The following is a 69652-nucleotide window of genomic DNA, read 5'->3' on the forward strand; positions in this document are numbered from 1 at the left end:
GTCCTCCACCAGGACCGTGTTCACAGTGTCCAGACTGTTGTGCCGACTGCGCATGGAGTCGGTTAAATGCCAGTAATTCCCGCCATGTGCCTCCGAGCAGCACAGCGACGCACTGGAAGACCTGAAGGAGTCGGCGGCTCCACCATAACCCGAATCTAGCGTCAAATCCTCCAGGGTCCGCGCCGCTGACTTGCTACTCCTTGCCATTTTGGCACCTCATGCTGCAAAGGAGAACTCGGGGAGGGGAGGAGAAATGTGGAGGAGGCGCTTTTCACGGAGAAGTTTCTGGTTTTCTGGGGGGGGGGGGAAGTTCCTCCAACCTAGAGCAGAAAGTTGGACGGCGTCTCTGGAGAACCTCCGGTCTGCGCGCTGGAGCGGCGCAGTGGCTTCACCGAAAGGCGGAGCGCGCGCGGCCGCCCAGCCAATAGACTTCCAGAAAGAATCAGCAAACACTTGTAATTGGATCACCAAATGATCAATGAAAGCCACACGACGCAGCTTCCGATCCTCAATGATCATAAATCCAAAGTTAGATGGATCTGGTTTGATTGGAGACAAAAGTCGAAAACATCAGAGCGGCGAGGTCAAACGTGCGTGAAAAGTCAGCGGAGACGCAGAAGAGCCTTCAGCGGCAGACGCTGCTCTCCTCCACAAATGGCTCAGTCTGAAGGAAACATGACTCAAGGCCATTAATAATAAATGACGTACAGAATCCATCCTCTGATCCTCTGGAGGAGAACTCATCCAAAACATTGACGTTACTTTCAGGCTCGCTTGAATTCCTCACACGGACAAATTTGGATTTTACCAACAAATATGTGTCTCTCATGGTATTTCCTGACACTAAAATGAAGGAAGTCAATTAAAAAAAGGTCAAGTAAAAGTATTTAGTGAAACCAGCCAGAGAGAACATGACTGAAGCTTAAATGTTCTCCTAAGTGCAGATCATTGTCTCTGTGGGGAGTTATAGCAGGAATGTCTCCATGCCGCATCTTTACTGTTTGCGTCTCTTTAGTGCAAATTCTCCAAACCGTCTCCGGAGCAACAGTGAGCCCTAGCGGCCAACGAACGAACTGCAGCTTCACCGACACGTTTCATTCATTCAATTATAAAACAGGAAAATCACAACAAAATCATTATTTCATGTTCTGGTCAGCAAACACGTGTTCAAAAACAGAATTTAGAAGTAAAATAGAACAGAATTTAAAATCCTTAAATTACTGAAAGCATTTTTAGAATAAAAGACCAACATATTAGCCTAATAAAAAGGATGATTTCATATGGTGTGAGTCCAAACTCTGCTTTTTCAAGTTTTTATTCAAAAATAACATTTTATCATCCATTTAACATTTACCATCATGTTTTTTTCGGTTTTTCTTGTTCCGTTTTGTCACATTTCTACCAAATTCAAGCTCATTGTGTCTGAATCCGGAACAAAAGTCAGTGATTTCTAGAAACCATCACCGGGCTTTTCTTGTGCTTAAAGAATGGCCCCTGATTTCCACGCAGTCAGTGTAGGAGGAGGAATAAAGCTGCATTGTGACCTGCGGTTTTAAATCCCTCTTCAAAAAAAACGAGTGTGCAAAAGAGCAGGCAGGCATGAAACAAATGTAACTGCATCATGAGAGGTACAGGAGAGTAAAGTGGATACAAATAACTCAGTAATCAAATTAATCTGTCTCCAGGTAAAAACACTTACCTCCACCTGGTAATGTCACTGTGATTATGGGAAGGTTGACAAGTTTTGAGGTTGAAAGGACAATCGTCTTTATTCTCACAACTCAGACTTTGAATTTGAGGGAAAAAACAACAAAACAGTGAAAAGCTGGTCTCACCTCTGGTTACCTGGCTCATCTCTCTTTTTCAAAAGCTGAAGAAAAGACACTGCTGCGACACTGAGGAACCTGAGAGTCGCTGAAGAACACGGCAGCAACATGTGACCTTCAAAGCTTTGTGCACGTGTGCAGAAAGCAAACTCTCTTTGTAACTGATTCAGCATCAGCAGGCCTGGTTCTGAGAAGTTCTGTCTCAGAAAAACTAATGAACATGACATCACCTCCTACTTTATCGACAGCATGAACGATGCCTCATATCTGCAATGTTCAATTATTGAGATAATTCAACATTTGTCACAGAAGTTTACTTTTGTCTTTAGCCCACTTCAGCCCACATGTATGTGAGAATCCACAGACGTAGATATGTTTGCCTCCGTAGTTAGCAAGTTTGCTGGTTTTTTTTTTGACTTTGAACATTTTTTTGATTTTGTTCCTTTACGATTAAGTTTGACTGTAAAAGCAGCAAAATCCACATAATAGATTTGTAAAAACAACCAATTTTACCAAAACGTTACACAAAATAATGTATTAAAGTGTAAAAGTTGAACAACAAGTAAAACATGTAAACCGTCATTTCAACAGTATAATACAGGTCAAAGATGAATAATTCAATTCTTTTCCACACATAATGAATCACTTTTATGAAGACCAGACAGGTTGTTTTGATGAAAATGTTGTTGTTGTTTTTTAGCACAATCTTGCATTTTTCTGATGATGGAAGACAGAGAAAGAGAAACAAAATAAAGATCAAATTTGCAGTTCTGAGTATTTCTGTTTTCAAATCCGACAGATCAGGAGCAGATGAAAAGCTGTTGTTGGAAACAGATCGTAGAAAATACACTGGATGGAGGCACATTCTCCCTGCTCTGCTCCATTCTGATCGTCCACCTGCAGACCAACGGATCCATGAACGTCTCTGTTTTCCTGGTCTGAGCGGGAATCTGGATCAGAACTGGACGGCTGGATAGACCAGTGCAAAGAAGAAATGGAACAAAATATCATATAAAACATGTCCGTTTGTACAAACGAGATGTGCAAATATAAAATATGAGTGATATGTACTAATGTGAACAAGTCTGATGTGCAAAAAAGCATGGAGTTAGGAGAAATAAATTACTCAAAAAAAAGACAAAGTATGTGAATAAAATGTAAACGGCTGGATCAAGAACAAGCAATTTAGCTTTAAATTCAAAAACGTTTTTTGAATTGACCATGAAATGTCATTAAAAAAATCAGTTGTCTATTTATTATTTTTCTTTATTTAACCATGTAGATGCTATATAGATATATTTTTTTTACATATTTACTTCGTTTTCCATTTTGAATCTTGTTTGTGCTTTCAGTTGATCAATTTTCTGTTCTTTATATTGATTTATTATATTTATTTTGTTAAAAATGCACAACTTTGGGACTGTAGCCTCCAGCAAACATCGTATTTTAATGTTTTAAAGTCCTCTGTTATTGTCTGAAGCTGAAATGACAGCAGAAATCAGATGCAGTATTCTAGAGATTCATAAAAGAGAAAGTCTATGCTTTAAATTAAGATGAAATGACCAAATAGGAGCCCCTGTGTGCGGTGTCACGTGCCACGCATGCGTAAACTCTGTTACATGGCCGCTGCAGGTGTCACGGCTAACGGTTTTATGTAATTCAACGTGGATCACGTTAGATGTTTAGCGACCAAACGCTCTGCAGGGGCGAAACGGCGCGTCCCGTGTGGTAAATCCAACGCACCAAAACCCGCTCACCCTCGCCGCGATGCATGTGAGCATCCGGGTACTTCCGGACTCATCCATCTGAGCCAATGGTCGAACAGCTGCCCTCCAAAGTTACTTTTTATTTTTTTATTTTAGTGTTTTCCGCCTCCATATCGAGTTAAATCATTGACTGTTGTGTTTTGTGACCTATAATCGATTTTTTGGGGCTGTTAAAGAACAGCTGACGCCACCAAAACAGAGCCGAGAAAGCACATTACGGAAACGTGACAGAAGGATCGTTACATAAAAACAGATTCTGACCAATCAGAGCTCCCCGTTCCAGACTCACCGTTCCTGTGGGCGGAGACATCCACGCAGTAGAGACATCCTCTGAGTGCCGAATGTTCCTCTCTGCTGTGCAGGTAAGTCAAACCTTCACCTGGAGAAATAAACCGCAGTTCTAGAGACAGAATCGAAAGTTTAGTGACTATTTTTCCTTTTTTTGTTACGCGTGACGTTTTTACACGCAGATCGAGTCGGACTACGAAACTAAATTAATCCAGGTTCCGGTTCTGGTGGGTTGTTTATTTGACGTTTCCGGTTCGTGTTCAGTATTAAATTTAATCTAAAATAAATGTTATTTTAGGCTGTATCGATGCCTCTGTGGGTAAAACCGGGGCCGAGCAGCAGATGAGACTGAGAACATTTCTGTTTGGGGACCAAAAAGATCCTTCTGGAAAACGTCATAAGGTTGATTTGTTTTTTTATTTTTAATTTCCGGTTCTCCGTCAGTAAAATCAGAGGAGACGCTCAGCGATGACGGTCAACACCGTCCACTGGTTCCGAAAGGGGCTGCGGCTGCACGACAACCCGGCTCTGAGGGACTCCATCCGGGGCTCGGACACCCTGCGCTGCATCTACATCCTGGACCCCTGGTTCGCGGGCTCCTCCAACGTGGGCATCAACAGGTGGAGGTAAACAGGGCGGGGCATCTTCTGTTGTTTTCCGCCTTCTACAAACTTCCTGTTAGTTCTTCTCACGCGCCCCACATCCGGGGGGGGGGGGGGGAGATGCTGTTCAGCAGAGTCTGCATCTTCTGGATGGACTAAACCAGTGTTGTCACGGGGGTCGCATTTGTTGCATGATCTGAGCTCCTGTTATGCCCCTTTTTGTGTCGGGGGGGGGGCATAACATAGAAGTAATGCTCGGGGGGGGGGGGGGGGGGGGGGGGGCTTCTCCATAGATACAAATGAATCCTAAACAATGTTTCCCAACCAGTTCCAGTGTTTCCCCTGTAAAAAACGTTCTGTGGCCTGGGATCATTTCAACTGTGTTTCTCCTAATGAGGTAAAACACTATTAACGTTTTATAACGATGGCGAGGGAACGTCGTCACATTACAGAAAGTTCGTGGCGTTTACATCTAAAGGTCATGAATCGAGACCAGCATTTTACAGTTTGCCTCCCGTTAGTTTCTTCATGTGACGCGTGTTATGCAGCGTCAGGGAAGCACTTCTCACAGAAATGGTCACACGTGTCGTTTTACGTTTTTTCGTCATCATTCCCACATTGAAGTGTTGCAAAGGAGCTGAGTTGAAGCAGAGGATATACGTCCAGTCCGCCACCAGATGGCGCTGTTCTGCGTGGTTTCAAAGCCCCAAATGGTCGTTTCATTTTTCTGGCACAATTCCATGAACCTCTTTGAACGCTTCATGGGGCTTCTACTCCCACCCCTACACCAAACAAAAGACCACACACCTGAACACAAAAACCACAAAACTACAAAGTGCAACACAAACTACAGAAAAGGTGGAGAAGAGCGTCGAGCTGCAGTGGAGACGGGTTGCAGCAAAGCTCACTTCTCCACACGGTGCTTTTTAAAGGCGTGGTGCTGGAGAGGGCGCAAAGAAAGAAAATCTGAAAGAAATCAGACAAACACACAAAGATCCACAAACACAACAGAGTCCCACTCTGATTGAAATAAACAAACAAAACCAAGAACGACCACAGCCGTAACACTGAAGCTCAGAAAGCTTTAAGAGCTTTTTACTCGTTTCTGGAACCATCCAGGATCTACTCAGCATCACAGGTGAAGCAAAGTCGTCTGCAGAGAATGTGGTCATTCAATCGGCTTCGTTCAAATCCGCCAATGTTAACCTGCGTTTCTGCACCAGGAGCTGTTTTCTGGGTTTAAAGACCCGCTCTGATGAAGATGATGTTTTTCTTCTGGCATTTTTCTCATGATGGACAACAGTCTTAAAGAACATTCATCTGAGAATCTGCGTGTCATCATTCCTATTGTGTTGAATCAGACGTGAAGGAACAATGCAGCTTTTTTGTGGCGTAGAAAAGACGCCGGGTGGCTCACAAACTCCACGCTCTCAGAGCTCCTGAGCGCCGCCATGTGCTGCAGAACAACCAAAAACTGACTACTGGAGCTCCATCTAATTCCCGGACTTTACGTTGAATCCATTTGTTAATAAATGAATGAATTGACATCGTTTTCTGCGCCTGAAGAAAAGGATTTTGGTGACTGACTGGGCACAATGTGTGTGTTTTATGCACAAAAAGGTCTTCAGTTTGATATTAAAAAGGTTTAAGTTGAACATCTTTAAATGGGATGTGGGCTTTTCCGTGACCGGAATGACCACGCCCCTCCTTTACATCCAGAGAACGACCATAAAGGCATCTTCTGTTGGAGTTCTCTGGCTCTCTTTTTGAGGTTGCATGGTAGATGTGAATAGTTTCACGTGCGTTTCACGTGCACAGCTGTGGCTTTGAATCAGGCGAGTGTTGCTCTGGGTTGAAGTTGAGCTCCAAGCGTTGGTGTTTTAGCTCTCCGGGCTGTTGGTGTTCTGTCCCGACGGGACAAGAGCTCTTTGAAGGCTTTTCTGCGGCTGCAGGAGAAGTGGCCGTTGGGCTCGTCACCTCATGAACACTCAGAGCTTTGAGCCTCTCACGAGGCCCCGTCCGCCTCGTCGGCTGCATTCCCTCGTGTTCCGTGTTCGCACCGGCCGTGGTTCTGATGAATCCACAGGAATCCTGCAGCCCTGCTGCTGCTGAAGACCTACAGAGCAGCCACGGTCCCTCTTCCGGTGGAGGATCTCCACGCTGCTTTTTTCCTCCGGGTTTAAGGTTTTCTGACGTTTACCATGAAGGCCAATGGCTCTTATCCAGAGTGGACGTTTTGTAGATGAAGCCTCTGAAGACCGGCGGGTCTGATGATGTCACCACTCACAGCGCCGCTTCCTACAGCCTTATGCCACGTTCAAGAACGCGGGCATTCTGTAACGCACTTCAGCGTGAAACGGCGTTCACACTGAACTGTTTCTGCCCAATAGGAAGGCATCTACCTACAGCTGCAGGAGGTTTGCTGTGAAACGTCGCAGCGCTGTTTTCCTCCAGGGTTTTATTTTCCAGCTCCATTTCAATAAACCAAACACTTGGTGCCGTAGAATTAAGTTCCTCTTTGTGATCAATTTACAAACGGTTGGTACCTCTGTGACTTAAAGGGGACGCCATCCATACGCCATAACCAAATCCAAGTCCCTGATTGGTCAACCGCTTCACCTTACAGCACATGACCAATGGTCACATGTTTTGAACGTAGAGCCTGAAAAAAGATTTTAAAAATTGCGTAGAGATGCATGAACACCAAATTTTTGAAGGTGGAAACCCGAAACGTGCAAATACCCACGCTTGGGCAGCTGTGGAGCAGCGGTAGGACGGTCCACCCCTAATCGTAAGATTGCAGGTTCGATTCCCACCTTGCACGCCCATGTTTCAAAGTGTCCTTGGGCAAGACGCTGAACCCCACCTTGCCTCTGGTGGAAGGTTGGTGCCGGCGTTCGTCAGCGGAGTGTGTGAATGTGTGTGTGACTGTAAAGCGCTTTGGGCCTTCGATGAAGGTAGAGAGCGCTACACAAGTAAACGCCATTTACCATTACCATTGTGGCCGCATGACTGAGAAAAGTTCTTTTTTTCTGCAGACTTTTAGAAAACACTTATGCAACACATAAAGGGATGTAAGGGGGAAGTAGGTGAGACGCAAGCGAGTCATTGCTGTTCACGTGACACGTGCACGCTCCTTGCTGCACACACGACCATGGGTCGTCCCATTTTCATGACGGTGGCCGTACGAGCCTCAAGTGGACTGCAAGTCACACCTTTAGATGCAGCCACTCTTCTCTATGACCCTCCACGGACCCAGACGACCCAAAAACCCTCAGAACCCGTCCGGGTGCTGTGACTGGGGCTTTACTGCGGGCCCAAGTGGAGTCTGGGGAGTTTCAGAACAGCACACCCTCCAGTCGGTTCCCCGCGCTTCCTCTCCTGTTTCTGGGTGCCGCTTTGGTTTCGGGAGCAGAAATATTTCTGATGGCGTTTCCTGTCATTTCACTTCCTGTCATCCGTCCTTCTGGCTCTTCAGGTTTCTGCTGCATTGTTTGGAGGACTTGGATGCAAGTCTGCGCAAACTCAACTCCCGCTTGTTCGTCATCCGAGGTCAGCCGACAGACGTCTTCCCGCGACTCTTTAAGGTCAGACGAGTTCAAAGTGAACCTTCTGCTGTACTAGACCTCAGTGCTTCTCCTCAGAAGCAGCAGATATGGAGAGAACGCATTGAAAAAATGATTTTTGGTTCCTTTTGGAGGCGTTTGTAAGTCATTCGTAAACCTTTTCATCGTTTGAAAATCCAATAATGTGGTCAAATTCACTATAGGAGTGTTTGATGCGTCCTCAGGAGTGGCAGATCACCCGTTTGTCCTACGAATACGACTCCGAGCCCTTTGGGAAGGAGCGCGATGCTGCCATCCAGAAACTCGCCAGTGAGGCGGCGGTGGAGGTCGTGGTGCGGATCTCGCACACGCTCTATGACCTGGACAGGTGAGTCCCTCCGCAGACTTGGTCACCACATGCTGGGATTCAGGTGAACCGTTTGTGAAGGCTCGGTGTTCTCTTCTGTTCCAAAGGATCATAGAACTCAACGGAGGACCGCCTCCTCTCACCTACAAACGCTTCCAGGCTCTGATCAACCGGATGGACGCCGTGGAGCTGCCGGCGGAGCGGATCACCCTGGAAACCATGCAGAGCTGCGTCACCCCCGTCAGCGAGAACCACGACGATAAGTTTGGGGTTCTGTCCCTGGAAGAGCTCGGTGAGCAGCTCGTTTCCTGTGTTTGGAGGATGTCAGACTGATGAACGTCTGCGTAAAACCGCTGTTTGACGGGCAGGTTTTGAAACGGAGGGCCTCCCCACCGCGGTGTGGCCAGGAGGAGAAACCGAAGCCCTCCTGAGGCTGGAGCGCCACCTGGAGAGGAAGGTACGCCGGTTCAAAATGTGGGCGTGAATGGCAGTGGTGACTCCTCTGCTGCGGTCAGGGTCTCATTTTAAAGTGCATCGCATCGCATACAAACATGAGACGACTCCACAAAAATCATTTCTATTATCAAATGTTTTATCACAACATTTCCTTTTTTAGTAGCAGCTTCTGTTTATGTGATCGTAAACCCCGCCTCCTTTTCTTTCAGGCATGGGTCGCAAACTATGAGCGTCCTCGAATGAACGCCAACTCCCTGCTGGCCACTCCCACCGGCCTCAGCCCGTACCTGCGCTTCGGGTGTCTGTCCTGTCGGCTCTTCTACTTCAAACTCACTGATCTGTACAAAAAGGTAGGACCGGCTCTGGCGTCATTTCATTTAAGCCGCTCGCTGACCGTTGAGTCAAACCGGCTGTGACCCGCTGCGTCGGCAGGTCAAGAAGAACAGCAGCCCCCCTCTGTCGCTGTACGGACAGCTGCTGTGGCGGGAGTTCTTCTACACCACTGCCACCAACAACCCCTGCTTCGACAAGATGGAGGGAAACCCCGTGTGCGTGCAGATCCCCTGGGACCGCAACCCGGAGGCGCTGGCCAAGTGGGCGGAGGGCCGAACGGGTTTCGCCTGGATCGATGCCATCATGACCCAGCTGAGACAAGAGGGGTGGATCCACCATCTGGCGAGGCACGCGGTGGCGTGTTTCCTCACCAGAGGCGACCTCTGGATCAGCTGGGAAGAAGGCGTGAAGGTGAGCAGGAACGCAGCTCAGCCGATTCATGGAAGGAGCTCTGTTCCCTCATCATAGTCCTCCCACCGCAGCGCCTGCAGCGTCTGAGCTCCCGTTTGTGTCCACAGGTCTTTGAGGAGCTGTTGTTGGATGCAGACTGGAGTGTCAATGCAGGCAGCTGGATGTGGCTCTCCTGCAGCTCCTTCTTCCAGCAGTTCTTCCACTGTTACTGCCCGGTCGGGTTCGGACGCCGAACAGACCCCAACGGAGACTACATACGGTCAGTCACAACCGCCGGGGCTCCACAGTCCTCCATGAACCGATCGAGATTGGTTAAAAACCTCCGTCCTTCTCTCCACTCAGGCGCTATCTGCCGGTGCTGAGGGGTTTCCCGGCCAAATACATCTACGACCCCTGGAACGCTCCTGAGGAGGTGCAGAAGGCAGCCAGGTGCATCATCGGGGTGCACTACCCCAAACCCATGGTGCACCACGCCGAGGCCAGCCGCATCAACATAGAGAGGATGAAGCAGATCTACCAGCAGCTGTCCTGCTACCGGGGGCTGGGTAAGGACGGGCGCTCGAGTCAGTCAGCTGAGCCCCTCCATCAGCTCCAGGCAGAAACGGCTTCCTAAATCAACATTTGTGGGTTTTTTAATGTAGTTTGTCGTTCCATCAGCAGAGCCTTTCATCTGCTGGACTGATAGTCGACGTGTCCTTTGGGCAGATTTACACAACATTTAAAGATGAAAAGAAAATGGAGTTTTCAACATTTCTCAAAACGTTTTCACCCAAAAGTCAAGATTTTCTCTAAGCTTCACTTTGATGCAGCACGAGCGCGGCCATGTTTGTGCACAATTATCGTTCTGGTCAGTTTACACTGATGGGAATTGTTCTGTTCCCTTTTCTGCAACCTTCAGAGGTTAGAAAGACCAACGTTTTGGTCACACATTTGGGATGTTCTAAAGGCCGTGTCACACTGCTGCTACGCACGGAGGAAAACTGGTCACGTGTGGAAAAAGTCAGAACAGTTTTTACAGATGTGATGTATCCAGAATGAACCGCATTAAAACCAGTGCCAGTAAACCAGCTCCGTGGTCAGCTCCATGGTCAGCTCCGTGCGACGCTTTGTTTTCATTAAACAGTCAGATTTCCCTGATCCGTGCTGGTTCTGGTTCTGAGGCGAGGGGCTGGACACCTCCAGGCTGGATCGACCGCTGGAGGGGTGAAGGGTCAGCTGATTTATTGACCCGTCACGCAAATACGCCAATCGTGCATGAAGCGTGCGTGACACGATGCAAAAAGTCCTTCAGACATGCGTGGAACGGTCGTGGAAAGCCACAAATTTGTGGCTGCATCTCACAAAAACGTCACGTAAGACTCACGTCATCATCGCGGATAGACTCCGTAATTCTCAACTGACCGAAAATTCTGAACCAAATCCACGTTAAGACCCGTCAGAAACCCTCGACGGACATCTCTGCAACATTTGTGAATGACGTGTATCACACATGGATCACCAAAGACCGACATTTCCTACGTGGAAACTGCATAAAACGTGTAGCAGCTGTGTGACGCGGCCTTAAAGAAGATTTGGTTTTACGCGTCAAAGGAAAATTCAGAACATAACCAGGGTCTTTGGGGATTTGACATCCTTCTCTTTCTTTGCAGGCCTGCTGGCATCGATCCCCACCAATCCCAGCAGCGACGCCGACGAAGGTCAACGGGGGTCATCCGAGGTGCCAGAGGGAGCCTCGCGCTCAGGTACGTCCACGCAGGTTCATCGCCAAGCCTCCATGTGATCCGTCTAAACTGCAGCTAAATTTACTTCTTCCCACGGGACTTTGTGCCGTGACTGGATAAAAAACCCTCAATAGTGAGCTTTATGAGTGGAGATCAGCAGACTCCTGCTAAAAACAAAACCAGCCGTGGGGGCGTCTGATCCCCAAACAGCCTCAGGCCTCCTAAAGCGGCCAGCCTCTCTTGTTGTGTGTTGAACGCAGGAGGAGGACCGTCGACGCAGAAGCGCCGACACGAAGACGCTCCGTCAGCCAGCAGCTCCAGGTCCCTGAAGCAAAGCAAGCTGGGCGGAAGCTGCAGCAGATGAAGGACGTCAGTCGCTCTGCTCTGCAGACGATGAACCAGACGGGACCTCACATTCACAGGACACCATCTGGTTTGGGTTTTTTAGCCCTTCCTCTGTCCTGACGCTGGGTTTGAGGAGCTGGACCGATGCGGGTCAAGTGTGAAGCAGCGGTTCCAACCGGAACACGCCACAACATAACCTGCAGAAAAACAGAAGGAAACAAATTCTCAGCTACACGCCATGGTTCAGCTGCTAAATATTTCACTGTAATACGTTATTTGAATGTACATAGAATAGTGTTTTTGTACAGTAGGAGAAATGTAAAATAATATTTCAGGCAATATTAAAGGCTGCTGTACATTTGTAAAGGTTTTTGTATATTTGCTTGTGAGATTTAAAAAAAAAAGCTCCTTTTGTAAAACGTTGGTACCAAACGAACTGAAAGGTGTGGTTCTTTGGTTTGGTCCTGATTGTTTTTCAAAAGTCCGTCTTCCAGGTGTAATAAAAATACAGGAAACCCCAGAAGTTTGTTCCCGACTGCCTTCATTTCTGGATAAAAAAACGACGATTCTGAACAGAATCTGGATTTCAGTGAGTTCAGTCTAAAGTGACTGTAAACATTTGAATCGGTTGAAACCAGTTTGAGACTGGTTTAATATTATTCAATGCAGATTAACTTTAAAATACTTTTTTTGTCTTATTGCATTACAAGTACACATTTTGACCCCCCTCCCCATGTCCAAGCAGGCCACTTCTCACGCTCACCTGTCATGACGTCACGTTGGGCGAGTTGATCGGATACCTGTGAGGATGAGGAGGGTGTCGTGCGTAAAGATGCTCTCTAGGACAAAAAAAGGGCCGTTAATTATTTAACAAACAAAAGAAACCAGAGACCCCGCCCCCCAGCGGTCCAATCACAGCTGCCGCTCGGTGTGTGGGCGGGGAAAGCCGAGCCCGATAAAGGCCGAGCTCCGCTTCCTGGTTGTCCGCTTGTTCGGGATGGAGAACCGGCTGGAGGAGCGGAGGAAGCCCGTCCGCCTCATCGCCGCGGTCTGCAGGAACAACGGCATCGGGAAGGACGGGACGCTGCCCTGGAGCTTACCGTGAGACCGGAGCGCGCGCGCGCGCTGCCTGCACACCTTTACCTGCTCCCGATGACGCGATAGAAACGCGGGAAAAGGAGGACATGATTATGATTGCAATAATCAAAGATGTCGATTTAGTTTGTGGTTTTATTCTGAATTTTTTAAAATTCTGTTCTTAATTTTCTCACTTTCCTTAATGTTTGAGCAAAAATGATTCACTAGTTTCCTTTAATCAGCCATAAATCCCATAAAAAAGGTTTACATTGAGACACGTCGCTGTAAAACGTTTAAATGAACCTTTATTATGAAGAACAAACATCAATTATTTCATTTATGGTTTTAACAGGATCTAATTGTGAGTATTAGGATTATACAGCCTTTATCTGAGTACTTCCAGTTAGGTGGTCCAGCAGTTCATCCTCATCATCATCCTCATCATCATGAGCTCTACAGACTCAAGGATCAGAAAATGACTCTCCTAAAGTTTTTTGGGGTTTTTTGTCTCTCAGGTCTGAATTCCAGTATTTCCTGAACACCATCACCAGAGTGTCCAGACCAGGTATGTACCTGCATGACACCTGTCCGTTCTGCTACGACTGGCCTCTAAATGTCGTGATCCTCCTTCAGGAAACGTGAACCTGATGATCTGGGGGAGGCTGTGCTGGTTCTCCCATCCGGACGACCTCTTCCCTCTGCCAAACTCCCTGCATGTGGTGCTGAGCAAGACGCTGACGTGAGCCAAGCAAAGCGCGCCCGCGGCCACGAGCACCTGACGTCCTCGGCTCACCTTTGTCCGGCGTGTCTTCCAGCTCCGTCCCAAACCACGCCCAGTTCCTGTGTGGAGACTTTGAGAGCGCCGTGCGGCTGGCGGCGCTGCCCCCTCTGGCCGACATCATCGAAACCATCTGGGTTCTTGGCGGGACGAAGGTTTACGAGGTAAAGCTGAAAAATCTGCTTTGTGTTGGAGGAGACAGACTGACGTCGGACTCATTCGGACAGAAGAAAAGCTCGTTTTTGTGGCAGACGGCGAGTTTATGTCACCTGATGAGTGACGGACCCTCGTGTCTGAGGAAAGCAGGCGAGGGCCGAGCATCAGGAACCAGAACCAGCTGCTAGAAGTCGGCCCCCATCAGCCGTTCTCCTCAGCTGGTTTTAAAGCACTTTTAGAGAAAAAACAACAGCTTGGATAGAAATTAAAGAACCGTTGAATCTGCACAGACTCCTGTTTACTGATCCAAATCCCCTCTCAGCCGGATTGCTTAGAGGAATCTCCTTACCAAACTTTCACCTTTTTGTGAGCTTCATGTGGTTTACATCAAAATCCAGATTACTGCAGCTCAGAGGAGAGCCGGATCCGTCCTCCAGTTGGTCGATGTTCTCATAATGAGCTTCAGCCTCTTTGTTGAAAATGGCCCACAGCAGCGAACAGAAGCATCAGGTGGAAACGGACTCCGTCCGTCCTGACGGTGTTTTCTCCTCTTGGTTGTTGGCAGGAGGCGCTGAAGCACCCGTGCTGCGACCTTCTGTACTTCACAGATGTCATGGCCGACTTCGACTGCGACGTCTTCTTCCCCGACTTTGACAGAGAGTTATTCCGAGTGCAGGAAGAGTAAGTTTCATCCTCGTGGCTTTGGAGCGCAGCCGCTCCGCTCAGAGGCATTTGCTGACCTCACTGAAGCTTTGTGGAGCTTCACCGACCGTCAATGAGTGACTGCCGCTATATGACATGTTTACACAGCTCTGTAATATCATTATCATTATTATTGGATGTTTCCATCTCACTAAACTCACAGATTCATTTTCCACATCAGGTTTCCAGACGTTCCGAGTGAAGTTCAGGAGGAGAACGGGATCAAGTTCAAGTGCCAAGTTTTTAAGAGAGTGACTATGGAGGATCAGTAAAACGGACGAGGAGGGGGGGCGCATTAACCCTTGTGCTATCTTAGATGACCCCACCCTTACTTTGACGTGTTCTCCCTACCTTGACAAAGGTGGATAAAGGTGGAAAGATTTCATGTAATCCATGGACACCAGTGAAGATCACAAATCATTGAAGAAAAAAGGTTCAGAGCACTGTCTAGTGGGTCTAGATGACCCACCTCCCAATGTTAACGTACCTAAGATAGAACAAGGGTTACAGGACCACAACTTTATTTTTAATGAATCCTTTAAATCTACCTGCAGTCTTTATCCAACCTTAAGGAATCAGGAAAAAATGTTTCAAATAGTTTTTAAAGATGGTTTTGGTCGACTAAAGGAAGGACAAACATCTAAAAATCATCTCCTCTGTTCATATAATCACACTAATCTGGATTTCCTAAAAGCCTCAAATCTGCGTTCCACTTGGCGGCTCTGACCGGAGGTCCAGCCCTTTTTCCACCAAGCTCCAGTTTCTTCAGCCTGTAATATTTTGGTCTGAGGAGTGAGGCGGATTGTTCAGTCAGCTCCTGAACACGATAATCCAGGAATGTCTGATTCCAGCATCAACTGAAATGTTTTTAGAAAACGGTGGAGTCAGCATGTTTGATTTGAAGAAGAGGTGAGAATTATGTAGCCAGAATTTACTCCAGTTTGGTTGCTATGGTGACATTTGCTATTGCGCTTTGGGGTCACGGGGATGCTGGAGCCTATCCCCACTATAGGTGAAGGTGGGGTTCACTCAGGTGCAGTGCCCCCCCCCAGGGACATACAACCACACACACTCGCACACATCTGATCACCTGAGAAAATGAGAACAAGTAAACTCCACACTGGAAGGACCCAGCCAGGATTTGAACCCTCTCCCAGTTAGACGAGAGTGCTAACCACTACACCACAGCACAGCCTGACATAATTACAAAAGTATTTTTCTTATTAGATTTGATCTTTGGTTACATGATCTGGTGTTTCTTCGTACAATCATGAGGTTTAATTGCTTTGTTGTGTTTTTTTTCTCTTTTTATCAAAGTACATCATATTTGGAAAATAAGTTGTCTGTTTATTTTCACAGCTGATTTTTCTGTTACTGCATCTTTGCTTCATTAAAATGATTTAAGTCCTTAAGTTATTAAGACTTTAAATGATGTTTATGTCTGAAGTATTGTTGTGAATCCTGGTACTTAAACAAAAATCATTTCCTGTTTGATTTATATCATAACTGTCTCAGTAAAAGGATTTTAAATGTCTAAAATAAAATCTTCAAGCCTTTAATTTTTAGCAAAAAATACTAAAACTTTATGTACCGATTTTTTTTTTTTTTTTTAAATTTAAATTATTTTAGTCTGTAGAAGAACAAAAAAGGTATTTGGGGGAAATATTCTAACAGTTGAGTGTTTGTTGTAATTGTAAATATTAGCCAGTAAGTGGCGCCGTCTTTCAGAGAAGAGTGGAAACTGATCTGTTTCAATCCCAGAAATGTCATTAAGTTGAAGACATTTTACGTGGACAGACCCGCCATCTTCAATACTGGAAATAATCATTTTAATATTGATTAGTTTTACTGTTAGAATAAAGGTGCTGTTATGGATCTGAGGGCTTTAGGAAGTGAATTCTGTTATAGTAGATACGGCGGTCTTCAGTCCGTCAGGCTGCATGTCGGTCAAAAATCAAACCGTTTCAGACAGTAATGCAGCAAAACATGGAAGCCTCTGGCTCCGCCCACCCAGACGACGCAACGGTTCTCACCCAACGGGGCTGAGAGCTCCATCAAGTGTGGACTTCATTCCAGGCTCACCGGGTCCAGATGTTCTCCTCGGGTCACTGAGGTCCAGATGTTCTCCTCGGGTCTCTGAGGTCCAGTTGTTCTCGGGTCACTGAGGTCCAGATGTTCTCCTCGGGTCACTGAGGTCCAGATGTTCTCCTCGGGTCACTGAAGTCCAGATGTTCCCCTCGGGTCACTGAGGTTTAGATGTTCTCCTCGGGTCTCTGAGGTCCAGTTGTTGTCGGGTCACTGAGGTCCAGATGTTCTCGGGTCGCTGAAGTTTTTATCTGAAACCTCAAAATGTCAGAATGTGAAGCAAACCTGTGGGGAAAGAAATACACATCATGAATGAACCGTGTTAAAAAGTACAAATAAGCTACGCAAAGAACACGAAGAAATGACTTCAATGATTTGTGGATCTAACTTCAAATCCACCAGCTGGTGTTTAAAGAAATCAGTTCAGCTGAATGTGATGCTGGGCTCAGAGGAGGAGGACATGCAACCTTCTGGTCAGAGGTGGACCGCTTCACCTCAGCAACGACATTCCAGGAGGACGGGTTGAGTTCAGTCAACCTACAGGAAGGACCTGGAATGACTCGTCACAACAGGTCAAACAGGATTGAAGCCGGTTTGGAGCCAAAACTTCTGACAATCGGATTCAGTTCAGAGCAACAGCCGATGAAGCATCACATCCTTTTGCAGGCTAATGATGATAAAATATGTTTTCACAGAAAAACTGACACTACAAGGAGAACTTTTTATTTTCAGAAGAATAAAAACGTACACTAAAAATTCAAAAGACTGTTTTTCCTTTGAAAATAAAGACAAAATAAAAGCAACTATATTTTAATATTTTTATATACTCATTTGTTTAAATATTATCACCTGTTGTTGCCAGTTCTGAGGAAGATGCCGGTCGCTACAGGTGTGGCAGAGGTCCTGCGCCTGGAGGTCCTGCTCCTGGAGGTCCTGCTCCTGGAGGTCCTGCGCCTGGAGGTCCTGCTCCTGGAGGTCCTGCTCCTGGAGGTCCTGCTCCTGGAGGTCCTGCTCCTGGAGATCCTGCTCCTGGAGGTCCTGCTCCTGGAGGTCCTGCTCCTGGAGGTCCTGCTCCTGGAGGTCCTGCGCCTGGAGGTCCTGCTCCTGGAGGTCCTGCTCCTGGAGATCCTGCTCCTGGAGGTCCTGCTCCTGGAGGTCCTGCTCCTGGAGGTCCTGCTCCTGGAGGTCCTGCGCCTGGAGGTCCTGCTCCTGGAGGTCCTGCTCCTGGAGGTCCTGCGCCTGGAGGTCCTGCGCCTGGAGCCGGGTTGTGCGGTAAAACAGCCAGCACAGCCTTTAGACACAGCAGGCAGGTGATTGAGATGGCGCCATCTCCAGAAGTCTCCCAGGGGAGAACAGATGGACTAATTTCACGTTGGATTGCTTCGCCTCTGTTGCTGTTAATCATTTGGTTGATCTTATTTGTTCACTTTAATTTTTCCACTCAGAGATCAAGTGTTGTGTTTAGTTTTGTCTGTGGTCTTTGCTGACTGTTGTTCGTCCCCCCCCTCCCCCCTCCATACGTTTAGAACATACATGTTCCCTGCTGTGTTTTCTGGTTTGGTCAGTTTATTCTGCTTGTGGAGGTTAAAGTTCAGGTGAGTTTTCCTCTTTTTAGGGTCCAGTGTGTACATTTCCTCTTTGTTGAGAAACCTAAACTTTGATTTTTGGATGACTTTTGGAATGTCCTCTTTGGGAAGCCCAGTCCTGACTGCAGGCCTCGTGGTTTTACTGCTGAGATAAGAGCCAGACTGACTTCAGTGAGTAGCGAAGGGAAGGAGAAACCGCGATGGTGCGGCCCCTCAGGGCTTCCCACCGCCCAGACAAATGGACCCTCGCCGCGCATCCATCTGCTGAGCTCATCGCCACACGAAGTCACTGCTGAATCCTCTGCCCGTCGGCCATCACCATGACTACAGGAGCATGGGGAGATGCAGCAGACGGAGGGGTTGTTAGCGTGCAACTGCCCGACCACGTCCTCCATCTTCGCCGTGACCCCCGCTGTGAGAGCGAGGAAACCTTGAGGCATGAAGCGGCGGCGTCATTAGCTGTGATGCTCGCTGCCATTTTCAGGGGCTTTGACACACGATGACGCGTCCAGGAGGAGACCGGCCTGAGTGCAACCCCATCCCGCTGCAGAGAATGAAGACCAGCTCAGCAGGGCCCGGAGAACGGAGACCTGGATCGGAGGCGGATCCTGGATCTGATCCAGCATGAGAACACCTGTAGATTTACCTGACAGAGGCGGAGCAAAACAAAAGATGAGCATAACGGGCTATACCGGTTCTGTTCTGGGGACGGACCCCCCCATGTCCTTTACATGATGGGGGGGTTACACATGAGAGATGGGTGATGGCCTTGCTGGTTGGGAAGTCCTTGTGCAGCAAACCCCCTAGTGGTTACCAGCAGTACTACATCCACCAGTCACTGAGTTCCTGGTTGTCGGTCTGGTGACGTTCCCGCCATTCTGGTTTGTTTGGTTCAGACCCTCATATGATAGGAGGATGCTGTGACTGCAGTACATCCCATCATTTGATCTGAAAGGCTCTCCGTCTGATCTGACCCATAGGCTTCAGCAGTGGCGGTTTTTGATATGGGCGATGTGGGCGGTCGCCCAGGGCGGCACTTCGTAGGAGGCCGTTACATATAATGTGCTACCTTATTCAAGGAGGACGCTTTGCGCTTTTAGTTTGAAATTGCTTCAGCTGCCGACACTTAACACTTTTAGATTGACACATCAGACTCTTAAGAATGTCTTCATCCTGTTTCCTCTTCACACTTATGGTCCAAAAAAAAAAAAAGAAAAAAAGATGAAATAACTCAGAGTGAAACAACGTAAAACAGGCACATGAAAAGGAATTAGGCAGAACAAACACCCGTGCTCAACCCAATTTTGACAAAAGCAGGCAATGGGGATTATTTCCCACAATTACTTGCTCCGACACAGCAGACCCAACGCGCACGTGAGCACCGCCCTCTGCTGCAAGACGCTTGCGGCCACACCTCTTTGCGGTAGTCTTTGGAACATAAGTCAAAAAACTCGAGAGGGGAGCGCAACTCGCCGGTGGCTGAATCACACTAACAGGTGATTGGGAGTCTTTTTCTATCTGACAATCAACTCTGAGCCGCAGCTGCGCCTCATAGAGACGGAGCCGCGTGTGTCAGAGGGAAGGGAGGGGGAGGGGTTGTTACGGGGGGAGAAGGGAGGAAGCACCCAGGCGCAGAGAGCGAGAGGAGGCAGGAGGTTGCAGGGGAACGGGGGCTTTAATAAACAAAACTAAGGACACAAAACCTAAACCACTGCAGACGGCAGGCTAGAAACTCGAAACACTCGAAACGGGGAGAGCAGACTAACAAGGGACTAGAAGGGAATGACAAGACTTAAATACATACAGACAACCGAGACACAGGTGAACACAATCAGGAAGGATGGGGAACCAAAGTAAAACTCACAACATAAACAAAACAGGAAACCCTACAAAATAAAACAGGAAGTTAAACTCAAAACATGCCAGAACAAAAAGGAAACAAACTACAAGGGCAAAGAAACAGAAACCGTAACAGGGGTGGTGGGCGCAGACCATTTTTTATGGATTGAGTTTTTTTGGAGGATTTCTGCTGTTGGTGTTGCACAAATTTAGGGAAATGCCAAATATTTTTGGAGTAATCCTACTGATGAATTCTATGATTTAGTCTTTAATGTTTTATAAGACCTAAACATATTAATCACAATAAGTTTTTTTTTTAGATCTAATCCCTCTGATATGTTTCACAAAGACACACACAGGACGTCACACATTAAGAAAGTATTGCTAAAAATGAAGCAGGAGTCCATCTCTAAAAGAAATGCTCTAAAAAATGATAAAAGAGCAAAAAAAAACGGAAATATTTGAATTGTAATTTATTAATATTTCCAGGCTTTCTTTGTTTTGTTCTGCAGCATGTTCATATTTGTATAATTTTGACAGTATATACTTCTATGGAGAGCAAAATATTAAAAATTATTTAGGGTTTAAGTTAACTTGTGTTCCTGTTTTTATTCATATTTATGTTAAAAAGTTCAGTTTAAAAGTTTTAAAAGTTTAGCTTTAGTGTGTAGTTCAGTTAATGTTTATCTTCTTCGGCCCAAAACCTTAAGCGTGTTTTTAATTTAGGCCCCCTGTGTGACTGAGTATGACCCCCCTGTAATACGAATATAGAAAATTGATAGGGAAAACAACAGGATGTTGTCAAATTTTGTATATGTGCAGGGGGGGGCGCGCCTGTGGGGTTACTCGCCCAGGGAGTAAGTTGGTGTAGAACCGCCACTGGGCTTCAGCACCGTGCACAGTAAAAAAAAAACAAAAAAAAAACTGCTTTCTTTAGATGTACTAATCTGATACTACAGTACTCAGATGACCTTTTGACCTAAATCTTAAAGAAATGATCACTTAGGGCGGTGATCTTTTAAGGTGGTCCAAAGCAAAACATCTACTCAGACTTTCTAATAGATTCTCCTTTAATTCGTTCTTATTTTCCCCTTTTAACGGACTCGGTCATAAGCAACAGTCTTTTAGCCACAAACAGTTTACCTGTCGCTGACTCACAGGAGGAACCAGGTGTGCCAAAAGAAAAGGAGGAATTTTAAGAAGTCATTTTAACCCAGGTACACGGAGCAGACTGAGGAAAAAAGCAGAAAAACAGAACGTCAGTTCAGAAAACTTAATGTTTCAAAGAAACAAGAAGAACTTGATAGCACTTTATGATGGTTACTTCTGGTTTAAAACATTTCAGAAAGTATAACGCTCTTATGTGTAGTTTCCACAAATTATTCTACAATAAGTTCAAGAAATTATATTTAGAGTTCAGTAACTATGTGTATGTTTTCCACAGTCTTCATGGTCTCGATTTATAGGAAATGATCTTTATCAGCATTTACGTCTTCTCCCTAAATTCTTTATTTTAATCTGTTTTTGTTAGCAAACAGACTAAAGTAGAAAAGTAAAACCAGGCCATAAGATAGAATCAGATCAGAGCTTACTTCCTTTTACGTTCTAACTCTAAAAATCTCTCGTAACCGTTTTTGATTTGAATCTTTTATTGTTGCTCTTTTGATTTCTGAGCTTTTTTTCCCTCAAAGTTTGGCAAAGACAAAAGAATCGCAAGATAAAATACTTTTTCACGTAAATACAAAATAATTTCACACCATGTAAACAAAAAACAATTTTTAAAAAAAAGGTCATTGCAAAAGCAAACAGCTTTTTCACTGGTTGGTTTTAAAAATGGCAGCAGCAGAAAAACCAGAACTTTCATCTGAGAGGAGATTCTGAGGCTTCCAGTCTTTACGTCATTCTCAGATGTTTCAGACGTTGAGGCATCATAACAGACAATAACACATCATTTATGATCATACAGTCACTGCTGAACACAGCCGGCCTTCAGCACTTCGCCTCAGTCGTCTCCTCTCAGAGGAGCAACCGGGTTAAAGAGCGGCCTTTCTCCACGCAGCTGCAGTTTTCCAAAGCTCCGTTCAAAGTCCTTCTTGGTGCCGTTGAGCGCATCCAGACCGCCGCTCTTTACGTCATAACCACGCGCCTCCAGCTGACGGATGCGACAGCTGACGATCTGCGGCGTCAGCTCCAGAATGGTCGGGGTCTCTGTGATTTGAGACATGCTGATCCCAGCGCCGAGGAGGCCTCCGAAACGCTCAGCCAGAGTGGATTCTGGGTAGTAGAGCAGCGCCGGACACTTGAGGACAAGGTCCCGCAGCTCTGCCTCGGTGCAGCCGATGGCGTCCTGCGCGAAGGTCAGGCTGCGGCGCATGCTGTCGGGGTTCAGCTCGATGACGAAGCCTCTCAGTTTGGACAAGAGGCGCAGGAGCTCTGCTGTGCTGAAGCCCCGCCCCCTCAGGAACATCAGGTTCTGCCTCAGCACCTCTGGTGGCTTGAGGAGAACAAATGGGTTCTGACTCAGCAGCTTCTGAAGCCAGACTTTCATGTTGGCCTCCTCTCCGCCGAGCTCCAGGTAGGTCTGCTGGAGGGTGCAGACCACCTCCTGGTTCTGCTGCACCGGTCGGCTGAAGCTCTGCGGCGCGCCGGCCATGAGCTTGGTGACGACTCGCTTGTTGAGGCTGAGACCCAGGAAGAAGGCGATGTTACTCCGCTGGTTGTCCCGGTGGGACGCAGAGGTGAAGAAGGAGGCGGGGAACTTCTCAATGATCCCAACCAGGTCCCTCTGACTGGGACACACAGACATCCACAGCTCCTTCTGACTCCTCACTTGCTCCGGAGTGTGAAGCACAGCCTCAGGGTGAACTGCCAAGATTCTGGCAACAACAGCTCCTGAAGCCCCCATGTCCTTCAGCAGCCCGGCCACCTCCTTAGCGTAAGCTGGGCTCCGATGAAGCACCCATCCCTTCAGTTTCCGGACCTTCTGGATGTCCACAGAAAGGTCATAGAGAGCGTCTACGGTCTCCTGGTTCTCTGATTGGTTGAGCGTGGCACATGGGCGGACCCTGAGGCGTAAAGACGGGCTGCGCTGACACCGCAGACACAGAGATGTCGCAGCTAATCGCAACATTTCTGCAACGTCCAGCGGAGGATTCCCTAAAGAGAAGCAGAGGACGTGAAGAGGAGGAAAAACTAAAGACTGATCCTTTAGGAAAGAGAAAGGCAATCTAGAAATGAACAAAATATAAATTAAAAAGTTCAACAGAAGAAAATGACAGAGGACGTCCGCTTAAGTAAAGGCTGAAGACACTTTAACATTCTTTGATGTTGTGTAACCTTAATATGTGGAAAACTAAAATTTAAAAAAAAGTTTATCATTTCTAATGGAAAGCATAATTTAAACAACGTTGTTTTAAAAAGCAACCATATGATTCCACTAATGCTAAAAGTTTGTTTTTAAAGATTTGTTTTTTTTTGTTAAAATTTTCTTTTTGGGGTAAAATAATCAAAAGCTACTATAAACAGAGAATTATTGTGGCCACACTGTACTACTATATACTATACTAAAAGGTTTCAAATCAGACTTTTCTTGTGTGTTTATTGGAGTAAAAGTCAACTTAACCACGAATATTTTAGTTCAGTCAAAAAAAAAGATTTTATATTTTACGTGATGAATGATGTTAGTGTTAGGAAAATGAATTGTTGATGGATTGCTGACTTTTGCATTGTAACACCTCACTGCTTGTTGCACAACTTTCCGCCAACAAAAACACAGATAATGGTTTTTTGCATTGTTTCCTTCTCACAGCAGCTGACCCGTGTTTAAACATCAACCCGTATTTTGCTGTTTCACAATACAGAAACAAACACCCGCATTAAGGTTGTGCGCTCTGATTGATTTCAACTTTAAACTGGTGTTGAGACATCAACCTGCATGGGTCATGACTTTCCGCTGTCTGGTCCTGCATCTCCTGAGATGCTTCCCGGATAATAAACGTGGAGATTTGACTCCGCTGCTCTCTGCTCGGTTAAACATCATCAATCTCGCTGTCAAATGAAATCTTTAAAATCTCTAAGTGGTTATTTTTTAGTAGGGCGTGCCAGCTGCACAAAAAGGGAGACGCGTAAATCCAATTGATTGATTATCACATTCAGTGATAATATTGAGTAAAAGGCCTCACAATAGCCTATGCCTCAATAGAGAAACCTCAGGAAAAGCTACAGATTCTGACTTGATTGAGTCTAATGGGATCATCCTGGCCTCCTGCAGCTGCATGTTCGCTACGCCAGTACAGGAAGATGAAATTGAATCCATCTGGGCGTAAATAGCACTGATCCGTGTGCACGTGCATGGATGTCAGAACCTCTGCCACATGTGCATGAACTTCATAGTTTGTTATGGAAAAACACAAAGGAGTCAGACAGAGAGACGCCTTTCATCCACAGACGAACGGCAGACTTGAAAACTATCACACAGAAGAGTCTTGAAGCCTCCATCACATCCCAGCGATAAAAAAAAAAAAGTTGTTGTCATGGGAACTGATTTGATTGACAGGTTTCTCAAGCACTCATTTAGTGATGTGTTCAGTGACACTCGTATAAAAACACATTTAGTTAGATAGCAGCGTGAACTGAGACTGACTTGTTGCTGTTGTTTCTGCAGAAGCTTTACAGGTTTTACAAAATAGTCAACGATTTACAGTAGTTTATGTGCCTTTTTCGGAAGGCCTTTTTGTATTTTAAGTACAATAACTATATTCAGACAAGATAATCAGAAAAGATAAGTTAAGATCTCAGACACAGAACGGGGGGGGGGACCTCCAGGCTGTTGCAGTTTAATTAAATTTTAAAATCTGCTGTTGCACAAGAACAAGAAGTCAAATAAATTCACATAGAATGTCGGGAAATTTCTGTATTAATATATTATATGGGTAGTTTACATTTAAGGAATTTTATAAATTTTTAATTTTATAATATACAGTATTTTATTTTTTATTTAGGCTAATTGTTAGCTAGCCAGCTAACACTTGGAGAAAAGACGGGACTGTCAATAAACTGCAGGAGGAGAGATTTATGGTAAATCCACAGAGGTATTAAGAAAAAATATGTTTTTTCCATATTCATAAAATTGATATATTTTAAGGTTCAATAAGATCAAAATATTTTCAGGAAAAAAAATGAATTACCTTTAGCAGCGGTTACAGGATGTGACGTTTTGTTATGAAACTGTCTTCTTCTACCGTCATGCCGTGTTGTGAAATTTACCACAGTGACACCCAGTGGCAGTTTGCGATACTGCAACAAAAATTAAACACAAACATCCGATTCTCAGGTTCTTCAAAGAATATTAAAAAAAATATTGTAGACAAATTGATTTGTGTTTTTGTTATATTTACCTGATTTTTAAAGCTCATCTTTTCTTTATCCCCAAATGTCCGGAAACCAAATAGTTTAGAAAACCCCTCCATCTCTAACAGCAGTCGGTCTGCCTCTAAACCCTAAAGCATACAAAGCCCCGATGAGTGTAATCAGCACCAGGGCCAATAGAGCTGAACATGCTGAGAGTGGCTCGCAGTTGGTGCTTAATCATGATGGTTGATCACCAACTCTGCAAGCTGTTTCCTCAGCGCAGGAGCTGCTGCCACTGAGGCATTTTCAGGGTTCACTTTAGATTACACACAACTAAACACACCATCTCCCTTGAAGGGTGGAGTTAAATGTTTATTTTTAGCAATATAATATATTATTAGGGGCGATTTTTTTTCTTAAAGATACCTTAAGCCCTCATGAAGAGCAGAGGAGCTCTCTGCTCTGTTCTTGGACTGCAGGAGGAAGCCGGAGTGCTCAGAGGGAGACCATGTGGACTCAACACAGCTGGGATTTGAACCAGGACAAAGCCATGAGGAGAATGTGCTTACCACTGCACCATCAAATGCAGCTTGACATGATCATTGAAATTGTTGGTGTGTGGCATTAGATTCATGGGAAAGATAATTGTTATTTCTTTTCATTCTTTCTTTACAAAAAAGACAAAGTTCTAGCTACGTTAAAATCAATTCATCATTCTTTGATTCTCAGTCAACCTCTGAACTGTTTTTATGATGAGTTTGAACAAGGCCAAAATGAGCAGAGACACAAAAACAACAACCAAACTTGGCAAACATCCAGTTTCTGATGAGTTTCCCTGAATAAAACATAAAACACGTCTACAAACCAAAGTGTTTGGTTGCCTCACTCTCTGAAAGCTGGAAATGGTGCATAAAGGTGAAAGGCATGGCAGTAACCAGGTTACAGCACCGACAACAAAGTTCTCCCCCCTGCCAGCCCATTTCGCACGCAGCCTCCTCCATATCCTCACAGGAACTATAGAGGCTTTCCCACAGTATGTTTCACTGCTCTTTATCCACTCAGGCCAGACATTTTTATGTCCCCATAGACTAAATGTCCTAAAGTGAGACAAGCACCTAACTTTTCACCGGCACAGGTGCGGGGATTTCCAGGAGGTTACCACAGGAAGGAACAATCAGTTCAAGGACAGAGACTTTTACAACTTTGCGTTGTTTCCCTCCTCAGACACGCAGCATTTATAGATTAAGCATTAAACGAGGGAGTGACATGAAACACTCGAACAAACGTCTCAATCCTGGACGAAACAAAGGAAGTAGTTCTGCACAGATTATACTTGTTTTTTTGTGTCGGCATTTCCTTGTGCCAGACAGAGCTGTCTGAATGGAAACTAGATATCAACGAAGGTGACGAAAAGGGCAGATTTGCAGAGGCAGGTTCACCGACTGGTTTGTGGCTGCGACGCCTCTCTCTTCACAGTCAGACGGTTTCAGTTTAGAGCCTCTCAGCTGGTTTAAAATGAAGAAAACAAGTGAAGAAACGTATTTGAATGAAATCAGAAATCAGATTACGGAGGAGCAAAGAGCGTGGTTCACACTTTATCTGCTGCATCCGGATCCTCACTTCTTTGTGAGGATGTAACTGACACTGTAGATTAAATCCAAACATTTCTGAACAGACACTGGTTTTAGAATACAACAGAGACAGACATCACCCTGACAAGATCAACCCTGTCAGCTTATTATCACCCGAACCATCTGAACCAGCTCACGTGGGTCTGTTTACTCAATAGGAGTGATGGCACAGAAAACATTTACTGCATGCGTTTGTGCACTTCGGCCTGCTTGCATGAGGTTCCAGGAGGTTGGCAGGTAAAACACTCCCTCCAAAAGGCAGGCAGGTGTCATGTGATTGTGACCGGACACGCCCACCGCTGACAGGAAACATGCCGTTCATTCCCCGTCACCTTCAGTGAGTGAAGCGGCTGCCTGTCATTACATGCAGGTGTACTGGCTTTGGGGATTAATGCAGTTGAACCTGCTCCTGTCTGTCACTCCTGACGCCGCGGCTTCTGGATCTCTGCTCGGCTGAGAAGGTTTCTTCAGATCTGCTCAAGATCAGGACGAGGAGGCATGTCACCAGTGGAGGCGGGGCAACAGTCGAGGTGCTTTCATTGAGCAGACCCGGTGAGCTCAGCTCCCAGAGAGGCCTGGCAGAGACGGACAGCATGACCTGCGTCGGGTTCCTGCTCCTCCCGCTCCTCCTGCTCCCTCAGGTGAGCAGCACGGAGCCGGTAAAAGTGTTCAGGGACAAGGACAGCCCGATAGGGATGGGGGACTGTTTTGGAGCCGACAATTTTGTGGCCTATAGATCTGCACCGGGGGGGCTCCAGCTGATTGCCAACTTCTCCGAAAACAGCACAGCTGTCACCCCCCCTGCAGACCTGCGGGGACGAATGCTCCTCCAGCAGAGAGCAGACCTGCTGGGGCTGTTCATCCACAACCTCACCAACCTGGACTCCAGGATCTACGTCAGCGAGTGCTGGAAGGACGGGGAGCTGATCACCAACGTCTCCGAGCAGGTCCTGGTGTGCCAGCAGGAGGCGGCGCTGGTGCAGCCCGTGGTCAACGAGGAGGGCAGAACCACGCTCCAGTGCAACATCTCCATGATCAATGCGGCTGGGATTTCCCTGCACTGGTACTGGGAGACCTTCCCCACCTACGCCCCCACGCTCTTCTTGGACAGCGGCGTCTCCCTGGAGCCCCTGGCGGAGGAGTTTCAGGGGGTTTTGGAGGTCAAGGAGAACGCCACGACCCTTTTGCTCGACCCCAGCTTCCTGCGCAACAACCCAAAGTTTTACTGCGTGGTGTTCAGAGACAGGGACTGCCTCCGCTTCCAATACTTCGACCACGACGACGTCACCCAGAGCTGGAGCCTCTTTCTGTCCCCAGGTGACAACGCCGTGCTGCACTGTCCCGTTTACGGCAGCCAGCAGAAATGGGAGACACCCCTGGGGGACATCAGCATCGACAGCACGGGGAGCAGTGATCTGTACCTGTCTCCAGAGGAATCGAACTTCTCCCTCATCATTCCCCACGTCACTGAACAGCACAGAGGGAAGTATTTGTGCCTCTCCTCTTTGCTTCAGATAGAGTACTCTCTCTTTTATTGCCCCTCCAAAAAATCCCACACCAAGATTGCTGACCTGGGGGGTAAAATCTCACTGGAATGCAAACATGGTGAGGTCCAATCCCCCAGAATTCAGTGGGAGCGCCAAGTTCTGCCGGGCTACTATGAACCCATCTGGGAGATGGAGAATGGTCTGGTTCCCCTTCCAGAAGACCTGAAGGGCAGAGTGAACGTGGTCGGAGCTGGAGACGTGCTCGTCATCTCCGATCTGACGGCGAACGACTCGCGGGCGTACCGCTGCGAGGTTCTGACGGAGGCCCAGTACGAGGACACCTCAGAGGAGTACGATGACTACGAGTACTCGGACGAGGAGGTCATGTGCCTCTTCAAAGGAGAGTTCACTGTGGCCGTTTCAGTGCAGAACAGCAAGGCTGGGGAGGGTGGGCACACAAATGTCCCAGCGTACATGGTGGGGGTCATCGTGGCTGGGCTGGTAGTGGCTGCTGCAGTGCTGATCATAAAGAGGAAACAATTTTCAACTAAACCAAAAGAAAGTTCTGCTTGTTATACAAAATGCAGCTCTGACGCCTAAGTCTGACCAAGAAGGTTTTTGAAGTTTTCGCTGCTCCGCCTGTTTGTGTTTTACATTTTTTTACTATTAAATTGGACAAAAATGCCATTTGGACTTTGAGGTTTCTTTTACTTTTTCGTGAAACAAAAGACACGTTTTTCTGTCGTCTGTGCATCAACATGAGAACCAAAAATAGTGCCAAAAGATAATTGTGGATGTTGCTGACATGTTGTTGGGATTTGACAGCTGCTGATGACTGAAAACCAGTCGCGCTGCTCTCCTGTCAGCGAGGGAAAAACTGCAGAATGAAGGAAGCCGCAGACAAAAATACCTGATCTCTGGAGGCTCCGGGAGCTTTAAAAACAACCTGCAGATGATGACACAAGAGAGTTGGTGGATCAAATCTGACGGTTCTGGGGTTTTTTAAGTTCAGCGTGAGAAAATCACAGAACCATGAAACCATTTAGAGCTTTTTTTATTAATCTTTAACCTGCAGCTTTTTTTACGCGTTGCTGTTTGCAGCACAAGAGTCTCTGAAGGAAATGCTGTTCATTGGTAAGTTTGAGTCATTAGAGCTGAAGTATGCGTGTGCCGCACAACAGGTTAAGTGCATCCTCTTCAGTCACTGACAGCAGCTCCTGTCAGAAAATTGAAATGTAAGTTCCTGTTGAAAATCGTGGTTTTATTATTTTTTGAACGACACAAACATCTTGAAACCTGAGATGCAGCCGCGGGACTCAGTAATGAGTTTCCTCTGTGGGTCAATCGGGACGCCGTGTCTGAGCTTTTTTCGTGGCGTGTGTTGTTGTTACAGCGCTCATCGGCTCCACAGAAGGGAAGATTTCTGCAGCTTGCTTTGCAGAGTGATGAATGACGACAACCGAAACTGTGTCTCCAAAAGATCAACATTAAAGGCCTGGAAGTTCCTGCAGCCAAAAAGAAAAGATCCCACTGCCACTCTGATGGAAACGGTGTTTTTTGTGTTTTTAACATGTTCTTGTAGAATTTTTTCTGATGATGGAGGACACAGATAAAGACATTTAAGCTCCAAATTGCATATCTGAGTATTTCTTCAGTCAAATCATTGGGATTCAGAAGCAGGTAGAAAAAGATCATATTTGTGACGTAGAAAATACGCCGGACTGCTCGCCATTTTTGTTTCACATGTAAGCAGAACGAGGGGAAGAGGGGCGGGGTTGCTCCACTCCAACTCAGAGGTGAATTTCTGATGAACTCCTGCCGCTCTGCAGAAACTATGTCCAAGAAAACGACACAGGATTTAGGCTAAAAACGTCATAATCATGTTTCAAAGACCACTTTGAAAACACATCAAAAGATGATCAGAGTGGAACCTTTAGCTGTTGTTTTGTGTAAAATATATTTCATAAAATGAAATCCATCAAAGTAACTGAATGTTTGAGTGATGCACCTCAGAGCCAGTGCATCCATTTGTTATTGTTTCGCTTCAGAAACAGAACTAAAGGATTTGGGGGGGTATTGACTAGAATTGCATTGACACAGGCTCAGTTGTGCATGACAGAAGGAGTGACAATGGAGCTGGCAAACGGGCTGCAGCAGCTGCAGGTCATGCTCATTGAATCGGCGTGACACAAACATTCATGGCAGAAAAACCCTTTTTTTTAGTCTGCCTGAACTTTTAACCGCAGGTCACGAGTCGTGGTCTCAACCCGACCTTTTAGACTCCGTCAAAGCCACAATAATAATAATAACAAACTTTATTTCTATAGCACTTTTCAAATCAAGATTACAAAGTGCTGTGCATTTAACGTAAAAGAACAGGATTAAAAACAGTATTGAGGTGTTTGACACTACGACAAAATAAAACACAACACACACACAAAACAGTGATGGCGGTGAAAATCAATCAAATCACTAAAATCAATAATATCATACGTTTAAATTTATGAACCAGTAAAATCAATAAAAGCACGGCTATAAAGGTAAGTTTATAAAAGAGATTTAAATACTTGTCAGGACTCAGCGAGCCTGATCTCTTCTGGAAAACCGTTCCAGAGTGTTGGGGCTCTCATAGCAAAAGCCCCGTCTCCCGTGGTCTTCAGTCTGGATTGTGGGATTGTTAAGAGGCCTTTTGCTAAAGATCTGAGATTGTGACCAGGTACATAAGGAATGAGCAGATCAGCTAGGTATTTAAGGGGCAGAACACGGCGTGCTTTAATGGCAATATTTAAAGCCTTAAAAAACGTGAATCACACGTTTTAGACAGGAGAGGGGTCATCCCCTTTAATCTGTATATTTGCCAGAAACAAGGTTTGACCAGCGCTTTGACACGTGTCTCCAAATTCAAATCAGCATCAAAGATCCCCCCCAGATTTCTGCACTTTGGAGAAACATTCTTAGACACAGACTCCAACTTCTGAGCTGATCCAAAAATAATGACAATCCCATTTGTCCATCAAAACCGCACTCAAGAATTGATATGCAGCGGTGGTCGTGCTGCGAGCTCCAAGGCCTCAGGAACACCTCTGCGCCCCCCCCGGAGTAACACCAGGTCCAGGTCTTCTGTCATCACTGACCACACTTTACATGCAGCCTTCATGATGCACGAGGCTGCAGGCAAAGCCATCACACATGCGCCGCACGGAAACCTGCCTGTAGTCCAAGAAGTTATTAGAAAATGAAAAAAAGTCTGTTTTTTCACCCCCTCCCCATCCAGGGTCTGCAGGGATGAGGTGTGCCCCCCCCCCATGGGGGGCCCATGAAGCAGTGAAACAACAACCAAGACAACAACCTGTCTGCTGCAGTCGGTGGCTGAGTGAAACAAACAGATCCGTCCAGTTTTCTTCATCCAAACCCTCCAGCTGTTCCACATTTGATTCAGATGAGACGACTGTTTCCCCTTCGGTCAAATCAATAAATCACACAGGCAGAAACAGAAATCCTTTCTGTTGGAATGGCTTTACTGCAAATCAAAGCCTCAGAGGAACTAAAAAGATGAAGAAGCGCCACAGAGATTCAAAAATGAAACTTATTAGGAGGCTTTGCAGTTACACTGTGACAAAGACTTTTATTTTGGCAGTCGTCAGTTGTTCCTAATGCACAGGAGGAGGAGTCCGACGAAGAACCTGCGCATCAGCAGGCGTGGCTACAGATCCAATCAGAGCAGAGCTGTCGGCGTTTCATCCGAACCGATCAGACAAACCCGCCTGAGACTTGCATGATCAATCTGAAGATAAAGGAGGAAAAACCCATTTGAGGGGGGGTCACTGATCGCTTCATACAGGAAGGTCAAACATGTCCAAAGCAGTCAAAGTTTTCAATCATCCTCATCAAAAACTTCTGTTTAAACTGTTGGAAATAAATGTTTGTGAGTCGAAATCCGACTGTGATCTGGAAAAATAAAAAGAAACGTTATGAATCTTATCAGCATTTTCCGGTTGAATAGTGTGAAAGCACTGAGAAAAAAGGTTGAAAAGTTTAGAATATAAGATATTTCTCTGTTGTTAGGAGTGAACATATCTGCTAGAAGTATTTGTTTTGGTTACATTTCTTAAAATTAAATGTTAAAACTCGCTACAATCCTCATATTTAGTACAGATATTAGAAAACTTATGTCTTAAAAAAAGAGTTTAAAGTGGGAACATTTATACACTTCTTTCCCCAAAAATGTTTACTTTGAGCTGTAGAAAAGTCAAACTATTATCTTTTCTAACCTATAATCATGGTAAAGACTAGAACGACTCATTTAAAGGTACATTTGTCGTATTATGTAAACGTAAATCTACGTTTCCTCACAAACTTCTGTCCTGCTGTTGTTCTGCATTTATTGTGAGTCAAATGAAAGTTTCCAGTTTCCATAAATTGAGTGAATCTGTCTCTTGAAATAACCTTCTGCTTTTGGAAACACTTTATTTTTGCCTTGCATTCATCCTCAGTGCATTAAAATGAGCTTCATCCACGTCTTCATCACTTGTTTTCCCCTAAAGACCTTCAGGAAGTCTTCATCCCTTCATGCCTCCACACTTCTGCACTGCAGAGCGACGTTCCTCGTCTCACTGACGTCCTCTTCCTCCTCCTCCTCCTCAGTCTCTGACCTTTAGGGGTCACCGCCCTCTTCTCACGCTTTGATAACATCAAACATCGGCTCGGGTCCAGGTCCAGTCAGGAGTTCGTCTGTTGAGTTCTGCGTCTCCAGACTTTTCCTACATTCAACCCTGAAAGACAGAAGAAGAAGAAGAGAAGGTCTTCCTCCAGTCAGAGCGCTGGCATGACTCAGCAAAAACTGACTGAACCAAACAATGCACGAGTCATGTGGGAAAGTATTTCAGGCTGTGGGGTAACGGCCTGCAGCTTCAGAACTCAAACCTTCGTCCTCCGAACCCAAAATGATCCGACTTCCTCTTTAAATCCAGGAATTTGGTTCCTAAATCTGCAGTTTGACGATTTATGACGACGAACTAAATGTGGTTTTCTGTCTCACAGAAGTCTCTTTTTTTTAAGCTGTGTGCGACGCAGTCGTTGGTTTTTACCCCTAACTGGATCACAGTGCGAAATGAAGTCAAGTCATTCGCCATTATTCCAGGATACGGCTGTCGCCATGTTGGAGCCAGTTGTCCTCATCGGATTGGTGCAAGTCGCTCTGAGTCGCTGTTTCTATGGAAACCACTCTCTCCAGTCAGGAGTGAGCTTGTTAGAGGGCCACACCCCTTCACCTAATCCAAATTCAAATTAATTGTATTTTTTATAGCACCTTTCATGTAAAGAACACAGCTCAAGGTGCTTTACGTCTGTCACTCGAACGTTCGATGTGACTCCGCCTACTTTTATTGAGGCGCTGATTCAGAGTCAGAATGGTTCTTCTGACCAGTAGAATGACTGAGTCACAGCTGTTCGCTTCTCTATAGAAGTCTAGGTGTGATTCCCGTTCAGATGGAAGTGTGATCACGTCTGAAACATGCTGCTGTCAAACCTGCAGGTTTCTCTGTCGCAGCTTGAGAATGCAGGACAGGTGTGTTTTTTTTTGTTTTTTTTTTGGGGGGGGGGGGGGGGTCTAGACTCCCCACACAGTCAATACTGCAAACTGTTTTCCTCAATGAGCCTGTCATTCTCACTTTGCCAAAAATACCATTTTTTTTCTCCGACTCTTCACCTGCTGCTTTACGGAACACAGTCCTAATTAATCCCCCCCCCCCTCCCGGTGAACACCCCCCTGAAGAGTTCCAGCCTTCATAAATAAAAGCAATGATTTGCATGTCTGTCATCTGACTTTGAGCCTCTCTGCTGTATCTTGCAGAGATTTGGGGTCTCTGCAGTATTTCTGGCCGCTCCCATCGAGCCTCCATGCTCGCCGTGACGCCAGCACATCCGCAGGTGAAGCAGGTTTTTCTGTTGGAAAGGATCAGCCGAGCTGGTTGGGAACGAAACGCTGCGGCTGTCGTGAGCAGATTGAAGGGGCAGATTCCCAAAGTGCCGCTGATTTTTCTGTAATTGTTTCCATCAAAGCAGAGACGCTTTTCTTTCTTTACCATCCAGGAAACTTGCCAGTAGTTTGATTTTCTGTCGTTCCTCTTTGGCTTCTGGTGGGTAATTTCACATCTTCCCACTAAAGGTACATTTAAGCAGCACACATGCTTCAGCGTGACCTCCTTTATGGAGAAAAAAAATACAGTTGTGTTAAAAAATGAGAAGGAAAGGAAACGCAGACAAAGTGGGTCTTCCATTATTTGCCAGCTTGCTTCACAGGGTTGACTGATGGAGACACAGATGTAGAATCGGAGCAGCTGTTGGAGGCTCTCAGGTGTAATTAAGAAATGGCTGGGTGACACAGAGAGGCCCCGGGGGGCCAAAGCCAGCACAGAGATTTCTTCACACCTCAGAGAGCAGCAGGATCCGGCACAGGCATCCTTCTCCTTGTTACAGTCACAGACTCTAAATGGATCAGCCTAATTGCCGCAGCATCTCTCAGACCGTCTGTGTGTGTGGGAGGCTGCGGGACAGCGGCGAGGTTGTTCGGCGTGTGCCGAGCTCAAGTTCAAGGCTGGCGTTCCAGAGACGGAGCAGAAAGAAAGATGAGATTGTAAACAATGAAATGGGTGAGGAAATTGACAAATTGTTGCTCTGCGAGTCTCACTGTCACTTGGGCTTGTTCAGCTCTGCAGAAACTGAATACGTTTGTGTCTCTGCTTTTCGTCTCTTGGTTATCTGGTCCACATTCCCACAATGCAACAGTTAGAATTCCCAAATTCCTGTTGGAGCCCCCCTCTGCTGCTTCCAGGACCCCTCATCGTCTGTCCGACCACAGGAGATCCAACACGTCTGGACTGTTCTCTCGGGAGGCCGGGGGTCATTTACCAGACCTATTACCCCCCACTACCACCCCCCAAAGCAATGGCTGCAGCCTGTGAGGCAGAAACAGTTGGTCTGCTAAAGAGCTGCAGAGGCAGAGCGGCCGCCTCGCTGCTGCTGCTCCGTCACGGAGGCTGAGATGCTTCCTGCTAATGGTACCAATTATGCGCCAGAGAGCACAGTTGATGGGATACTTTGGAGCCAATATGCTGCGGGGGAAGGGCTGCAAAGGGAGGGGGGCTTCAGACCGCCAAAGATGGATGGGGGGGACATGAGCCCCTCGGGACCCTGCCTCCCCAAAGATGATCTTTGGAGACGTGCGCCTGGATCACAGCCACAGAAGGATTTATGAGAGCTATTTTCAGAAGCCGATCAGACGTTCTCCATGAAACCGACTTCCAAACCGTCTCAGAGGCTTTAGGAGGTTTGATGTGACGTCCGTGAGCTTAAACTCTGCTGCTGTTGCAGCTGCTGCTGCTGCTGCTGCTGCTGCTGCTGCTGCTGCTGCTGCTGCTGCAGCTGCTGCTGCTGCTGCTGCTGCTGCTGCTGCTGCTGCTGCTGCAGCTGCTGCTGCTGCTGCTGCTGCTGCTGCTGCTGCTGCTGCAGCTGCTGCTGCTGCTGCTGCTGCTGCTGCTGCTGCTGCTTCTGCTGCTGTAGCTGCTGCTGCTGCGATCTACGCAGACTTCAACATCCTGAATGAACACAAACACTGGAGGGAGGGGAATTAGAAAGTTTAACAGTTTTGTGAGGACATCAGTCCAAACAGGAGGAAGTGATAACGGAATTTTAATGAAACAAAAAAAACCAAGGACGTCTGATTTCCACTGGAAGTCCTGCAGGCCCCTTACCAGTAAGAAGGCTCCCCCCATGGGCAGAGTATCTTTATTTCTGCCATTGGGGTAAGAAAAGTTCTAAACACCGACATGTTTTGTTAAACTCCAATTATTTTGCTTTGGAAAAACTTTCTTGATGAGATTATTCTTCTTGACTTGACTTTCTCGTCTTCGACCACAGAAACTGGAAAGCAAAAGAATCCAACGAGTCGGCTCCCAAGAGAGAAAGCTGAGACGAGGAAACAAAGAGACTTCCAACACAAGCAGCATCTCCCAGGGGTCCCGCAGAAAACCTGAAGACCTGAGCAAGACGTGCTCGTCTGGGAGGGGGCAGAAGCAGGTACGAGGTGGTGAACAGGTGAGACGGACGAGCTTTGGTTACAGGAAGCAGGAGGAGAGAAGAAAAAAGATAGAAATCCGACCCAGAAGGCTGAGAAACAGGAAGAATGGACCTGTGGAGGAGGAGAAACAACCTTTCAGCCGAGCGCATATAAAGTTCATGAAAGGGTTCTTTTGGCGGGAAAATGGAAATCTCCTTTCACACCACGCCCACCCACCCAAAAAAACGCAGAACAAGCGTTACCTGCAGGGAGTTTGGAGGAGAATCTCTGAATGAGCCTCAACGCCGAACATTTAACCACCTGGAAAACAGTCTGACCGCGCTCCTCAACAGTGCAGGGAGTAATCCATTACAAATGTAATAGATTACAAGGTCGGAATGAACTTCCACAACACTGTTATAAGAACTTTTATGGTTAAAAGGTGATGTGATCAGGATATTGAGGGATGTAAAGGTGAAGAACGGTCGATCCTCCCATAGCTTCTGCCTTTTTCACAGGTTTATTAAAAACACCTTTTTTAAATAAATCCCTGCAAAGAAAAGCGCAGACGCTGTTTTGTGGAGCCCCTAATCCCTGCAGCGAACACGGCTGACAGGCAGCAAACACCAACAGCTTCAGGACACGGATGACTGGTGTCAATTTCACCAATTTATTCCATCCATGTCAACAAGCTTCCTCCTGTTTTTGCTCAGCAGCTTTCATTAAAATGTGACAAAGACTACGAGACACTGAAGATTCAGCTCCATTCAGAGGCCCGTTGTCTCCTTCAGACCTGTTTAGGAACGGCGTGAAGGACAGGGAGGCCGTGTTCCTGCACCCGTGGCGTGCTGACACACAGGTGTGTGATCCTCAGGTTAACCTGTGGGCGTTCAAACCATAGATGTTCTATTTCAGCTTCTAATAAAATACCAGGAAACTGCCTCTTTTTTAGGGCTGCTGTTGTATGCTCCTGATGTGAAGCAAGACAACACAATAATTAAAGACCCCTCCCTCCCTGAATGCCTGCACTGCACCCAGGGGCAAATCTTTTGCCCTGCTTCGGCAGCAAAACTCACCACATACAACATGGCTTTTTTAATACATTTTTATAGAGAAACAAAAATGTTCAGGACTGAACACAAGTTTGGTGTTTAAAAAACGTCTGTCAGTTCTGCTCGGGTGGGGGCGGGGCTGCAGTCCAGGTGAAGTTATATATTTGACTGCTTATTTGAAAAATACATTATCAGCTGATTTATTTCTGATGTTCTTTTCTATTCTATTCTATTCCATTCAAAAATGTCAGGAGGCTTTGGACGCAGTGACTCAAAATTGCTAAATTTGTTTAAAATTCAAATCAAATTAAATAAATCTTTTTGTATTTTTGTATTTAGTAACACAAAGTGCCGTTCACCAAAATAAATAAATAATGACATTTAAATATGGAGGCGACCCCCCCACACCTCCTATCCTTTCAACCCATGGAGGGAAAGAACTCCGTTTGGATCAGAACAAACAGGAGGAGCAGGAGGAGGAGGAGGAGGAGCAGGAGGAGGAGGAGGAGGAGGAGCAGGAGGAGGAGGAGCAGGAGGAGGAGGAGCAGGGGGAGGAGGAGGAGGACGAGCAGGAGGAGGAGGAGGAGGAGCAGGAGGAGGAGGAGGAGGAGCAGGAGGAGGAGGAGGAGGATGAGGAGGAGGAGGAGGAGCAGGAGGAGGAGCAGGAGGAGGAGGAGGAGGAGCAGGAGGAGGAGCAGGAGGAGGAGGAGGAGGAGGAGGATGAGGAGGAGGAGGAGGAGCAGCAGGAGGAGGAGGAGGAGCAGGAGGAGGAGGAGGAGGATGAGGAGGAGGAGGAGGAGCAGCAGGAGGAGGAGGAGGAGCAGGAGGAGGAGCAGGAGGAGGAGGAGGAGGAGGAGGAGGAGGAGGAGGAGGAGGAGGAGCAGCAGGAGGAGGAGGAGGAGCAGGAGGAGGAGGAGCAGGAGGAGGAAGAGGAGGAGGAGGAGCAGGAGGAGCAGGAGGAGGAGGAGGAGGAGGAGGAGCAGTAGGAGGAGGAGGAAGAGGAGCAGGTGTAGTTCTCCTCACCTGACTGCTCACTTTCAGAGCGGAGGAGCAACAGTCACAGACTTTAACCCAAATGACTGGACCTCCAGTGTAAACCAGCTTTTCCTCGTTCTAAATTATTCATTTCCTTCACAAGAGCTGCAGCCAAACATTTACTCCACTGCATAAATCAACACCATGAAGTATTTGTTCCTCTCTATTTAATTAACTCAGCACATTACTGCTGTTTACGTTGGAGTTTAAATTTGCTGCAGCCTTATTGGGTAAATATTTAGATTTCATGGCTTCGTGAATCACATTATTTGTGCTCAAACAGACACGGCTGGTTCAGTCCTGTCAGGAAATAATCAGAAAGGGAATCTACAGATTTGTGTCCAAACGGCCCCCGCTAATGGACCTGTTAAGGCCTTGATAGCCAGACGCTGTCGGGGAGTGAAACACTAACAGAGGAGCTTTGACGAGTCATTTCCTTGGAAACAAAGTTGGTCTTTGCAGGTCAAAGGGTCAGGAGGACCCCCCATGCGTTGACTCTAACGGGCTTTCCTGAAGCAACGCCTCTTTCCCGTAAACTCTTTTCGCGGTAATCACACGGTTTAGGCAGACAAGCGCCGCCGATGGCTTTGACATAAAGGTTTGACGGATTTGTGCTGCTGTTTCCAAAAACACAAAAAAAGGTTTTGGACTCCAAAGGGTCGTCCGCCGGGAGCCACCCTCCATTGATGCTTCGCTCCATTAATCCCGGCTCATCTCATCTGGTGGTGGAGCAACGGCAGAGACGTCTCCCTGCCGCCCCCTGCAGCTGCCCTTAGGGCCCATCTTTTCCCCACAAACTTTGCTTCCTCCTTCCATTCCTAACCAGAAACTGCCTTCTGCAACCTCCACCCAGTGACTCCCATCTTCCCAAGCAGGAGCTGGCTGGACGTACCAACAAAGCCCCTGCAGACAACCTCCACAGGGGAAGTGATGGTTGACCCCCCAGCATCTCAGCATCTCAGCGACTTAGTGTAACAAATATCCAATGGGTAGTGAATAGAAGTATAAACTTTATAAGTTCTGACCCCCATGTCCTCTTTTATCACAACACACGGCTCTCCGCCTGTTCCCTCTCTACACACACGTACTGAAGGTAAATCTACACATCACAGCTGGAAAACATTCTTGCTCGCACATTTTTCAGTGGAATATTGTGAGAAATGAAAACATGAGTCGTTGGCTCAAGCTGCACAAAGTGATGTGACGTACAAACATGTTGGGAGTGTGGGCGTGGTTGACAAAAAACCTTCCTTGCCAAGGAAATCCAAAATTTTACTTTTGCTGATTTTGCAACAACGTTCATAGACCTGTCCGTCACCCCCAGACGACCAAACAAGGAGTGGTTGCTATGGATGACCGGGGGGGGGGAATGAGGGGCTCAGCCAGTCAGGTTAAAATCCTTTAACTTTTCCAGATATTCCAGGATTTCTGCCTCCATTGAAATACATGGGATTCCTTGGTGCAGAAGGTCGCTGGTTCGATACCCGGCTCTGGCACATTTAACAAACATCTTTTCCTTTTTAGTTATCGTGCTGTTTTCACTTTATTCATGGACAACTTTGATCATTTCTTTCTTTCTTTCTTTTTTGCCAATCATTAATCAAATCCACAGTTATCTCATGCCGATGAGTCTGAAAAAGGAACCCAAAACGGCACGCCTCTCCTGGACACGCACCACTGAGGAGTTGGACTGGGGGCTCGACCCAGCACCTCGACCCCCCCTCACCCACCCCAGGATCAGAGCAAATGTCACAACTAGTAAAACTTTAACAACTTCAGGGCGATAAGACCCACACTGCCCTCTGCTGGTTGACAGAGTTACTACAAAACCATGAAAAACAAATCCAATCACAGCAGCGTCACACGGTGGGGGTGTTAGGGCCCCCACAAAAGAACAAAACAAGAATATTAGAATAAAGATGTAAAATTATGAGGAAAAAGTCCAAACTTTATGAGGAAAAAGTCATAAAAATGTTGAAAAAACTCAAATGTATCAATTTAAGAAAATAAAGTTGAACCTATGAGCTTCACAAAGGAAACGTTGCGTGTTTTCAAAAATGAAATGTTACATTTAGCTTTTGAAAAGTTTCGACGGACAGTTGAACATTATCTGTTTTCTTAATACTGCAGACAATTCAGAGAAAAGGGATCGACGACACGCATGGAATCTGACTTAATCTGCTTTATGTTTTTTGAAAACCTTTATTTTCGAAAAGCAGGACAGACTTTTTAAAAATAAACTAATTCATACATTTGTAATCTTGTAAAAAGTATTTTCCTGATAATTGCACAAATTTATTCATGACTTTTTTCTCACAAATTTACAAGACAATAATTTACAGATTTTTCTTATCTGGTGGTCATAATTCTCTGTCTTAGGCTTTAGCTGAACTTCTAACCATAAACCAACCTAAACCAGAGACTAACTTCACATGGAACGAGTGCAGGTTTGAGCACAATCATCCAGGATGGACACATCTGACAATAACGTCTTTTTCAGACATTTTTAGCCTGCCCTCTCCATGTCTGAGTTATCCCAAACGAACCCGTCCCATCCCAGGATTTCACTCTGATGAGCCATGCTGCAGAAAAAAAAAACACGCTAGAACATCCAGATAGAATCAGTTTTTTAGGCTTTAATGACCGTTGTAATTCAGTTATCTGTCCCCACTGACAGATGATGGAAATCAAAGACACACTTGAATAAATGAATGGATGGAGAAACACAAAGGGTGCAGATGCCTCCATGAGTGTTTGCTCCACAATTAAGTTATTAACTTCCTTTCATGCTCTGCAGTGCTGAAGGAGACGCGTTGATTTGGGTTCGAGACGACGAGAGGAAAGAGGAGGGAGGGAGAGAGATTCAATGACCGGCTGGGAAATCTGGCTGATGCTTCTCATCTGTAAATGCTGGTGCAGAATGACATCAGGCAGAAAAGTTCTCTATTTTTGAACTTCAATTCAATTCAATTCAATTTTATTTATATAGTCCAAACTCACAACAACAGTCGTCTCAACGGGCTTCGTACCAGTATTTGTAAAGTAAACATACAATCAAAAGGATCATGAATACATAGAATTCAATAGGAAAATACTAAACTAAACTGGCATCTCTGCCCTAAGACCCCCCTTCACGGTAAGATAAAACTCATGGATTCTAAAAAAAAAGAAGAAACCTCAGGGGTGTCCACATGAAGGAGGGATCCTCCCCCAGGACGGACAGGTGATGTACCAGAACTCTTAGAGAAGAACTAACTCATCTAACTCTACAACTACATGTTTGAATAGTCCAGCAGGTGAGCTTCATCCAGATGGGGTTGGGGAGACGGCTGGGGGCGCCAGACGAGCCAGACTGAATCAGGAGCAGACGAAAACATAGTTTTGGAAAAAGATCGTATTTGTGACGTAGCCACAAGCTCCCTTCTCCAGCAATATGGAGGGGCTAAGACCTCTGATGGTCTTAGCGCTAGAAGCCTGTGAATTTAAAGTTTGAGGTAAAAAATTGTGGAACATCGAGGTTAGACATTAAAATCAAGAGAAGATCTGTCATATCTGCAGGTATTCCAGTTTCAGTGCACGTTCTGGTTCTCCTTCTCTACTCAAAACCAGCAGCATCTCCCTGCTCCTCACACAAACACTTCTTTCGTCTCCCCCTGTGGGTCACAGAACCTGCAACCTTCATCCAGCCGAATGTCAGGATGCTTTACATCAAAGAACCCTTTGACTTTGGTTGTGCGATTCTTTGCGCTGTGAGTCTCTCTGAATGAGACAACGTTGTGCTTTCATCCTGTTATCAGTGTTTATGTGACTTTCAGAAAGTCCTTTGCTTTTCCCTCGGCAGCACTACAGAAAAATGCATCTGTCTCTGTTGACACATAAGTGGCTGAAATGAGAATTTTCCTCACCTGCTTATTGCACAAACAGCTGGAGAGCTCCATGACGTCGCCGGACTCTGAAATCAGATGAAGTGCACAGAATCAGTGGGTTTTTTCCACAGGAAAAGGAGCTTATAGATGCTGCTCCAACAATAGAACTTTCTGTGTTTACACAATAAAATGTCACGCTGCAGTCAGAAAAACAAGGTGAATCACAAAGCGTGTGTCTAAAAGCCTGCAAAAGGGAAAAATGAAAGGCCCTCTGACTCTAGCAAGCGCATTTCTACGTGCTCTTTACAGACGCGAGTTAGGAACAAGTGTGGGCAGAGATAAACAGGGAAGCCCGTGGAGGATTCAGCACATAACATTCAACTTCTTTCCTTTAAATCTCAGCGAGAGGCTGTGGGGGCGTTCGGCTGCTCAGAACCAAGGAATCGATGCTGCAGGTCGGCAGAGGGAGGGATCAGAGCAGCTGCAGAAAAGGATGTTTGGATCACTTACCTTCTTGACTGCTTGTCGTTCTTCGTGACTGATAATGTGCTTCTGTGGCAGAAAAAGAACGCTCCTCACCTGCGTGGAGACTTCCCGCTCCTCCGCTTCCCCTTTTTGCCATCTCCATGCGTTCCCTTTGCCAGAAGAGAAAATAAATAACAGAAACCTGATAACAATATTGAATCTTTACATCAGATATCAGTCTCTGATATGTAGGAGGCACCACACACATACAGTAGGTCGACATGTATGCAGATGACTTTCAGCTTTCTATTGAAGAGTCAGAGATTTCACACAGGTAGGTTGGGTCCAGGGTTTGTGTTAGAGTTGATGTAGTGATCATTTCCTTACACATGCTCTTATCCCACCAATATGATTGTGTCTCTGTTCTGTCTTTCAGTGAGAAAACACTGACCATTATACAAGATTTGATGTTTCTGTTCCCCCTGATTGAATGAGCCACTTTCATGTTATCAACCAAGAAAACCAGACTGGATACAGTGAAGAACTCCTGACAAACCACTTCCTGCTGCAGAAGTCTATCAAAAATGCTTGTTTCCTGTGTGGTTCTTCTAGTCAGTTTGATTCCTCTGAGGCTCCTCCTTCCTTTTGGTTTGGCAGATGTGAAGCTCACCTGATGTCTGCTGCAAATCAAACAAGCGAAGCCACTTTCACGAAGCAACGCGCTCTTGATTCACCCGTGGAATGATTTTGTGAGGAAAAGGAAGAGGACCAAAGGTAGAGAAGGAACCACAGCATGAATCTGAAGCAGGACGCAGTTGGAGGTGTCTGCTGGGGGGAAGTGGAAGAGCTACAGGAGCTTCTTCAGACACCACAGTCAGAGGACCAGCAGGACCAAACACTTCACTTCTTTGTGCTTCTAGTTTCCTGATTCGAGTTTGTTTATCGCCCCCATGTGAGTTGCTGTTGGAGCTGCAGGATGTTTTTTGGGGCTTTGGTCCACCTCCACTTTTTGGTTCTCCTCTGAAAGTGCCGTGTGTGAAAGCGGTTTTGTGTATTTGAGCTCCTTGGTCACCGATCACGGGGACCTAAAGCTAGAGAGGAGCCCTGGCAGGAACAGCCGCTGTCTCTTTGGAAACCACTCTGGTGACATCAGCCAGCAAGACCAAGATCCAGGTTCAGCAGTTCCGTCCATCCTGCTGGACGGCGCAGAGACATGACCTCTGAACAAGATCTTGGTAGCAAGAACAGCTGCCTTTGACAGCAAAACTTTCAGAACCAATGAGAACATCAAGTGGCCCCAACGGGTCTCCAAAGTGCTAAGACCTGCATGCCCACCTGCTGGTTTGGGCATGTCCTTTCAATCACCACCCGACCAGAGCCACCGATCAGTTTGACCCAAGGGCCGCGGGTTTGAGGCGACCACAGAGCCAGCGTGCACCTGATAGTCGGATATCACAGCAGCAGACCTCAAACAATACGGAGCTTCTGTGGAGGACGAAGAGCTGCTGGATCAACACCCAAAGCTCCACCCGGTCAGCTCTATGGATGGCCACACATTCCTCACATAGCACCAGTTTGCTACGAGACACCGCAGGGACGGGTCCGTGTGTCGTTCATACAACGTCCTGATCCAACTAAATGACTGAACCACTGAAATCAACACTTATTGACACTTTTCCAGTGTTTCATCAACCGATTTAGCTGAACCTGCAGCCTCCGTTGTCTCTTCTTAGATCATCTGCCTCAACGTTCAGAACATTCAGTGATGCTTCCACTGGGGGCTTGTTCAGGTCTCTTCTGAGCCCGTCTGTCCCCCCCGACCCCCCAAGGGTGCGGTAGATATTTTACCTATACAGAGTCACTTACATTTCCCTTTTCTCTCATCCTGATTCTTGACATTTGCATTATTTATTTGTCTAAAACATGATATGCGTGTAGATAACAAAGAGACACGTGAGTTTATGCTTTTTTTGCTTCACAAAAACATGTTTTCTGCACGGCTTCAACATTCTTCTGTTAATTGGTTTGATGTTATTCAGAAGAATGTTTCTGAACCCACATCGGATGATATTTGCTGCTATTCTTGCCGGGATAATCTTTCTATAAAAAGAAAAACTGAATGGGAGGCATGAAGCATGATGGATGATTGCCTTATTAATCATGTGTTACCGACAGAGAGGCCCGGAACCTAAAAGCATCGTTCTTTTCAAACCAAGCATTAAATGCAGTGGAGGATTTGGGTCAAACATGGTATTTTCGGGATGTAGACAGCAACCATAAGTGGAGTAAGATAAACACGTGGGTGCTCAGAGTTCACGTGTGCAGAAAATAGTCCTCTTCAGAGCAACCTCTGCCTGCATCCTTTCAGGAAACCCATTTAGTTTAGGCAGAACGCACATAGCAGGTGATTGCCTTTGTGATGTGCTCAGAACTCTGCAGACATGTTGTTGTTTCTGCTGCATAAGGAATTTCTGTGCGGGATCAGGGACTGATTGGCTGAAAGTTTCTAATGGGCTGAAGTAGGTCGACGCTTTACTTATTTTGGGGAGCAACAAGAGTCTGAAGAGTTGAAGCGTCTGAGGAAGACGCAGCACACAAGGGGGGGGGGGGGGGTGCAGAGAACGGCTGCAGAGACTTTAGTTTTCCAATCTCTCCGTGAAGACCCACTTTGAGCACGCGTGGCTCTGTCACAGCGGGACATAAGTCTGACTGCAAACAAAATCCACCCACCACATTTCCGGGAGTAATGGAGCTGTCAGCGGTCATATCTGACCCCGTAGTAACCCCCCCAGGGGCAATAAGTGCCCATTTGTCCACAGGAGGGGGAGCCAGCAGCAGAATGAGGATGATGGCAGCTCTGCTGGCGGGAATGAAGACAAATAGAGGTCATTGTGGCAGAAAGCCGGAGAAGAGTGTCTGCGTGTGGGATGGGGGGGGGGGGGGGGCTCAGCTGGGTTTGATGAAGCTTTTCATCTGGATCCATGAGGGTTTTCTTCAGAACCCCATGAGATGTTTTGGTGGTTGGAGTTCCCTCCACGCGCGCGTCTACTTCAGGACGTGGTGATGCGTACCGCGCCACCACAGCGTCATGCAGGAGGGAGCAGTGCACCCATCAGCATCTGAAGGGGGGAGACTCTCCATCCATGAGGCGTCCCCAGCTTTGAATCTGCGCTCCTTCCTCCCGTCCCTCCTCCTCCTCCTGACAAACTCTGCGCGCGCGCACTTCGGTAAGCGCAGCGGACGGATCCGGACTGTCCAGAGGAGCGTCGGATCAAGATCGCGCGGATGGTGAGGCGTGTTTCCTCTGTTCCCGTCTCAGCCGTTGTTTCGTTTGCGCGCGGGCTGAACGAGGGGCGCGAGGAAAACCGGGGTGCACCGAGAATCCGCGCGAGATTCCGCGGAAGTTTCCGACTTAAGTTCTTGCGTAAAAAAATTTGGGCTGTAGGTTCAACCTGAATCAACCTTTGGTCTGTTTTTAGCGAAGTGAAGTTTTTTACAAATGTGACCGGGCGCGCGCTCAAACCACATCCCTGCAACTGTTTGCGTTTGCAGATTGAACGAACATTTTGCGCTAAACATCACAAAAAGAGCGCAAACTTCCACCGTCCGCTTCGTGCTCATCCTTTGACTTCAACCTCGCGCTCGCTCCCGTCCGTGTTCCAGCTGACGCGCGCAGCGGGAAGACCGTCCGTCACCTGTGAAGGCAGAGCCCTCCTGACCGCGCACAAAATGCGCGCTGACCTTTGTTGTTTCCCTCCACACCCCCCACAGCCCCACACCCCCTGCCCACGCACCGCAGGGATGCTGTAGGACAAGATTCATCCTCTCTGCCATCTCACGCGCTCTGCTGTCGCCCGGGGTCACATGCTCGCCGCAGCGCGCTGCCCTCTGTGGCTCTGTGGTTGGAACAGAAACAAGGGGGGATAATGGACTGAAAGATGGAGAAGACAAAGAGAAAGAGCAGCTGCAGGCCTGTAAATATGCCTGATGTTGCTGCTGCACCTTCATTGAGAGATTTTTGACACCCACCTGCACCCCTCATCCCCCCATCCCGCCTTCATCACCAACTTCTTGCCTCATTTTGTGCCTTTTGTTTTTCACACAAGGCATCGCCTCTCCTGCGCCGTGCCGCTGGCTGTGTTATCAGCAGCAGCAGTGCCCGTGCACACTGAATTTACAACTCAAACCTGCCAGAGGAGCGTGCACCACACCGTTTAATCTGAGCCTGATCCTGTCCCGAGGCTTCCCTCCCTCCTCAGAACCTTTATTGTGGAGCGGAGACAAAAGCCGAGACCATCTGAAGCCTGCGGCCCCCTTCCAGCTGCTGATGAAGTGTCTGCGGTCCTGATGTGAGTCAGGGGGTGGGGGGTGGGTGCAAGGCAGAGAGGCAGGAGGACTTGCAAACCAAATTGCTTAAATCTATTGAAGCATCTGTTTTCCTTCTCCAGAGAGCAGCAGGATGTGGAGCAGGGGGCCGATCACGACTGGAAAGGAAAACAAAACCTGTGGCTGAGGAACTGTGGGACGTTCCTTCGTCAGCCAGCTGTGCGAGCCGCGTGTAGATGGTTGGACTGTCAAACCCACATGTGCTTTTCTGAGCTGCTGTTGGAAGGGTCTGGTTATCAGCAGATGTTCACGCATTTGCTCTGTTCCTCGGCCTGCTTCTCTGTTGTCCCACAGCAAACGGAGAGCCTGCCAGTCTGCAACCTCTGGAGTTTAGGAGGAAGTTTGTCCCCCTGATGAGTTCCTCCTGCGTTTGGACTCAAACAGAACGTCTCCTGACGTCAGCTTGATTCCTCTCCCCATCACCCGCGAAGCGAACGTCTTTGGTTTGACGCCGTTTGTGATTAATGGAAGATCAAAAGCCCAGCGTGGAACATTCCTGAGGGGATCCGTGTGCCGGGGACACATAAACACCATTAATGAAGAGGAGGCAGAGCGCAGAGACACGGGGAGTGTGAGGAGCAAACATCATTTTGTCAGAATGATGATCTATATTCACCTGTGGCTTTGATGATGACGATGATGATTGCCTTCGCAAAGCCACTCTGACTGATGAAGAGACAGTTTGCACTCAGGGATCTTGTATGATTGCCTCCCATCAGTTTGCAGACGGATGGATGGCAGCAGCGCCTTTTCGTTTTTTTTCCCCTCACTCCATGTGGAAAAAACCTCCCATCTCCCTTCGCTCTTCCGTGCCCAGTGGCGAGAGCTTAGAAGTGCACAAAGGAAAGTTCTGCACTCATGAAGACAGCTATATTTATCTGGATATGTAGCTCTCTGCTGGGCTTAGAGGCTTAATTACCCACAAGAAGGAAGCAAAAATGAAATGCAATTATGCAACAGTGTGCAGGGAGCTCCATGTGCTGGAGCTGTTGCAGATAGGAATATCACTGCTATCGTTCCTCAGTCAGTCTAACCTTTTTTTCATGTTTCCCTGCAGACAGAAAGGGTTTTTAGGAAATAAATGCAGAACCTTTAAACTGTTTATTCAAAGCACCTAAGCTTCTTATGTCAGAAATGTCAAACGATTCTGTTTCTCCTTTCTCGCACAGGTAAAATGTTTCTTGGAGTGAAATTTTTATAAATATACCCTCCAACTGTAATCAACATAATCAGCTTAGCTTGGCTCTTAGGAAGGGAGATAATATTTACTGTGGCAGCATATAAGTGAGGTGTCATTTTCCTCCTTTAACCTTCATGTTTTCTCCTTAATGCGCCTTTTTATTTTGAAAAATTGCAGGGGGACAAAAACAAGGCGGCAAAAGTCCCTTTCAAAATCCACCTAACCTTCTTTTTCAGTGTCGCTGACCCAGAATGCTCAGAGCAGAGGACTCCGGCGTGGAGGCTGCCGCGCACACATGAAGCTGGAGAAATGACTCAAAATGAAATCTCATTTGGCGTTTCTGTCTGTGCTTTCCCGGCGGCCTCAGCGTGAAGGATGCAGAGCCGGAGGTGGGGGTAGGATGGAGTGCTCCTGGAAGACGGTGCTGCTGCTGGTTTGTGCGTCTCTGGGGGTCCAGTACACGGCCATCCGGACCCTGAGGGACTCGCTGTCCGGACCCTGTCGGGGAGCCTACCGCTGCCACGGCAGACGCCACGGAGGTATGAACTGATGTCCCACATTCACGTCTGCGTGTTTGTCTGCAAGAAAGAAAATAGAAAACATTTCCCGGGTTAGGAGAGGAGCAGTTTGCAGCTTTTCCCCAAACCGAATCAAGATGAAAGATTCCCCCAAACAGAGGGATTGTTCTGCAATTATCCTACATTTCCTCTCCATGAATCCTCTCCCACAGCACAGATGTATGCCAGCTCAGGTCTCTTAAGCTCCGCAGTGGATTCCCTTTGCAATCAGCTCCTCATCAGCAGTAATTACATGTTCGCAGTTTGGACTTTATTCAACTGCAGGAAAAAACAAACTCCTGCATGTTTACCTTTTGAATTATTTAGGCGTCATGCAGACTTGATGCAGAACTCCTCCACCACCGAAGAAGTTAATGACTCCAAAATAACAGAAAAGCTCAAAGCTGGAACTCAGAACTTCACCTTTCTTTTTAATCTCTCAGGGAGGGGCTTCCTAAATCCCCAATGGGTTGAATGCTATAAAGTATTCAACCGTTTTTTTTTGCTGTTTCTCTTTATTCTAGTATCTTCCACCATTTTTTTGCTGCTTAACTCCTCCTACAACTCTTCAGCTATTTTAACCATCCAACTATTCAAATGTTCAGCTCTTACAGCTTTTTCCAGCTTTGACTTTTGCTCCTTCAAATCCAGATATTCCAGGATTTCCAAGAGTTTTGCCTCCATTGAAATCCATGGGGAATCCTTGGTGCAGAAGCTCGCTGGTTTAATACCCGGCTTTTTGAGCCAATGATTACCCTTTAAGTTTCATTTTTATTCAGCATTAAAGCATCAACCTTGAATTTTCTTCTAGAAATGCACCTCCTTCTAGTTTAAGTTATTGTGACTCTTATTTAAATTAATCTGTTGCAGTGAAATGGAAATTATGTTTTTGGTTGTTTTGCTATTGGTTCATGTATATCAGGTTGTATCGTCATCGCTATATTGATTGATCACTACTATTGCAGTTTTCCTCATATTGGGCAGCCCTATTCTGAAGGAAATGTTATTTTCTCCACATCTGTCTATGAGGTCATCTTGATGCACGTTTGCTTCGATCACATGTCCTATATACATTTGCTACCTTCTACCTGCTCCAACCGCTAAATGAGTATTTTAGGTTGTAGTATTTATTCGTCACATCTTTGAAGTCAGACGAGGCTGAAGTTGGTGTCCGTTTTAGCCTCCACTTTGCTGGTTAAGGCAAAATCACATTTTAATGGTTCCTACACAAAACCTAGAGCACAAAGAAAGTTTAAACCAGTTGTAAATATTTTAAAGAGAATGAAGATTCTATAAAATAAAGTTGCTGATTTACGGAAATTTGCAAAAATGCTCAGAAAATGATGCTACAGCAAAGCTAAATAAGGCATCTGATAAGACCCTTTGGCACAGAAAACCCTCACAGGCGTTAAAGGGAAATGCACAGTACATAAAAAACATAAAACAGCATTAATATTTTTGCCCTGAAAGATAATCTGAGCCTGGATTGAATCCTGATAGTTTAAAGGCTTTCAATGAAAAAGCTCCTGGAATGCTGCACTTGTAGAATTTAAACAGAAACAACTATTATAAATCAACAGCTTTGTTGAATTGACTTTTCAAGTTTTCAAACGATGTTTCTAAACTGCCGACCACACAGAAGCATTTTGGTTCTGAGTGAATTTTCTGTGCTGCAGAGCCGCTCTCCATGTGCGACGGTGACTGGATGTCGGTGGAGTCGCCGCGGAAACACATCCTGCTGTTTGCCACCACGCGCAGCGGCTCCTCCTTCACCGGACAGCTCCTCAACCAGCATCCGGAGGTCTTCTATGTCTTTGAGCCGCTCTACCACGTCCAGCAGGCCTTCACCAATTCCAGCCGGAGGATCCGCCGCGCGCTGGACCGCCGCGCCCTGCTGGGGGCCTACAGGGACCTTCTGCTCAACCTGTACACCTGTGAGCTTCACTTCATGGAGAACTACATCCGTCCCGAGCCCCAGGACCACGTCACCAGCTCCTTTTTTCGGAGGAGCTCCAGCCACGCCCTGTGCTCTCCTCCTGTTTGCTCGGAGGAGGAGGCAGCAGCATCTTCTGATCTCCCCGATGAAACCTGGTGCCCGAAGAGGTGTGGAGCTCTGAACCTGAGCTCCGCCTCGGTCTCGTGCCTGTCCAAAAGAGTCGTTGCAGTAAAGACGGTGAGGATTCCTGAGGTGGGAGACCTGCGAACGCTGATGGAGGACCCTCGTCTGGAATTGAAGATCCTTCACCTGGTGAGAGACCCCAGAGCCATCTTGGCCTCGCGCATGACAGCGTTTCCAGATCAGTTTCGTGCTTGGAAAATCTGGAACGTGACCGGCCGCCAGCCCCGCTACGTGGACCTGTCCCAGATTACCAGCACCTGCAAGGACATGGCGGCGTCTGCAGAAACAGGCCTGCAGGGACCAGCGTGGCTCCACAGCCGCTACCTGCTGGTGCGCTATGAGGACCTGGCTCTCAACCCAGAGACCAAGGCGACTGAGATCTACAGGTTTGTGGGGCTGGAGATGGGCCAAAGAGTCAGGACGTGGATCTCAAAGAACACCAACAGCAACGCGTCGGCTCAGGCCAACTGGAACTACAGATACTCCACGGCGCGGGACTCCAGGGCCACAGCGGAGAGCTGGAGGCTGCGGCTGGCCTTCGACGTGGTCCGAAAGATTCAAAGTCTGTGCAGCCACACGCTGGCTCTGCTGGGATACAAGCAGGTTCAGTCTGCAGCCGAGCTGCGAAACCTGTCGGTCAGTTTAGTGGAGCACAAACCCTTTCAGCCCCTCACACGGTGATGGATCAGAAACCTTCTGCCTCTGATTTATTCATTAAAAAGGGATTTTTATTTATTCAGGATTTCCTGTCCATCAAGATCCCGATGGAAAAATAAAACGCATCTTAATTTTGAAAGATGCCGAAAGAAGAAAAGCAGATTTTTATAACAAAACACTAAAGTGCCAGACTTTGAGAGACGCTGGGTATTAGATCAACTTTTTTTTTTTTTATCAAGCTCCAGTTCACATCTGGGTTTGTCTTAAAGTGTGACACAAAGAGCAAAAGAGCATCTAGGAACAGCTTTGCTGGTTATGATTGTCATAAAGCAGGAGTCTGTCGGAACAAAAACGGTGGACTGTGAGGGGTTGCAGTCAGAACTACCAGACGTTCCTGAAAATCTACGGTTGGTTTGATATTATTCATCCAGGTTATGTTCAGCATGGAAAGAAACGTGTCCTTTGTGCAAAAACTGATGGGGAAAAAACAAATGGACTCAAATGTTTTAAATCTTTGATGATTTAAAAACCAAAGAACTAAAATCCAAAGCAGTGATTTTTAATTAATTTTTGTCTCCTGTGAAAAGATCTTAACCCATCTGGAACCTTCCATTCATCTGATTAAAAGTAGAAGCTCATGTTCTCACAAGGAAGACTAAAATGAACTGATTAAAAAAATTTCACATGAGACATTTCTGTCCTCTAAAAAGGATGGAGAAGATAAAAGAGGACCAACTGTCAAAGAATAAGAGATAAAATAATAATAAGAGAAAGGCTGGATGAACAAATAGAGACACAGGTCTATGTGCATTAAAACATTCAAGCTAAAATTTTCAACAAAACAAAAAAAATCTATGAATTCTCCCAAATAATCAAGAAGAAAATCAGGACTTACAGCCAAAGGCAAAGAAAAGTCTGCAGCCTTTCATGACGCCAACACACAGACAGATAAACAAGTGTTAACTAAAGGCTGTCACTCACAGGAAAACCCGTCATTTGTCAATTTAGGAGGAAAAATAGAGAAAAGTTGTGGTCTTTATGAGACATTTTCACACATGCATCCGCGTGATTAATGCTGTTTATCTGCAATGCATTCCTGATCTGTGCGCCGTATACGTGATATGAAAGTTATACATCACTGGTTCCTGCATGAAAAGTCTATTAGACAAACGTGGAAAGACACACATTTGTGTGTGCATCTCACAAAAATCCGATTCAAGATTTAATTGTGTATAAACTACCTAAGAAAAATGCATAAACTGGGTAATTCTAAAAATTCTAAACATAGACACATCAGAAAGAGGAGGAGAAAGCAAAAAACCATCTGAAAAAGTCACGTCCAGAACAATCCCAGCGGCTGACGGAGGCTTACGGGAGCCCGCCGCCGTTAGAGACCGGCGTCCAACGTAACCAGCTGGTGTTGGACTCGCCGTTTCCGGGAGATCGCGTCAATTAGAGACTGGCCACTATTGAAAGACATACAGAATGCCGTATTTAGCCAAAACTATGTCCGTTTTCTCGGACATAGTTTCTGCAGAGCAGCAGGAGGTCATCAGAAATTCGCCTCTGAGGTGTGGGCGGGACTGTGGGCTGAGACCGCCGAATGTAAGAAGTGCCTGTGCCTCCTCACAGTGTCACATTTACCCCGATAGAGCATGTTTTACATAAATAAACACAATGTGAGGCACGAACAATGTTTGGTCCACATCAGAGACCAGGCAGGCTTCTCCACTGCCTTAAAAACCGGACCAAACCCGTCAGTCACTCATCCAAGAGAACAAAGGAAATCGAGGCTTTGTGTTTTTCTCCCCTTTTTTTTCTTTTTGACACCTCCTGCTGAACACTCACACCTTCAGGCCCTGAAACAGAAGTGACGTTTCACACCTTCATCCTGAGAGCTCCTTCTGTATCGCCTGCTTCTTGTTTTGCTCTAATGAGGATTTTGCTGTAAATTTGCATCAAGAAGTTCTGATGAATTCCTATTAATGAACCTAAAAACCCTTTTATTTTAGGTTTTGGGTCTGTTTAACCCGTCTAGATGTTGAACAAAAGAGACCCCGTGGTGTTTCCAATGAACTTTGAACTTTTCCAGGTGAAATATCCCTCTCCTTTCCGTGCAGAAGCGGCTCTGGCGGCTTCATTCCCGTGTGACTGGAGTTTCCGGACAGAACTCCTCACATTTGGTTGCCTTTAAAGCGGACGCTGCTTTTCGCAGGCATGTTCCTGTGAAAGCGGCCATTCTTTCCACCTGCCAGTTGTGATCTTTTTAGCTTGTAATGCTGATGAAAGCCGTGGCAGATTGATGGAAGGTATGCAGTCTGATTTAGACAGCCAATCTACAGCGTGTGAACTATTAAATCTAAGGGGAATCTGCCGCGGTAATAATGTATTTTCAGACGCCCGGGCCTCTCCATCTTTTCCGCTGAATCCCCATAGCATCTGACGCCGGGGAATTCTCGGCTCAGGCCGGAGAATTGATCTACAGGTTCAGCCGAGGAGAAAGAGGATTTAAGATGCATGGAGAAAAGAGCAACTGCCTCCTTTGAATTTAATCTGCAGGCTACACAAACTGGCCATAAAGCAGAGCTTTATGACACCCGAGGAGATGTGCTTCATCGGTTTTTCCATCGCCCGGCTGACACACAAAGCTGCGAGGGGTCTGAGTCAGCCTTCAGCTAATTACTCATTTCTCCTGCACTCAATACAGACAACGCCTTCCTGTCTCCTCAACTGCACTAGCAAATTCACGTTTGTCAATACTGGGAACTAAAACCTCAGAAAAACACCACATCCATTCAGCAGAGAAAAACTCTAGAAAGCCAGGGACTGATGAGGATCCGGACACGGGAAGGAGGAGGTTTCCCGCCAAAACAGAGGAAGGTCTCCTTTGCTGGGGACAAAACAGTAGCAAAGCTGCATGCCTGAAATCTCCCAGAGGATTCCGTGATGAAGGTGAACGAAGAAGATGTGGCGTTCAACAGCGGCGCTTCCCTCTGCCCCGTTCATGTGTCATACGGACAGTGATGCTGGAAACAAAGCGCTGTTTGCATCACGTCCTGACTCCAGTGGACCTCTGCTGTTGGAGGATCTCCTGCTGGGAGGCGCACACGAGGAGCCAGCAGGGGAAGAGTCTGCACTCGAGTGGTCTCAGAGTCAAAAATGATGCAAACCAGAGAAGCATTTCTCTTCTGTCTGAGCCTATTGGATGGCTTACAAAAATATGACTGTGTAGGGATGAAGAGCTGAGTTTACAACCGTTCACCTACAGCAGCAGAGCAAAAAACATAAAAATGAAAAAAATAAATAAAAAAATCAATGTGGAGTTCAGAACGATGAGATCTGCAGATGGTCTGAGTGCCTGAAAGGAGCTTTAGGATGAGAACGAAGGACTTCAACTCCTGTTTCTGATCCACAAAGCTTCTTTGAAGTCTTCAGTTGAGTTTGGTTTCTGTGAATGGAGAAGACGACTTCTCATGCTGGAAGATCGAGGCATCGTTAAGAAGCTGGAGGTCTCCACTTCTTGCAGTTTTATATCCTGAAAGAACTTTGTGTCTTCTGAATGTTTGTCTCCATGAAAAGACGGTCCTGTTGTCACAGGAAGGTGATGAAAAACCCAGTTCTGCGTGACGTTTGATGACACTTGTGCATCTCTGAGTGGAGCCAAGCACCAATTAACTGAATCCATTTAACCACCAAGGACTTCACATGCTTCACATCAAGAAGATCATTCCACCTTTATTCCAGCTAAATATTAAAACACATTCTGGTTCTCTGTGGAAAATTTCAATTCAATTATTATGGACCAAACAGGAAATGTCACCCATGACCCGGTCAAAATTAATAACGAATTTGAAAACTTTTATAAAAACCTGTACACACCGCAGATCAATCCGTCAGAGCAAAGTATTGACTCATTTCTTAATAATGTAAACCTACCCAGGCTAAATGAGGATCAAATCACAAACTTAGATTCTCCGCTCTTGCCGTCTGAACTTCATGAAGCTCTGTTACTTATGCCCAATGGTAAAGCACCAGGGCCTGATGGCTTTCCTGCTGAGTTTTATAAAGAATTCTGGGAACAACTGGCACCAACATTTTATAAAACTGTCACATCTATTAATGAGAGCCAATCAATGCCACCTAACATGAACTCAGCCAACATAATTCTTCTTCTAAAACCAGACAAAGATCCCACTAGTCCTTCAAGCTATCGCCCCATTTCTTTAATCAATGCAGATGTAAAAATTATCTGCAAAGCACTAGCACAGAGAATAGAAAAAATCACTCCTCACATAATTCACTTCGACCAGACTGGATTCATCAAAGGCAGACACTCGGATGATAATGTCCGTAGACTAGTTAATATAATAGACTTTGCCACCATTAAAAAACAGGAAATGACGGTACTATCGCTGGATGCTGAAAAAGCCTTTGACAGAGTTAATTGGAAGTTCCTTATTGCTGCCCTCCATAAGTTTGGTTTTGGAGAAGCATTCATCAATTGGATCAAAATATTATATCACAACCCCAATGCATCAGTTAGAACTAATAAACAGACTTCAAACAGGTTTTTTCTTGGAAGAGGAACCAGACAGGGCTGCCCACTCTCTCCTTCTCTTTTTGCTATATTCATTGAGCCTTTAGCTGCAGCAATAAGACAGAATGAGAGCATTATAGGAATAAAAACCAAACACAGCCATCATAAAATTAGTCTTTATGCGGATGACATATTACTGTTTTTAAGGAATTTACATTCTGTAAATGAAACAGCAATGATCATAAATGAATTCTCCTCCATATCAGACTATTCCATTAATTGGAATAAGTCTGTTTTATTACCACTCAACAGGAATATGGAACAAAGACTCACAATTCCAGTTAAAACAGGAAATATCAAATATCTGGGTATCTACTTTTCCCCCAAACTATCAGAACTGGTGCAGCTAAACCACACCCCATTACTGAAAAGCATACAGGACGATCTAACACGCTGGACCAACCTGCCTCTGTCCCTTATGGGCAAGGTAGCCACGGTTAAAATGAAAATCTTACCCAAGGTTAATTATCTCTTCTCAATGATTCCCACACAACCGCCATTAAAATGGTTCAAAACATTAGACTCATCCATATCAAGCTTTCTATGGAACAACAAACCTGCAAGAATTAGTCTAAAAACTTTAAAATCTGCAAAAAGCTGTGGAGGATTAGAACTACCTAATTTCCACAAATACTTTCTTGCAAATAGATTACAATATATCTTAAAATGGTTAAAAAATAATCCAGAAACCAACTCATGGTTAGACTTGGAACAGGTGTTATGTGGAAAGATCAACCTGTCACAGCTACCATTTATTAGCCAAACAGTTAAAAAACAGGATTGTTTCAAAAGCATTAATATAAATGCCACCTTAACAGCCTGGTGGGAATTTCTCAAAATATCAAAATCATCAATTCAACCGTGCAAAATGACACCCATCTGGAACAACCCGGACATCCTTATTAACAAAAAAATGATTCACTTCCCAGCTTGGCAAGCAGGGGGCATAAAACAACTAGAGCACGTAATTATTGATAGAAGATTCATAACCCCCCAGGAACTTCAAGACAAACATGGAATAAATAACTTCTTGGAATATCAGCAACTTAAATCAAGTATTACTAAAAAGTATAAAATTAAAGACGACGATTTAAAGCTACCAGATGTAGTTACCACTCTGATTAATTTTTCAATGAATAGAACTCTCTCCAAAATATACAAACTTTTATGTAATTTAGATAACAATATTGCCCTTCCAACAAAAAAATGGGATGCAGATTTGAGCATCAGCACAGATGAAAGCTTCTGGTCAGAACTTTGTCTAAACACCTTTAAACTGACAAAAAGTCCAAATCTGCAGCTAATCCATCTCAAAACTCTTCACAGAATTTACTACACTGGACAGAGGATGTTCAAGATGGGTCTCAGTAACTCAGACATTTGCGAGCACTGTGATAATAATCTACCCGACAGCTACATGCACGCACTGTGGTTCTGCACTCCTGTCAGGGCTCTCTGGCAGCAGGTATGTGCCGATTTATCAGTCTGGCTTAAGGTTTCAATCACTGCCTCACCGTCACTTTGTGTGCTTGGTGACATGAGTGCCATCGATATAGAAGAAGGATTAGCATCTATCATTTTCATAACCCTTTGTATTGCCAAAAAAACTATTTTAATAAATTGGAAAAACAAGAAAAATATAAACATAAGTCAACACAGAAATCTGCTGTTTGATCATATCAGCTTGGAAAAAATGTCAGCCCAAAGCTCAAGTAACTTTGAAAGAATTCAGTCTCTCTGGTCTCCTGTGGTTGACTCCATGACTTAGGGGGTGGAGGGCCTGGTCGTCGCTGCTCCTTGCCCTTCTGCCGTGGTTTGGGGTGGGGGTCGGGGCTTCCGGTGCCTGGCGGGGGCGGTGGGGGGCTCCGTTGGTCGGGGGGTCGGGTCCGGTGCCTGGGTGGGGCGGGCTGGGGCGCTGCGTGGTCCTCTGGGCTTGGGTGTGGGGGTGCGTGGTGGGGGGGTGGGGTGGTGGTCTGGCTTGGCTTGGGGGGGTGGTCCCTTTGCCTGTGCTGGGGGGGGTTGGCGGGGGGCCCTGCTCGGGTGGGGGGGGCCCAGCGGCGCCGGATGGGCTGCCCATCTGCACCTGGGGCTGGGATCGGCCCTTCCCTGGCTCTGGGACGGGACGGGGCAACCCTCTCGGGGCCCCCGGTCACTCTGGGTGTCACCCGCTTCGGCTGCGGGGTCTGGGGTGGGGTGGGGTGGGGGGCTTGTCGGCCCTGTCCTGTGGGGGGGCGTTCTGGGGGGGAGGGGGGGCCCATTATTAGTACGGGTCGGGGGGGCTAGCGGGTCGGGGTCTCCGCTGAGGCAATCAGTGGTTGCCTCGGCCGGTTGGCCTCCTCGGTCCCGTCGAGGCCTGACCAGAGCTCTTCTAGGGCCGGCGTCTGGGGGTGGGGGCCTGGGCTTGCTCCGGGGGGGGGCGACGCTTTCTGGCTCCTCTCTCTCTGTGTGGGGTGGGTGGTGCCGGGCCTGGGGTGTCGGCGCCTCCGGGGGTGGGCCCCTGGGCTGGGTGGCCCTGGCCCCTTTGCTGGGGGTGGGCTGGGGGACGGCTGTTTGACCACCGGGGGACAGTCTACCAGCTGTCCCCAACTTACCCCCTTCCTTATATAACCTCATATTAGGGTGAGGGGGTGGGGGGTTTAGCCTGCAGGTTTACTGGTTGTTTATCGTTACGGTACGGTTCAAATGTAGTACAAAAAGGGCGGGGCCTGTTCACACACACTCAAATATTATCAACACACCTGCTAGCCGCAGAAATGTCCACATGTCAACATGCACACAAAACAGATAGTGTTCACGAACGCATACTTATGCCTTTAAACCAACTAGTGTGAAATCTTTCATTCATTCAATCATGCAAACTATTAGTGCAAAGGTGAGCTAACACCTGTGCTCAGGTGAGTGTTTATGTTCTTCTAAAATGGATGGTGGAATGTGAAAAGAAGGAGGAGGAGCGCCCAGCCACCCCCACACCCATACCCCCGCCGCAGCAGCAGCGGCAGCCGGAATTCCCCCAACGCCATACGGGAACAGGCAGGGAACAACCGCCCCCCGGGCGACCAAGACCGCCACCCAGGCCAGGGCCAGCAGGACCGCCGCGAGGCCCCCAGAGCCAGAGAGCAGGGAGGCGCGGAGGAAAAGAGAGCGCCGCCCCAGCCCAACCAGGAAAGCAGCCCCCCCGCCACACCGGGAGAGCCCAACGCAGGGCCCCACCGGAGAGGGACGCCCACAGCCCCAGACGAGCACCCCACCACCACCCAGGAGTTCCGGGCATCCCCCCGCCCCGACCCCAGGTACGAGCCAGGACCCCCCAAGGGAGACCCGCTCCGCACTCCAGGCAGCCACCCGGCCCACGGTTGGTCCAGGTAGGAGCAAGGCAGGGGCCCGCCGCCCCCGCCCAGGAGGGGGGAACCCCGGGGAAAAAAGGGCGGCCCATAATGGATGTTATAAATATGGCCCGACCAGGCTCGGCCATGTTGGAAGTTTGGCGGGGCCCAGCGCCCAGGGGCAAGGACCAGGACCCACCCCCCAGGGACACGAATACCCCCGGCTCAGGTGTAATATGAACCCCCCCACCGTGCGGAGAGAGCACCGCCGGGCCCAGGGAGCCGGCACCCAAGGGACACGGCCGTTATCGCCAAGGGGCCCCCACCCCCCCACCAGGGAAGGGGTAGGGGACAGATGGACCCAGGTCCCACCTTCCTTGTAAAATGTGTGTGCGTGTATGGGTGTTTGAGAGGGTGTTTGTGTGCATGTGTGTGTGTTTATGTTTGAATGTATATATTGAAGGGGGAGGGGTGTGTGTACTAAGGGGGGTGCAGTTAAAATTGGCGAGTAGGGCACTAAGGGGACATCTCCTGATTACTCACAGTGATGTCCCCTCACCCTCCACACCAAGGACCCTACATGTCTAAGGTGCAAATTAAACCGAAAGAGGGGGGGCCCACTCCATACGGCAACCATAGGAGGGGGGCCACTGCCAAGTAGCCCCCCCCCCCAAGGCGCATCGCAGGCTAGACCCCCCACCCCCTCACCCTAATATGAGGTTATATGAGGAAGGGGGTAAGTTGGGGACAGCTGGTAGACTGTCCCCCGGTGGTCAAACAGCCGTCCCCCAGCCCCCCCCCAGCAAAGGGGCCAGGGCCACCCAGCCCAGGGGCCCCACCCCCGGAGGCGCCGACACCCCAGGCCCGGCACCACCCACCCCACACAGAGAGAGAGGAGCCAGAAAGCGTTCCTCCCCCCCCCCCCCCCCCCCCCCCCCCCCCCCGGAGCAAGCCCAGGCCCCCACCCCCAGACGCCGGCCCTAGAGGAGCTCTGGTCAGGCCTTGACGGGACCGAGGAGGCCAACCGGCCGAGGCAACCACTGATTGCCTCAGCGGAGACCACGACCCGTTAGCCCCCCCGACCCGTACTAATAATGCCCCCCCCCCTCCCCCCCAGAACGCCCCCCCACAGGACAGGGCCGACAAGCCCCCCACCCCACCCCACCCCAGACCCCGCAGCCGAAGCGGGTGACACCCAGAGTGACCGGGGGCCCCGAGAGGGTTGCCTAGGACGAGTTTTAAGTGTATCTGGCACTAAAGGTGCTCTTTTTCGAAAAGGGCATAGGTCAACGACAGTTTTGTGGTGTTTGTAGAGTGGAGCTGGCATCAAGTGTGTACAGTGTCGTTAAAATCGCTTAAACAAGAGTGTCGTTTTCCCATATTGTGGAAAAAAACAAAGATGGTCAATTCTAGCCACAAAACGGCCACTAAGCCGTAGGTCAGGTGGCCATCCCATAATGATTTCAAAACTTTCTTGGGATATCCGCCAAGTCAGGAGAAACTCTTCAAACTGATCTGGTAATGATTTTCCAGGTGCATGACTAGCTAAAGTCATCATGATCTGCGGTTAACCGCCGGTTCTGGTTGTTATGGAAACGGTTGCTTGCAGTTCTGTCCGGTTTTGCTTCCTCTGAGGGATCTGGCTCAGCTTCTTCTGAGTTTGCCCGAGCAGCGTTCATCTTCAGACGCGGGAGTCTCTCCCTCCCACACGCCCACCGAGCGTCTCCACACGTTCCACGCAAAGACCCTTGCAGAGCACGTCGGAGGGGTTTTCACAGCGTTTAAGCTTCTCCATACAAGTCCTCATCACAGGCGAGCCTGAGGAAGAGTGGGCTGCAGAATCCCAGAGCCACAGAGAGGAAGGTGTGAACTCTCCAGGCTCACATCACATCACACTCCAGAGTTTGATTTGGACTCCAATTTCCTCAGCCCACACGTCTAAAGGCAGGTTTTTAAACGCTCCTCCTTTTTTCTTGCTTGTGTGTGAAATACGTGGTGCAGAACCATTGTCCCTTTCTGTTTCCCCCTGCAGCTCTTTACATCTAGATAAAGGTAGAACTCTGTCAGCACTTCTTCAGAGAATTCCCGGCTAGCTTTAATTTCCAGCCTCATCCATAATTCACCAACGCTGAGCACCTAACAGGGCAGCGTCTCGCTGGATTAAAGGCCCAGGTTCTGTACTTCTGCTGCCGTTTCATTTGAAAAGATTTGATATTCATCGAAACTAAATAAGACACGCTGAGTTTGTGCACGCAGACAAAGGGAACAGCAAAAAGAGACTGGATAAACAACGCCGTGCACACCCGTGCACGTTTGTGCACGGAGGCACACGCTGCTCTGAGACGTCAAACTCTCTTTGCAGATGCTACCGTAGTCTTTTTGTTTCTGCTGCAGGCAAAGATTCAATAAATTGCTTGTCGAGGGTTTCTGATCTGGAGTCTGCTTCTCATCAGGTGGATTAAAAGGGGTCAAAGGTCAGCGCCTCACCGACAGAACAAGCTCTGGTTGAAGCTTTTCGTGTGGCTGAGGAGCATCTGCAGAGCTTTCCGGGTGTCATGGTCGTTTTTGAAAGCAGTTTTTTTTTTAACTTGTCCTGTCCAAAAGCTGGGCAGGCAGATGAGAGCTGAGGGCCTCTTGTGTTGGACATATTTTACTTTAACAAGAGGGGTTATTAATCTTCAGACAAACCAGAGGAATGTCTGAATAAACCCCTTTTGGAATTGAGGCCAAACTTTATTAATTTCAATCATATTTGAAAATCTTTGGTGTTGGACCGGACGGAAAAGGAAAGAAGGGAAGAAGAGAGAGGGATGTTAGAGAGAGGGGGGGGTAGGAGGGTGATAATAGGAGGGGGGGGGTAAGACGCAACATAGAGCAGCAAGTTTACTGGTTGTTTATCATTACGGTAAGGTTCAAATGTAGTACAAAAAGGGCGGGGCCTGTCCACACACAGACTCAAATGTTATCAACACACCTGTCAGCTGCAAAAATGTCCACATGTCAACATGTACACAAAACAGATAGTGTTCACACACGCATACTTATGCCTTTAAACAAACTAGTGTGGAATCTTACATTCATTCAATCATGCAAACTATTAGTGCAAAGGTGAGCTAACACCTGTGCTCAGGTGAGTGTTTAGGTTTTTCTAAAATGGACGGTGGAATGTGAAAAGGAGGGAGAGTGTCCAGCCACCCCCACACCAAGACCCCCGCCGCAGCAGCAGCGGCAGCCAGAACCCCCCCAACGCCACACGGCAGCAGAACAACCGCCCCCCCCCGGGCGACCAAATCCGCCACCCAGGCCAGGGCCAGCAGGACCGCCGCGAGGCCCCCAGAGCCAGAGAGCAGGGAGCAGGGAGGGACGGGGGGAAAGAGAGTGCCGCCCCCGCCCAACCAGGGCACCAGGGCACTGCAGCCCCCCCGCCGCGCCGGGGGGGCTGCAGGGCCCCACCCAAGAGGGGTGCCCACAGCCCCAGACGAGCACCCCATCACCACCCAGGAGTTCCGGGCATCCCCCCGCCCCAACCCCAGGTACGAGCCAGGACCCCCCAAGGGAGACCCGCTCCGCACTCCAGGCAGCCATCCACCCGGCCCAGGGTTGGTCCAGGAAGGAGCAAGGCAGGGGCCAGCCGTCTCCACCCAGGAGGGGGCACCCCGGGGAAAAGGGGGGCCCACGAGGGGTGTTGTAAACATGGCCCGACCAGGCTCGGCCACATTTGGAAATTTGGTGGGGCCCAGCGCTCAGGGACAAGGGCCAGAACCCACCCCCCAGGGACACGAACACCCCCGGTTCAGGTGTAATGTGAACTCTCTCCCCGCGCGGAGAGAGCATCGCCCAGGCCCAGGAAACCATCACCCAGGGGACACGGCCGCCGTTGCCAAGGGTCCCGCACCCCCCACCTGGGATGGGGTAGGAGACAGATGGTCCTAGGTCCCACCTTCCTTGCAAAATGTGTGTGTGTGTGTTGATACGTTGGAATGTATATTTTGAGGACTAAAGGGTGTGTGTACTAAAGGGGTGCAGTTAAAATTGGCGGGTAGGGCACTAAGGGGACATCTCCTGATTAATCACAGTGATGTCCCCTCACCTTCCCCACCAAGGGGCCTAAATGTCTAAGGTGCGGTTAAAATTGGCGGGTAGGGTGCTAGGAGGACATCTGCTGCTTGCAGGCAGTGATGTCCAAGCACCCCCCCTACCAAGGGCCCTACATGTCTAAGGTGCAAATAAAACCGAGAGTGGGGGGGCCCACTCCATACGGCAACCATGGAGTGCGCCCCCCCCCCCCCCCCCCCCCAAGGTGCATCGCAGGCTAAAACCCCCAACTCCCTCACCCTAATATGAGGTTATATGAGGAAGGGGGTAAGTTGGGGACAGCTGGTAGACTGTCCCCCGGTGGTCAAACAGCTGTCCCCCAGCCCCCCCCCAGCATAGGGGCCAGGTCCCCTCAGCCCAGGGGTCCCATCTCCGGAGGCGCCAATTGCCTCAGCGGAGACCCCGACCCGTCAACCCCCCAAGGTCCCGTACCAATAGTGGGCCCTCAGCAGTTTTTTTTTAACCAAGACTGAGGTTGTGTCTGAGTTTCAATGTAATCCGGATACATGCTCACTACTTTATTATTTTTACTCCAAATATGACCTCACCGATTTCCTGAAGTAAAAACATGATAAACATGAAGACTATTTATGAATCCGCCGTGTTCTGATAATGAATACTTGGATGGTTTATAGAAAATAAATGAAAATATGCGTTTTTAAATGACAAATGCAATGCATTATGGTCCATATTTGCCAATCAAGTGAGCATTGATGCAGAATGGATTTTTACAGAGACTTCTGGGAAATATTCAGGGCTCTAGATTTTGAAATCGATTCTGACATCCAAACAAATTGGCGAAAGTCTTTAAACCATGAACACCAATAAGTTGAGAAGGTGAGCATAACGCTGCCAGCTCCGAAGCTGCACTGTGGCCCTTTGGTGTTCTGTTCCAAACAGAGTCCATCATTAATATGATCAGCTTCTTCTCAGCATCGTTTTTCAGACACTCTCTTTAGCAGCGGATCTCCAGCAAACACACACTCGTCATATTTTAGCGTCTTGTGTCAAAGGTGTGACTTGGCTTTGTTTTCACATCGATGGTTGATCAGGATTTGTGCTTCTGGTGTCTGAGCTCCACACACTGACTGCATGACCGGAGTCTGCAACCCTCAGCCCTGAAAGAGCCAATGGAGTCCATATCTAACAGACCAAAACCCAGTGAGAGCCGCAAATTCCCCTTTTCACCTAAAAATTTAAAAAAAAAACTACTTTGTGTTTATGAGGCTGTTAAGTCATTAATGTATAACATGTAACAGTGTTACATCTTTCTATATATATACAAATATTACATTTCATATTACAGGTTCCTTTCAAAATAAAATACATCCTGTTTCAAATGAGATCCTGCTGCTGCATTTGAATTAAAAATGCAAGAAAGTTCATTACGACTCCTTTTCTCCTTATGCTATCAAATACAAAAATGCCAAGAACGGTGAAGAATCTAATTTAAAACAATCTGCAGATGTAACTCTATTCTTCCAGAGTTTTGCCTCTTTGTAGTTCAAGTTATTCACGTCATAAACTGACCAATCAGATGCCTCAGGAAAAGTACGCGGAGCTTGCTGGCCTCCACATCCAATGTTGGAAACACTTGACAGAAGTCGTGTTCTTAAGTGATAGAGGGTGTGGCTTTCCAACAAGCTCACTCCTGATTGGTGAGAGTGGTTGCCATGGAAACTCAGAGCGACTCGGACCAATAACTGCTTACTGACGTCTGGCTCCAACATGGCGGCGTCTGACTGAACTGACTTCATTTATCTGGAGCTGGAATGAACCATTTTTTTATGGATCTCACTCAGTCATTCCGGTTCCCAGGATCCCGGATGACATCACAACCGCTGATCTCCTCACAACTAACCAGGAACTCGTCGTCTTTGGTTGAAAGTGGCGTTCCTCAGAGCTTTTCCTTTGGTTATCTACGGTCTGCCATTGTAATCAGTGTTTCTGCCCTCATCCCTTCTTCTGTTTCCAGGCTCGGTTCCATCAGTCCATCACGAATGTTTGCTGATGCTAACAAATGACAGGCGGCGTCCCGGCTTACAGCGAGTCCATCCATCTGTGTCAGAGTAACTGAATTTCATAAATATAATCAGAGGCTGTGAAGGGACCTGCTCCCCCCGCTTGATGCTGTGTGTTATTCCACATCAACTCTGCCTGCTGCCCTCACCGTTCGCCTGCCGCAAAGAGCAAAGCTGATCCGACTGATCAGGTGAAGAGGGGGAACCTGGCTCTCCATTTGAACATCCTCCAGAACAGGAAGACCACAGATCAAAACAACCTCCCGGAGAACCTGGAGGTGAAGAGACTCAACTGTAGAAGCGGCTCATTATCAGTCAGAGCAGGTCCACGGTGTCGCCATAAGTGTGAGCAGATTCAGCTTTCACTGCATGTTCTGCAGAAACAGATGCTTCGTCCGAACATGTGCTCGATAGAAAACAACTAATTAGCTGCTAAATGGGCCGAGCTCTGACCTGAAAGCACCCTCAGAGGGGTAGTTAATCCCCGTTGATGCAGCGTGAGGAGTTATTGATCCAAAAGTTGTGGTCCATGAGGACGGTATCGACCAAAGCAGCAAAAGAGTCCGTCCATTCCCACCGCAAACTCAGAATTTAGACACTAATGGAAAACAGAGTTCAGGATTTGGGTGATTGCACCAAAAGAGAAACAGATGAAACCCTCTGGGGTTCTAAAAGACACCAAACCAACAAGAAGAGATGAGGTTTTCCTCTAAAGGTCCACTCTCTGCAGAGATGACCCCAATTCAGACTGCAGGGGCCGATTCACATAGTAAATCTGATCCTGCAGACGATCAGAGTGGGACTGTCAGAAACAGGCGATGTGATGATCCAGGTGTTCTGCAGCCGTTATGCTCATCATGGCTGGATGGCCAGTCTGCACCAACCAGACCTCTCCAGTCATCTGGATCTGATCCTTGAGTCCAGACCAAACATAGATAAGCTGCATTCAGCTTCTATGCTCCACAGATCTGGAACAGACTTCATGAAAGCCTCAGATCAGCTGAAACCGTTTTATTTTAATCCAGGTTAAAGACACACCTGTTCTCAGCTGTGTTTAATCAGTTTGTAACCAGAAGTTGACATCCACACAGTAACTTTATTTTAAAGTCCCACTCTGGTCACTGTAATCTATTTTTAAATCAATCCCAGAGGTCTTTTCAAATCTAAAAACCTGTCATTTTATACGACATACGTTCTGCAGAGCGGAAGGAGTTCATAAGACATTCACCTTGTGAAGAGAAAGCCCCCCTCCATTTCCCATCAGCCATCTGTTACACTTCCTACCACTAGCTTACACGCTCAACCTATCATTAGCAGTGAAACAAAAACTCAGAGCACCATTGGAGCTAGCGCCTGCGTCACTTCTACAAGTCCTTTCCTTCCGCATTTTGCCGTCTGCTCCTGATTCACATGGATTTGAATAAAGAAATACTGATATGGAATTTTTGAAAAGGATTTCTTTGATTTTATTGGTGACCTAATATTTGTTGGGCAAAGACATTTTCCCATTGAATTCTACAGACTAACTCCAATAAGAAATCAATTTTGGAAATAGCCACTGGGTTTTATCAGGTGACAATCCATTATTTTCAAAAGGGTAATGACTGGAAGCTATACATTGTTTTTGGTTTGTTTTTTAGAGGGATCTGTCAGGTACGAGGCTGATGAGCATGAAGGACCCAAAAGGAGGCACACGGTTCCAGGGCCAGGGGTTTACTCTCAAACAAAAGGCTCTGCTAAGCACGGAAACAAAACACAACTTCCTGTGGGCTAGCCAGGTAAACACACAAACAGGGCAGAAGAGACGGCATGGACCAGCACAAGAGGAAGAGACAAGACTTAAAGTAGGTAAGTAAATCTTTATTTATATAGCACTTTTCTCAGAGAGCGACTCACAAAGTGCTTCACAATGTTAAAACAATATAAAATCAGTCTAGCGAGACCCAATAAACACACACAAGCAGAAGTAAGCACAAGTAAAAGTCAAAAAACTATTTCATTATTTTTTCTTTAGTTTTTATTTTTCTATAAAAAGCAGAAAACTTCCAGAGAATGCTAACGGGATGGAATCTATTTATGTTTCTGGGTATTCACTAATAAAATGATCAATTTTTTAGTTGTTTTAATAATAAATAATAGTTTTTCAGTTGGTTTTCCATCATTTTAAGAAGAAGCTCTTTATATTTCTCCCGTGAACCTTTGTGTTTTTCAAAAATAAAGGTGTTTTCAAGCCTCCTTTAACTCCTTCATGTCTCATTTATTTCCAATTTTCTTTCAAAAGATATCGTCAAGCTGTTTCCGTTCAAGGTGAAGCTAAACTAAGGGGAGTGTTGGATGAAATGGTCCGTAGCATATCAGCGACATTTGGGATGAAGGATTGAAATGTTGGGCAAATGTAAACAAGAACTAAATGTAATCTTTGAAAGAAATTGATTTCATGTTCATCTTAGTTGAAATGTCTTTTTAAATGTTAACTCAAATTGACCTTTTCAGCAACAGTTCTTCTGTGTTTTGTTTTCCCCTTCTTGCCACAAACTAGCCTGTTAGCAGATGAGGACGGTTTCTGCTTGAAGGTTCATTATGTGACACCCTCTAATGAACTTCTCAACCTTGTTTCTCTGCTTGGAAATTGTAACCTCCCACCTGAATTCTCACTGAAAGAAGCACTGAGAGGAGCATTCCTTTGAGGGAAAGGATGATGGGAGTCCTCCATCGCCCTTTTTCCTCCCTAGTGCTCCAGAAACTTGCCCTGTTGGTGAGTCTCTACTGTTTAGGTGAATTTATTGGTTTAAAGAGGGAAATGTGTCATCAAAAAACAGACTGGTTCTACCCTGAGGCCTGCTTGCTGCAGCTTTTGCTGCAGACATGCATGCAGCTTGGCGTTTTGAAGATGTCTTCCTTTCCAGGATTGACATGTTGCTATGCTACCGCGCTGATGCCCCCCCCCCCCCTCCCCTAAGAGTGGAGAGCTCTTCACATTCGTGCTTTGCTGGGCCTGAAAACATGACTAATGGGATCTCTGATCACTTGAGAGCTGGACGGCGTTCAAAAGCGAAAATGGATTCAGACTTTTTTTTTTCCAACATCACAGCAGCAGATGATTTTCTGTGGAAAAGTAAAGACAGAAAAGACTCTGAGTTAATGAAAGAATGAATGTTTTAAACTGCTATTCATGTTCAGAAGTTTGTTCAGAACGAGACAAAAATGAACAGTTTTAATTGGCTCTTTTTTTTGGGGGGGGGGACTAAATTGTTTCCGTTTAGTATAAATGTGGAGTTTACCTAACATGGGTAAAAAAAAGAATTCATTCGTTCCCACCAAATAATAATAAAACCTCACCCTAACGCTGTTTCTTTTACCTTCTTATGACACTTATTTAAATGGAACTTCATATTCATGCAGATTTTGCGTCTGAAATCTGCATTTGATGTGTTCTTGTTGCAGCAGGTGGAACCAGAACCGTCCTCCTGAGGTTCCTGTGAAGGCTTGGAAGCTCTCCTGTTCCCTGACGTCCATCCTGCCTTCATGGCGGGTTTGGAAGCTTCCTTCTCATTTATGTTCTTCTTTGATTTGTTAATGGATCCCCCGGCGGGTTCCCTCCTTATCGGGAACCACCTGTCAGGTTTCTTTGAGATGTTTCTGAACTCCAAGTGAATCCTGACATCAGGAACTTTTTCCAATCAAATCATTTGATCAGAAAAGATGAAAAAGAAAAACTAAAGACCGTTTTAAAATGCTGAGCTGAGGCCGGCGTCTCATATTAATCTTCAGAGACAGTTTCAGACCTGGGGAGCTTTTTCCTCAGAGGCTTCAGTCTGAAGTCGTCACTCCGCCTCCTGTTTGGGTCTCAGCGGTTCTGTCTGCGAGTGCTTGGACCCTGCTTTGAGGGGTTC

General features: G+C 47.0%; 5 protein-coding genes across 10 annotated transcripts in view; 3 read left to right on the forward strand and 2 right to left on the reverse strand.

Annotated features, from left to right (window-relative positions):
- Positions 1 to 636, reverse strand: part of LOC101160653 (ankyrin repeat and BTB/POZ domain-containing protein BTBD11-B) — a 75845-nt gene extending 75209 nt beyond the window's left edge. The window contains exon 1 of one of the 2 annotated variants that reach the window (XM_023956122.1): positions 1 to 636. This exon is cut by the window's left edge and continues 646 nt beyond it. In XM_023956122.1, the coding sequence (XP_023811890.1) occupies positions 1 to 207 (207 nt within the window). In that variant the 5' untranslated portion in view covers positions 208 to 636. The other variant, XM_023956121.1, reaches the window with a different exon arrangement.
- Positions 637 to 3697: 3061 nt separating this feature from the next.
- LOC101160902 (cryptochrome-1) lies at positions 3698 to 12183 on the forward strand. 2 transcript variants are annotated; one of them, XM_004069867.4, is made up of 12 exons: positions 3698 to 3954; positions 4325 to 4506; positions 7961 to 8069; positions 8273 to 8415; positions 8502 to 8686; positions 8763 to 8851; positions 9060 to 9200; positions 9283 to 9594; positions 9702 to 9853; positions 9937 to 10139; positions 11244 to 11336; positions 11576 to 12183. In XM_004069867.4, the coding sequence occupies exons 2-12, from the start codon at positions 4349 to 4351 to the stop codon at positions 11677 to 11679; spliced, it is 1689 nt and encodes a 562-aa protein (XP_004069915.1). In that variant the 5' UTR covers positions 3698 to 3954; positions 4325 to 4348; the 3' UTR covers positions 11680 to 12183. The 2 variants fall into 2 exon arrangements, with proteins under 2 accessions (XP_004069915.1, XP_023811891.1); XM_023956123.1 differs by lacking the exon at positions 3698 to 3954 and adding an exon at positions 3969 to 4107.
- Positions 11747 to 25472, reverse strand: mterf2 (mitochondrial transcription termination factor 2). Of its 2 annotated transcripts, XR_002290462.2 has the most exons (5): positions 25070 to 25472; positions 21027 to 21114; positions 16456 to 16743; positions 12424 to 12499; positions 11747 to 11857 (listed from the first exon to the last, which is right to left on the reverse strand). XR_002290462.2 is itself a non-coding variant. In XM_004069869.4 (3 exons), exon 2 carries the CDS (start codon positions 23011 to 23013, stop codon positions 21886 to 21888), a length of 1128 nt encoding a protein of 375 aa, XP_004069917.1. In that variant the 5' UTR covers positions 23014 to 23039; positions 25070 to 25402; the 3' UTR covers positions 15668 to 16743; positions 21027 to 21885. The 2 variants fall into 2 exon arrangements, 1 of the variants encoding a protein (XP_004069917.1); XM_004069869.4 differs by lacking the exons at positions 11747 to 11857; positions 12424 to 12499 and having other exon boundaries at positions 15668 to 16743; positions 21027 to 23039; positions 25070 to 25402.
- On the forward strand, positions 12592 to 15785 carry LOC101161149 (dihydrofolate reductase). Its single transcript, XM_004069868.4, has 6 exons — positions 12592 to 12761; positions 13253 to 13302; positions 13371 to 13476; positions 13553 to 13679; positions 14237 to 14352; positions 14555 to 15785. The coding sequence occupies exons 1-6, from the start codon at positions 12658 to 12660 to the stop codon at positions 14643 to 14645; spliced, it is 594 nt and encodes a 197-aa protein (XP_004069916.1). The 5' UTR covers positions 12592 to 12657; the 3' UTR covers positions 14646 to 15785.
- A 20366-nt stretch (positions 25473 to 45838) lies between the features above and the next one.
- LOC101165141 (carbohydrate sulfotransferase 1) lies at positions 45839 to 54097 on the forward strand. 3 transcript variants are annotated; one of them, XM_011476530.3, is made up of 4 exons: positions 45839 to 47173; positions 47273 to 47781; positions 48758 to 48929; positions 50624 to 54097. In XM_011476530.3, the coding sequence occupies exons 3-4, from the start codon at positions 48791 to 48793 to the stop codon at positions 51745 to 51747; spliced, it is 1263 nt and encodes a 420-aa protein (XP_011474832.1). In that variant the 5' UTR covers positions 45839 to 47173; positions 47273 to 47781; positions 48758 to 48790; the 3' UTR covers positions 51748 to 54097. The 3 variants fall into 3 exon arrangements, with proteins under 3 accessions (XP_011474832.1, XP_011474831.1, XP_023811893.1); XM_011476529.3 differs by having other exon boundaries at positions 47273 to 48929; XM_023956125.1 differs by lacking the exon at positions 47273 to 47781 and having other exon boundaries at positions 45839 to 46112.
- Positions 54098 to 69652: the final 15555 nt, after the last annotated feature.

Source organism: Oryzias latipes, chromosome 6 (genome assembly GCF_002234675.1).
Source record: "Oryzias latipes chromosome 6, ASM223467v1".
Taxonomy (NCBI): domain Eukaryota; kingdom Metazoa; phylum Chordata; class Actinopteri; order Beloniformes; family Adrianichthyidae; genus Oryzias; species Oryzias latipes.

Bases quoted from the DNA above. Each gene is read 5' to 3' on its own strand.
- LOC101160902 (XM_004069867.4), top strand. From the start codon at position 4,349: ATGACGGTCAACACCGTCCACTGGTTCCGAAAGGGGCTGCGGCTGCAC. The intron at 8,687-8,762 runs GTGAGCAGCTCG...TTTGACGGGCAG, and splicing joins TCTGTCCCTGGAAGAGCTCG to GTTTTGAAACGGAGGGCCTC. The intron at 9,854-9,936 runs GTCAGTCACAAC...CTCTCCACTCAG, and splicing joins CCCAACGGAGACTACATACG to GCGCTATCTGCCGGTGCTGA.
- LOC101161149 (XM_004069868.4), top strand. From the start codon at position 12,658: ATGGAGAACCGGCTGGAGGAGCGGAGGAAGCCCGTCCGCCTCATCGCC. The intron at 12,762-13,252 runs GTGAGACCGGAG...TTTGTCTCTCAG, and splicing joins ACGCTGCCCTGGAGCTTACC to GTCTGAATTCCAGTATTTCC. The intron at 14,353-14,554 runs GTAAGTTTCATC...TTTCCACATCAG, and splicing joins TTATTCCGAGTGCAGGAAGA to GTTTCCAGACGTTCCGAGTG.
- mterf2 (XM_004069869.4), bottom strand. From the start codon at position 23,013: ATGTTGCGATTAGCTGCGACATCTCTGTGTCTGCGGTGTCAGCGCAGC.
- LOC101165141 (XM_011476529.3), top strand. From the start codon at position 48,710: ATGAAATCTCATTTGGCGTTTCTGTCTGTGCTTTCCCGGCGGCCTCAG. The intron at 48,930-50,623 runs GTATGAACTGAT...TCTGTGCTGCAG, and splicing joins CCACGGCAGACGCCACGGAG to AGCCGCTCTCCATGTGCGAC.